Source organism: Gadus morhua, chromosome 22, assembly GCF_902167405.1.
Source record: "Gadus morhua chromosome 22, gadMor3.0, whole genome shotgun sequence".
NCBI classification, from domain to species: Eukaryota; Metazoa; Chordata; class Actinopteri; order Gadiformes; family Gadidae; genus Gadus; species Gadus morhua.
The window spans coordinates 18,862,580-18,923,527 of NC_044069.1; the positions used below are offsets into that span (position 1 = coordinate 18,862,580).

Consider the following 60,948-nt stretch of genomic DNA (forward strand, 5'->3'; position numbering starts at 1 on the left):
AATAATAACTGCATCCAACATAACAAAGCGATATCGTTGGTCTGGGCAAATGATGGATGGGAGAACCAATTCTAAGTGCAAGGAAGCAGTTTAGATAACAATTTAAAATGGACAGACAGAAAGGAGACGGACGATAGGAGCTGCACAGCAGGGGAGATTTTTTCCTTTTCAGAATAATTTGTATTGAAGCTTGAGTTAATTTCCCTCATGTTAAGAAGCCATTGATCTTTAGGAAGGAGGAGCGCGAAGGAGTTCAGGTTAATGTGAGGGAGTGGCCCGCTCCACAGAGGAGAAGGAGTTCAGGTTAATGTGAGGGAGTGGCCCGCTCCACAGAGGAGAAGGAGTTCAGGTTAATGTGAGGGAGTGGCCGGCTCCACAGAGGAGAAGGAGTTCAGGTTAATGTGAGGGAGTGGCCGGCTCCACAGAGGAGAAGGAGTTCAGGCTCTCCGCTCCCCAGAAGAGATAAGGCAAGGCAAGGCAACTTTATTTATATAGCACTTTTCATACACAAGGCAGACTCAAAGTGCTTCACATATAAACATTGTCATACAATAAAATAAAATAATAGATAAGTAAAAGAAAACATATGCAAAGAAATGAGTCAAATAGAAAGTGCAATGTATTTAAGATCAGATCAACAGTCTCTCTAGTATCCGCGTCAGGACTCGACCTAAAGGAACTTGGTCCTTTCTCTGGGACTCCAACCCGACCTAAAGGAACTTGGTCCTTTCTCTGGGACTCCAACCCGGATTCTAGTAACCCTTATCCTTTCTCTCTGGTATCAGATCATGTATCTTTCTGGTAAAAATAGAAAATTTAATTGAAAGTTAAAAAGGCTTTTTAGTAAGTAAAATTGAAAGTGCAATGTATTTAAGATCAGATCAACAGTGTCTCTGGAACCCAAGTCGGGACTCCAACCCGACCTAAAGGAACTTGGTCCTTTCTCTGGAACTCCAATCCAGATTCTAGGACTCTAACTCAGACAGAACTTGGAAACGTCTCCCACGGAGCTCGGTCTCAGAATTCCACCCACACACATACTCAGGACTCTAACCCTTATACAAACTCAGGACTCTAACCCTTATACACCTCTTCTTAAAAGAGTTAAACACAGTGTACACAATTCTTTCTATTCTAGGACTCTAACCCAGATTCTAGGACTCTAACCCAGACCAAAGGATCTGTGATTCCACGGCGGGAATCCAAACAACATAACTCTAACCACGAACCAAAGGAACCCACGTCGGGACTCCAACCCGACCTAAAGGAACTTGGTCCTTTCTCTTGGACTCCAACCCGACCTAAAGGAACTAGGTCCTTTCTCTGGGACTCCAACCCAACCTAAAGGAACTTGGTCCTTTCTCTGGGACTCCAACCCGACCTAAAGAACTTGGTCTTTTCTCTGGGACTCCAACCCAGATTCTAGGACTCTAACCCAGACAGAACTTGGGTCTCAAACCCTTATCCTTTCTGTCTGGTATCAGATCATGTATCTTTCTGGTAAAAATAGAAAATAAAGGGAAAGTTAAAAAGGCATTTTAGTAAAATAAAGGCAAAGTATTTAAGATTTAGCAGAAAGCTAAAGCAAACATAAAAGTCTTCAATCTTGTTTTAAAGGTGCTCAGAGTTGGGGCAAGTCTGAAATCCAGCTATTTGTTGCATAGTAACTAAATCCTGCTTTCCCATGTTTCGTGTTTACTCTGGGGATAATTAACAGATTGGTCTCAGAAGATCTTAGTGTTCTAGAAGGCTTATGTAGATTAGGAAGAATAATGCTTAGTTTGTATCTTCATTCCTTTGAACATTTCATCTGTTTTTTCAGGGCAGTACACTAAGAAAGACCTGACACCTAAAGCTAGAGTAAGCTAGATTGTGATGAGTTTTGGTAACAGAGCGTTCAGAATTTAGTTCAACACAACGTGAGCGAGTTGCGGAATTCAGAATAGCTTGATTGCGTACATTGAAATGGGACATCTTCTAAGTCCCCACTGCTGAAAATTCTGAAAGGTCAAATGTATTGCAGTGGCCTGCTAAAAGAACTGGAAGCTGAAATCGAAAAAAAACTGACAGACGCTGATTAGCATTATCTGAAGAAGCAAAGTGCTGAAATACATTAATACAAAAGCTGGAAGCTAAACTGTAATACTGCCAAAGCTGGAAGATAGTAGTAGTATTGGTACTAGCAGTAGTAGTAGTAGTAGTAGTAGTTGAAGTAGAATAAGCAGTAGTAGTAGCTGAAGTAGAAGTAGTAGTAGTAGTAGTCGCTGAAGTAGAAGTAGTAGTAGTAGTAGTCGCTGAAGTAGTAGTAGTAGCTGAAGTAATTTTGGTAGCCTACTATCTGCACAAACGATATGCCTTATGAAAGATATGGTATTGATTGATGTTTGTAGAGAGAATTGTAATAATCCCGCCATTTTCTTTTTAACCAGCCAAAATTGTATGTACTCGCCTAATGCTAATTTTCCAACCAAACGTTATTAAAAGTAGTCTTATTGGGAGGGAAAATAGCCCAATCCGGCCGCGCTGCCTGAACGTCGTAAAAAGTAATCCAATTGAGCGGGAAAAAATCCCCAATCTGGCAACACTGCCTGCACTTCCTCACTCTCTAATCTCAGCGTAGATCAATGAGACCAACTGAAAACAAGCCGACATGGAATTTAAACTGTGGTTCTGAAAAAAGTATAAAGGTAATCGAAATTCAGTTTTTTCTCATTATTGAAGATCAAGTGAGAAGTCACAAGTGTGTTGATTTGTTTAAACTTTGAACGAAGGTTAATTTTAAAATAGCGTCCAAGTTATGAAGTCTGAAGTAGCAAGTGTCAGTCAATGATATTGACTTTGATTGTACAAAATATTAATTTTATATCTTAAATAGTATAAAATATTAAAAAAATCTGAAAAACAATAGTTGAGCGCTGCATGCAGCCCTCACCTAATAAGATGTTTCTGTTGACAGGATGCTTATAAGATTTGTGAACAAGTTCATTTCAGATATGCACTTAGTTCAAGTTTAAAGTGTGCATGTTCTGTAAGGATTTTTTTCGAACGAATCTTAAACTATTCAAAATCGCTGAAGGTGAAACAGACAAAGAGACACTCATTCACAAGGGAAGGTTTTGAATATTTATATCATGTTTTTAAGATTCTGTACTGAACCGAATATTAGAAAGAGGAATGAATGGATGGTGTCTTCATTCCTCTATTTCCTCTTTGTTTTTCATGGTCGGAAATGCTTTAACCAAGAAATTTGTTAGAGTGTTCCCTCTGGATTCATCACAAGGTCAAACCAAGGCTACTGGATTACGTTTTCAACTGGATTACTTTCTCTAGGTTTTTCCTACACTATTTTTGCTGCCCTGAGGAGCAAAAAGGAGTCAAAGAACGGGTTAACAGCGGAGGAATCTGGTTCTTTCTGACAAGGAGATTGAAGTATAGAGCTCTCTGAACTGTTAATGGATGTATTAGGCTTCTAGTTTCCTCCGGGTTTGTATCTGGCTGATGAGTAGAGGAGGACGGAGACAGTAGACCTCAATGGCCTCGCCTTGCCTCCATATTGATAACAGCACGCCTAAATCTGGACAACGGGTTCCCGATGTGCTCAGCAGATTGCTCATTCAGACTGTAGAGTGAAGCATAAACACATCAGGAGAAGTAGATTCAGCAGACACGTTGTTGAGCTGTGATATTCGCTTAGTCAGATCGGGGTCTATTTTTCTGAGCAGAGTTCACGGTTACAGATCTCTGTGTCACAGGAGTGAAAGAGTGGCTGAGAGTCCGCCCACACTGCTCGCTGATAGCAGTGATTACAGCGTCACACCCCCGGAGCGATGCCACGGCACCAGCCAGCCACCTGGGAGCATCTCATGGTCCAAAACAAATGAACTCTGCAGGAGACAACGTCCCCACAAAGTCCCCTACCTGTGGATCATGGCCGGGGACATGCAAACTTCAGGATTCACCACTCTGACAACAACAACCAGAGCCATCCACTTTTATATTGAAGGGCTTCTAAACGTTTCCACACAAAGCTTTGATTTTTGTCATTCGGATGTATAATGTAAAGCTGAATGAGTAGTTTCCAGTCATCAGTCAATATCTAGAATAACCCAGGGCTTGTTATACACCTGCATTGAACAGGTGTATGTACATTTTACAGAATGGAACTTGTCCGCACGTTGAACAGATGGAGACAAAAACAAAAGCTTTCTATCAACTCACTTTGAGTTGGTAAAAAGAACCGAGCAGTGAACCAAAAGAAGTGAAAACATCATTGCATTAAAAACGGGATATGCTCTTTAAAACAAATAAGCATGATGCTGTTGATGATAACAAATGCAGGGCCTGTGTATATATTGCTTTGTGATCAAATATTTTACCTAGTAAAAACCCTTTTATTCATGGTAATTATTAAATTGGACTATTTGCAGCATAATTCAAGGATAAAAGCTTCAGCCAGCCTGGGGATTGTTCTCTGTGTGTTACAGCGGTCCGTCGGGAATGCTGCTTATTAATTTCTAAAAATAAGGTAAAAGTGAACAAAAAGTGAACATCTAACCCATCTTACCCTAAGGGTTAATACCCTGAAGGTAAGCCCTTAGTGTTAGGGTTGATGGAAGTGGTAGTGTAATGGCACAGGCTAACATCGGTAGGAACACAAAATGCACGAGAGGAAGATTCGTGATAGAAAACAAGTGTCTTTACTTGACTACGTTTGGGTACCTGGGCAGTCAGGGGGATCAGGCTGATCAGGCTGACAAAGGCCTCAAGGACGAGACAAAGACGGGTTCATTGAAAACCTAGCAGTGATCCAAAACCGGGAAAACTGAACTGGAGAAGACTTAGCTGGAGTGCTTGACACCGGTATAGAGAAGAGCTGGCCAAAGAGGGAACACACATACTACACTAGGAGGGAGGATAGCGAGGACCAGGGGGAACTAACCAGTGGGGGCTGGGGAATCACAGAGCAGGAAACACATGAGGCAGGAAGTGAAGTCTGCACGGGGCAGGGCCAGAGGTCAACGGAGAGGTATTGGGGATGATAAAGGTCACTGATGTGGATGGTCAGTAATAGAGTGAGCTTATAGGATCACCCTACCTGCATTTCAAATGCCCATTTCCACACACACTCCTGCCATCCTGCTGAAGTGAAGGACGAGTCCGCTAAATTCTCACAATGTTTGCTCTATGAAAATATATAATGAAATAAAACGAACAGCACACCAGGCCAAGTACAGGTCAGGGACTTGTGCTTCTGTCACAGTACTACTGATGGAATAACAGAACCCCTTCACGCACACACACACACACACACACACACACACACACACACACACACACACACACTCACTCACACAAACAGAAACACACACACACCAGAACCGTCCACACACGCACACACACACACACACACACACACACACACACACACACACACACACACACACACACACACACACACACACACACACACACACACACACACTCACTCACACAAACAGAAACACATGCACACACACACACACACCAGAACCCATCCACACACAGTGACAAGATCCTTCCTCATCTGCATTTGCATTTTCGATTGAGAAGATCAAAGAATCTCTTTGTCTCTCTCTCATTCTCTACTCCAGTACTATATGATATTATATTATTATAATATATGCTAGAAAAACAATATCAGAATCCGTATGGCGTTTGGGTCAAAGTTTATTTTAAGGTCAACATGATCAATGACCACCAAGGCTGGAGCCTCATTGATCCAAACAGCCACACAGCATTAGCCCTGATGAAATGTCCAACCGCAATACGTCCTGGGGTTCTTAAAACAAACCTTATTTACAGCACTATGGCCAGACAGAGGACGTTAACAGTGTTTAAACATTCATGTCCATACAGCCAGCCAGACGGCTTGAGATGTGTTTCACCATCCCTGTCTGAGAGGGACCAGCCGCAGCAGGTCAAGTGAACGAAGTTCTCTGGTGTTCACGAGTGCTCGACTATCTGCCCGTCCCTCATTGGCCAACAACCCGCCCATGTCAAATCGATCCGTCTCCAGGCTGGTCCGCCGAGGCCCGCCGGCCAGATTGATACATCACGCCCCCCGAATCAACACCCCCCCTGCACCACCCCGCCACATAAATATTCAATCAGCTTAAGCCGTAAAGGGCAAGGTTAAATGCAAGAAGACAGCCGTAGCGGGAGGAAAAAGAGCCCGTGACTTCCTGCCCTGAGCGTCCGCGGACACAAGGGGATGGTTGAACTGGACATTCGGGACAATGTTTGTCATTTGCTTTTACAGTTGTGATTATTGTCCATCAGGAGCTAGTTCTCCTAAGGAGACTAAGGAATGGGTGGAGGAATAGCAAACAGAGTCCCCGGTTCCAGATCGGTGTGACCCAAAGGAGCAGAGTGTCTGTGTGTCCGCCCACAGGGATCCCTGATATAGCTGTAATCACACACACTCCACACTCCACACACCTCCAGCAGGGCCACCACGGCCACAGCATCCTGGGAGAACCCCATGTCCCCACAACAACGTGGGATTACAGTCATCACACAGAGTCCACATCCAGAGACATTCCGCTTTTGATTTGTGTCTCAGTCCTTCCAGAGATGTGACGCTTATTGAGCCATTAAATCAGTCAATATTGTGAGTAACAGCAGGCTTGTCGCACACCTGCCATTTCCTTCTGAACATTCAACAGATGGAGATTCAAATAAACAGACTTTTTAGTTTGTGATGAGGAAAAACAGACCAGAGAACCATAAAAGATTTCCTCTTCAAAGCGAAACAATGTGATGGTGTTCAGTTCAGGGGCGGTTCTAGACCGATTTGGGGGACCAGACTGGGGCAGGTTGTTTTGTTGGAGGGGCACATTGAACCCGGACGCAAAACATTTAGTTTAGTACTAAGTTTAGTACTACAAAAACACAGTATACAACATTGGCTTTTTCCCGTTACAGCATTTATTTCAGTAGCATAGTATTAAGTGTTCCCTTCAGTTACAGCAATTGTCAATATTATACATTTGAAATGTTTCATCGGTTAAAGCAATTGTCAATATTACAACATTTTGGGTTTCCTTTACTGACATCAAACCGCTCAGTGTCATACATCACCGACAGCAATAAAGTCAGTATGATATATTATGAATCTCAAGTTCCACCTTGTGCGACAGTGCCACACCATCGCAAGCAATCGACCCCCCCGTCCGGACAGAGGTAAAAAGAAAAGGGGAGGGGGGGCCACGGGGGGGTACGAACTCAGTTTTACGGAGGCACTGGCCCCTGCTGTGAATAGGCCAATAAGTTGATGTTACTGTCATCAAATATTATACCCCATATAAAAATGATCATTCATGGTTATATTATATATCACTCTCTGAAGCATCATTCAAGGTCCAAAGCTTCCCCACTGCTCCACAACAACATTAATTGATTACATTAATTACGCAGAGGCCACATACAGAGACATTCAGGTTTCAATGGAATGTTTTGTATCATTTTTTTCCCCAAACCTTTGATTTGTGTCTCAGGCTTCAGAGATGTGACGCTGAATGAGTCCTGGACTCAGTCGATATTGGGAGCAGTAACAAGCTCATCACACACCGGCTGCCATTTCCCTCTGAACATTCAACAGCTGGAGATTCAAATAAACTGACTTTTTAGTTGATAGAAAAACCATAAAGGTTAAACCATAAAGGATTTGGTGAATACGCTAAGACGTTTATGTTGCTGTCATCAAATAATTTACCCTATATAAACATTGTCATTCATGGTCATATTATATTTGACTCTCTGAAGCATCATTCAAGATGCAAATTCCTCACCATTCGGCCAATTCACAGTTTTATTTCAAAACAGGTCACGCACGTGGAAAAGTGAAGGCCAGGTTCCATAGATACATTGTGTCCTTGTATCATCATGTTCAATGTCTCCCCCCCCCACACACACACACACCCACACACACACACACGCATACTACTGCAGTCCCCCTGAGGTGAACCACATGCAACTAATAATGATGTTATCGGAGACATGGAAAGTATGAAAATACGAAAATGTGGAAATATATAAGGAAATAAAACTATCAGCCTGCAGGGCCAAGTACAGGTCAGGGACTCGTGCTTCTGTCACAGTACTACTGATGGAACAACAGAACCCCTTCACACACACACACACACACTCACTCACTCACTCACTCACTCACACAGACACACACATACACACACACACACACACACACACACACACACACACACACACACTCACAACCAAACCTCTGCCCACGCACACACATACACAACAGAACCCCTGCCCACACACAAACACTCTTTCACAATCGTATGACACTAACACTTGCCCACACACCCATGAATACACACTCACTGAATAAAACCCTTCTACCCAGCTTTTGCATACCTAAAGGAAAGAAATGGAACCAGGGTGAATAGAAAAAACAATAAAAGCTCAAATCAAAAATAATAAATAAGGAAATCCAACAATTAATATTAATAATTGATAATAGTAAAAAATACAGCTGTAAAATTTAAAATGTAAAAATATAATAATGGCTGTAAAAAAGAAGTAACAAATATAAATACAATATCTTTTAGATGAATAATTGATGATTTGTAATATTTAAATAACTATTTTAAAACATTTAGTCGTGTCAGTACACTTGTTAATGACTTTAGATTGTAAAGTCCCTCAGTGAGATTGCAACATTTTAAGATATTTTCTGAATTAAAATGCAATTTGGTAACATTTCAAGTAATAAATGTGCATTTTATTTTCTTGTACATTTATGATGTTCATTTAACTATTTAACGTTTTCGATTGTTGCCATGGGGATTCATATGGACTCTTGCATGTGGTTTGAATCAATGTCCTTTCGTTGTGTAGTCATCTGAGATATTGTAAAGGATGATGTTCCTTCTAATAAATGTTTAGCTTGTCCCTGGGATGACATTAATTCCTCTTCTTTGGGACGGGGTCGGCCAACGTGTTTTTGGGGATGCACTGATTCCCCTTTCCCATAGACCAAGTACAAGTACTTACATTTGGGTACACGGCGATACTGAGTACTGATATGAGAACTTAATAATAACATTATAGTATAAAAAACATGCTCCCTGTAGAAAAGAGGGCTGATTGTTATCTCCGTGGTTACGGCCCATGGCAATTCATGATGCCTAAGTATCATGAATTGCCATGATATCTTAGGCTTGGACATCAGCCTTGTGTCCGCTATCGTTTTAAGAGTGACAAAATAGCCTAGAGTACGTTTGAAGTTCATAGAACACGTTCTACAATAAGAAACATCACAACTTTCTGTTCTCTGGCTCCTTGACACAGGAGCAGTACTTACATCAGAGTTTCACAGATATCAGATATTGGATCACCTGGTAACCTGTAGTTTACCTGAAGTAGGGGCCCTGTGTCTCTGTGGGGGTACCCTGCAGTAGGGGCTCTGTGGGGGTACCCAGTAGTATGTGTCTCTGTGAGGGTTGACGTGCCCTCCAGACAGCTGCAGGGCTTGATAAGCTCCTCAATGCCTCTCCAGCTCCTAATTCCATGGTGAGAAACTGTTGTGGGATCATTTCTTTTTATTCAACTTCATTTAAGAATGCTCGATTCTGATTGGCTGGAAGGAGGGGATTAACCCGGCAGGTTGCCCACTGACTTGTCCGTTCTTTTTTTTTTTTTTTTTGAATTTTATTTATTAAATTTTCCAACTTGTACAACAACATACATGAAAATACATGTGCTTAGCAACATAGAAGGAAAATACTTTTTGGATAAAAGACATCAACAACAAACAACAACAACAGAAACAAAACAACATTAAAGAAAGACAAAGACAAAAAAAAAAAAATAATAAATAAAAAATCTTACAATACTGTCAGAAAGTTAAAGTATACAGCCTATACATCTTGTACATCTTGTTGACTTTCCAAGAAGTCTGTAAATTGTTCCCATACTTTGTAGAAAATCTGTAGCTTCCCCCTTTTAGCATAAGTCATTTTTTCCATGGCCTGAGTATTGGACAGGGTCTTGAACCAAAAATTGACAGAAGATGCCTCCATAGCTTTCCATGAAGTGGCAATACAGTATTTAGCTTGTAGTGAGCACACATATACCATCTTTTTATCTGTAATGGATAACCTTAAGTCTGTTGGGACAAGTCCAAGAATGAACAGCTTAGGACAGACGGGCAATCTGGTGGAGCTTATGTCAGAGATTCGTTCTATTACCTTTTCCCAAAATTCCCTTATTTTAGGGCAGGTCCACAGGCAGTGATAAAGTGTGCCCTCTTCAAGACCACCCTTAATGCAGAGGTCAGGGTTATTGTTATTGAAGCGGTGCAAAAGGGAAGGAGTTATATATGTGCGCATAATCCATTTATACTGTATAAGTTTAAACCTGGTGTTTATAGTTTGAGTCTGTGCTGTGTGACACACCTTTTCCCATTCGTCCTCAGAAATTTCTGTATCCATGTCACTGGACCACTTCATTCTCTTGTCATTTGAAGATTCATTGGAGTTTTCCACAATTAAGTTATAAGTCACCGAAACCTGACCACGACTATGCATATGATTTAGTATAACCTCTTCAGACTTGTCAGTTCTACTTGCTGCTGACTGAGCACAGCGACATCAAATAGTAGATCAATACACTGCTTGTATTGTAGCCTTCAAAACGAGAGCTGGTAAATTGTGAAAAATTAATTAAACTGTAATCAGAAAACGCGGTTATATGCTATACCCTATAGTATCTGTGGTATAAAGGCTGGCACAAATTTCAAATTATAAATATGTACACTTTATGTTGAAAGTGTAGACCGTCGCGATTCCCATTGAAACGATTGGCGCGATGATTATTCTTCAAAACGAGAGCTGGTTAATTGTGAAAAATGAATTAAACTGTAATCAGACAACGCGGTTATATGGCCCTCTAGTATCTGTGGTATAAAGGCTGGTGCAAATTTCAAATTATAAATATGTACACTTTATATGTTGAAAGTGTAGAGTATCTGTGGTATAAAGGCTGGGACGAATTTCGAATTATAAATATGTACAATCCATAACGTTAGCTCTCTGACTCATAGCTCAGCGGACTAGAATACCTCCCATTGCCAAGTCGTAGCTAAGGTCCTTCCTATTTACTGGAGGAGTGAACATCGTTTCTGTTTCATAAGAACCTTACGGGAGGGTAATGATTGTTCCAGGTATTAGTCAAACCCTCAGGCGTTAACAGGGAAACTAAATTATGGCATGTGAAAAACATTATATTTGTACTGTAAAACGCATGAAAATATAAATGAATGATCTTAATTTCTTTTCTTTGGCAAGTGACCATGGTATAAGCTGGATAATGCCCTTTGAGGTGTCCAAAACATATTTGATCGATCGTAATTAAAGGGGACTACTTTTTAAGAGAGATGACCTCAAACGAGCATACATTTAATAAGCATGCAATACGAATTAGAGAAAGCATAATTATTAAAGTATTTGAATTGTTTTATTATGTTCGCAAGCAAGAACTAGAATAAACGGGATAATCACCTCGAGGCAGGGCAATAAACAGTTTGATATGCCCGGCTCGTGGAAGGTTACCGTCACGGTAAGCCGTGATTATCCCTTACGTATGGACTATTACTTATGCAATTGGCTGTTTATTTATATCTAGTGTGCAAAATGAAGATGATTATACTAATAACAACAACAACTAATAATTCTAATTCATAATAATAATATACTTGATCATAATAGCAATAATAATTATACATTGGTTATATACTTAAATCACATGATATAAATCATATCCTAACAAGATGCACAACCCTGTGCCCTGCTCCTCATTTCAATATGAACTGGTCACAGTCATTATCTTGTTCTGCACACAGTGGCTCTTAAAAGCTTTTTTTAAACATTAGTGCACAATTACCCTGTTTTTACTGTCAACTATTTTGAGTATATGGCCCCCCCAAATGATAGTATTCATCCCCCTTGTTACTTTTTACTTTTAAAATGGATGCTTTGGAACGCAAGACTGTGTGTCTGTGCAGTAGGAGTGTATATTAATCATTCAGAGAGAGAGAGAGAGAGAGAGAGAGAGAGAGAGAGAGAGAGAGAGAGAGAGAGAGAGAGAGAGAGAGAGAGATCATTGTGGTGTCCGGTGAGCTCTATGTTGGTGATACATACAACACTCCCAGTCCCAGAAGTCACAGGGGAAAGATAATGGAATGGATGATATCAGCTTTTGGATCATAAACTGCACCACCACCGGAGTCTAACCGCTCCTCTGAGTCATCTGTTTATCCTTTGAGACGGGCAGATTGGACAAGGATACACGTTGTGCATTAGGTGATGAGATACACAAACACACTTAACAAAATGGCTTTTGGGAAACATGGCATTGTGTGCCTCATGATTCCTGCTGCCAGCATTAGTACTTTAGGGGACCAACCCCGTGGAACTAGGGTTTTGGCCACCACTGGAGACAGAGCTGTTGGTGAGGGTGTGACGGGTCCATCACGAGGAGAACAGTGAACACCTAGCTGACCTACAACCAGGGCTTGGGTTTAAGAAGAATGGGCAGCCTCGTTCAAATTCTGTTATGCCAGTTGTTTGCAGATGATTAGGTCTTGTTTTACTGGTCATGGGTTATTTTTCTAAGGGCAGACGGGGAATAGTACTTGAGCTACAACCACGTTTTTCTGCTGTTTCTGACCATCTCAGTTTGTGGGCTGCAGGCCACAGCGCCCTCAGAAACACTGTTGTACCGGCCTGTGTTTCCCCAGGGACACTGCCGTCCCCAAGGTCTCCAAAGACCCTGAGGAGAGTCATAATAGACTAACACAGATGTCATTCATAACACATGGATCTGGTCATTCAGGGTTGCACCAGCTGTGTGTAAGGTTGTTACTTGTTACTTGTTAGTCAGTGCGTGAAGTCCTTACTATGTTTCAAACCACCATCTGGTGCGCCACCAACAACTTAGGCCCCGTCCACACGAAGCCGATTTCATGGCGAAACCGCAAAGGTCTTGTACGGTTCGGCCTTCCGTCCACACGAAGCCGGCGAATCCGCTGACCGAAACCGCAAACTTCTGAAACCACCCTCGGAGGTGGTTTCAAATCTACCCGGTTTCGTTTTGGATTCGTGTGGACGCCTGAAACCGACTGAAACCGTAAACCATAACGTCATCGCCCCACCCCTCGACCCTCTAGCCAATGACTGTTAAGCCCGCGGAGTCTCAGTACTCAGAACAGCAAGGATTTCTGTAGCAGAAGCAGCGCCCCTTATGGGCCTGGAATGTATACTACAGCGTTTCTACAGATCTACCCGGTTTCGCTTGACTCCGTCTTTACGGAGATACTGCGAAACCGGATAGATCGAAACCGTAACGGTTTCGCCTGTTTCGGCTTCGTGTGGACGGGGCCTCAGTGGTGCGAGTTGAACTTCAGCAGCTCGTTGTTGTTTCGACAGGACGCCGACCAAGTTGTGATGAATGATCAAGCTTCCTTCCTTCCGTCTAGGCGCCTGCTGGTTCTACGATGGATCCTCTGAAACGGTCGGTCAGAACCAGAGGGGCCGCGTCGGGCCTCATGAACAAAGGCTCTTACAGAGTAGAACTAGAGATAATACGTCTTCCAAATTAAACGGGAAGGAATTCACTTTATCTTTAGGGTGATCCCATAAACCTCCCGTAAACACGGCCGGTTAATTTCCACAGAGGGGAAAACAGTTATGGAGAGAGGCTAGAGAAAGCAGATAAATGAAGGAGGCTGCCCAAACATCTTGCCCAATTACAAGACTTTATGCCTTGTTGCCAAAGTAATTCTGGATAATAAAATATTCTCTAACTTTTATATGTTCAATTGGGTCAAATGTTTCAATTTAATGCTTTTTGTTGCATGGTTGAAACAAAATAACGTAAATAGGCCATTGCTGTGCCACCCGTCCACCAATCAGACTGCATTAATATCCAATATAAAAAGCACAAACTATCTATATATTACGGCAAAGATTCCCATATCTTCCCAATCAATAGAACAAATGTACAGCTGCTCTCAAAAGGCGGGAGATTGACCTGGGCTACGAGCGCCGCATCAAAGACCTTTTCCTGAACAACCAGAGGTCACACCGGGACCATCGCTGCGCAGCACGCTGGTATCGACGCCATGAATCCCGGTGGTAGGGAGGTAGGGAGGCGGTAGGGAGGCTTCAAACAACCCTCAGCCAGGCTCCTTCCTGGCCTGCTGGGAGGACACACAGCCCTGACAACAAACAGCCATTAGCGCCGCCGCGGCGTGCGTTAGCATGTATAATGCAGCGCGTTTGTCACCGCCAAACACTCGGCTGCCGTTTGTTTCAAAGGCTGCTATTTACTTTGCTGAGCTAAGATAAACACAGTCGTTGTATCTGTAACTCGGCAATGGTATTGTTAATATCATTCTATCAATCTTTCTTCATCGCTCGACGTTCTAAAGATCCATGCTGGTCTCGTCGGCATGTGCTCAAACAAAAGCATTTAAAAATTCAACAGCGCTGACATTTGAGGTGTTTGGAAACCCCCCCAGCCCATCCCTGCCTGGGTTTCATCTTTTATGACATGCATATAAACACAGCAGCGCCGCCTGGGTAAACAGCATTAAACCGGTTAGCAGAGGAATAGACAACAACATAATCAGACCTCGCCAGGGCTTTGGCACCTCACCCTCCTCCTCATGCCAGACCTGGCCGCCCTGCACCAGGTAATAGAGCAGCCGGCTCTGATTGTACGTGGAGAGTCATTTCCTTGCGGGCGTCGAAATATAAACCAGCCTTTATGGCCGGTGCGATGGCTAATAACCTGTCCCCCCCCCCCGTCCCCGTCCCCTCCATTATCTGCCTTAGCTTCACCCCTTCTCCTGGCCCGGCACGCAGAAAATCAAGCACCCATAAACAACAAAGTGGTTTCCCCTTGTTTAATCAAATAGGCCTGCTTCCTTGCTTTTAAGGAAATTACCTTTTATTCTTTATGTGATTTGCGTTGGAGGCTCGGCACTGAGCTCGCTGTCCTGGGATAATGATGGATCAGACGTCTGGAACGTCTTTACAATAGAGCTGTCCTTTAGGGACCCAGTTGTTCTGTTAGCATGGGGATGAGCAGAATCCCATCTGTAAACGCTCAGCCTACACTCAGCAGAACAATGGCTGGGAAATGAGGCGGGGGACACGCTCATACACAACGGACAGTTTAACCAGTGGTTGTCTTGTTTGTGTGGTTTTAGCTTGTAATTATCAGTTACGCGCTTTCCTCGTCTCCAAAGGCCAGCTCTTTTTATAATCCCTGCACTGGTGGCGTGATCCATGCCGCACACAAACACACAAACAGTACACACACATACACACTAAGGAGCTGCACAAACCTGTGAGCGGTCAAAGCGTTCTTTCAGGTTAGTTGTTCAGCAGTTATAAGTTGCTGGACAGAGGTTTTCCTCAGTATCAGAGGCTCCTAGCGAACTGAGCAGGAAAGAGGCCGTTGAATGTAGTCGGACACAAGTGAGGTTGCGGTGTGTGAACAGTCTTCTGTACGGAGTCGTCTTCAAGATTCAACATGTCAAATCATTTTGATCGTCTCTCTCTGCCATTTAGCCTCCAGCGGTGATTGACAGCTGTCAAACTTGGTAAACGAAATGGAATCCTGATGTGTCACATTAACGTGTCTTAGAACTTGGAGTGAATAGTCATCGTTGTAAAGAGAAATTATAAAATGCTGCACTTTTTTCCCATTGGTCTGAACTATCTTTCCCTGTTTTCCTCAGGATGGGTGTTAACTGCATTACCATGGCAACCACCTAGGACCCAATAAGATATGTGTTATCCTGATTATGATTACCAGAAAAACATAGGCAATTTATCCAACATATTCCATATCATTTCTCCCTATCTTATATATGGATTTAAAAGACCTGTTTCGCTAGCAGTGTGAAGGGCAGATGATTCAAAGCAGTTGCAGAGGGGAAAGTAAGATGTTACTTTGATTCAGGCGCAACCAAGCAAAAACTCCATTACACTCCAAGAAAATATTAGGTCTCTTTTCTTCGATAAATGATACAAAAATGTAATTCTAAATCATAATATATACATACATGTGCTGTGGAATTCATTTTTATACAAACTCATCTTTAGAAAATATATCCACAAGACCTTGTCAGAGGCGAGAGAAAGCCTCTGATGACCTCGGCCCTGGCCTGTTCTGTCTTCAACATTCACCAAACTAAACACAGCCCAGAGTGCCTTGGAGAGGGAGGCTGAATGCCTGGAGACCCCCTCAGTGTGCGGAGGACCAGCCTTCAGCAGGATGGGGCGCAATGGAAGGTGACGTCCTACCTACTGTCCTTGAGCAGGCCAGGAGCAACCATCTGTGAACCGTGCTGTAGGACTAAAACATGGTTTTATTCATAAGTGATTCACCGGCGCCGGCCTCTTCAATCTGCTTGTACCCAATGTTTCGTAATTAGTTTAGCTGAGACCGCTGAATCGATCCGCTGAAGAGCGACGGCCTACTTGGCGGGCGACGACTGCCAGCCCCTCTGTCAACGTCCTAGCGAGGTTCTGACGTCGCTCCACGTCGGACCCCTGCTGTCGTAACCGCCCTGTCTCAATAAAGATCCGTCCTGACCATGACGCAGCTGGACTCGCTCTGACTGACAGTGGTCCATGAAAGAGGGCGGTACGCCTTTTTCTACAATAGATGTGTAGATATATATATATTTTTTATAGATATATATCTTTGTATAGATGTATAGATATAGATCTATATATAGTTATAGATGTATATATATATATATATGAATAGATCTATAGATCTATATATATATGTATATATATATATATATTGATAGATGTATGGACATAGGTAAAGATATATTATGGACATATAGATACATAGATATATGTATACGTATAGATGTACAGACATGGATAAAGATATTTATGGATGTATAGATATAAATATAGTTATCTATGTATAGATGTATAGATATATTTAGAATATGCTACACGTCAACCTCCTAAGATGGCGTAATTTCATTGGTTCGCTATCTCGAGATATTGGGCAATTTCCCATGATTGAGATCACAAACTCGGGATTTTGTTTTCATCGCATGACAGTCGTCTCGCCACGCTAATAAAAACAAATAAACCGCGAATAAAAACCAAATAAATCCTGGCAAAAAGTGTTATCTTGTTATTTTGGAGTGTTCACGTGTAGCATAAACTAAAACAATTATTCTCACACTCTGTGAATAGTTGGGGCTATTCCCCGGTATTCACTTCGGCAAATCATTTTTAATCATTGATGTCTAGATATAGATATGTATACATAGATGTATAGACATAGATATATTTATAGATATAGATATCTATGTATAGATGTATAGATATCTCCAGGCTGGAGCTGGGCCAGGCTGTCCTCCACAGCGTGTTCCTCAGGGCCCATCAGTGGTCCGTCAGGGCTCCATGGGGGGACGGCTGTGAACAGTCTCTGGTGCTGATGCTGTTAACCAGAAGGGTGCGGCCTCCTTAGTATGCTGCCCGCACTGCAACCTGTCTGGACGGGTTCAATACTCTGCAGACATTAGCAGGCCAAAGAGGTAGAAAAGAAGGATTTCTCAATTAGCCGTCTTAATGGAATGCATTGGCTTGAACAATAAGACATCATCTCCTTGTCCTTACTGAGGCCATCCAGGACCGGGTTACAGCCCCGGGCAGCCTGCTCTCTCTCTCTCTCTCTCTCTCTCTCTCTCTCTCTCTCTCTCTCTCTCTCTCTCTCTCTCTCTCTCTCTCTCTCTCTCTCTCTCTCTCTCTCTCTCTCTCTCTCTCTCTCTCTCTCTCTCTCTCTCTCTCTCTCTCTCTCTCTCTCTCTCTCTCTCTCTCCCTCCCTCCCTCCCTCCCTCCCTCCCTCCCTCCCTCCCTCCCTCCCTCCCTCCCTCCCTCCCTCCCTCTCTCTCTCTCTCTCTCTCTCTCTCTCTCTCTCTCTCTCTCTCTCTCATGCTCACATTCCCAATGCCACACACATCCTGGCTCCTGGTCATTGATCGGGCCATTCTGATGGTTTCCTGAACCTGATTGATAAGTTCTGTCCGGTGAAAGATCCCTTCCTTGTTGCTGCTACAGTTCCTATTGTGACCTTGGTTTCCATGGCTCCCTGACTATACACAGAAGAAGACCGGTTCAGCTCCATACTGGTCCTGAGAAGGGCTCGAACTCACGTTGGCTGGTGTCTGGCTGGCTGGGGGGTGGCTGGTGTCTGGCTGGCTGGGGGGTGGCTGGTGTCTGGCTGGCTGGGGGGTGGCTGGTGTCTGGCTGGCTGGGGGGTGGCTGGTGTCTGGCTGGCTGGGGGGTGGCTGGTGTCTGGCTGGCTGGGGTGCCAAATAATCGGTGAAGTCTGGGGCTTCATTCCAAAATGTTCGGAACCATCTATGCTTGCCAACCCAGGTCCGAGATAGCGGCCATACTTTTTTTTATGACACCAGAGAGTGCTGCACCATGTGCTTGTTGGGAAAGCAACATCAAGGCCCAATCCCATTTCTACCCCTTACCCCTCCCCCTTCTTTTGAGGGGGTAAGGGGAAAGGGGAAGGGGTAAGCGGTAGAAATGAGGTTGGGCCCAACTCTGTTCACTGTTCCACTGCAGCCTCTCCATGTCTTGCCATCTATAGCCTGCTCTCTCCATCTCTGCTGTAACACTCCTCCTCCAGGTGTTTCTTGGCCTCCCTCTACCACGTTTACCCTGCGGATTCCACTGCAGGGCTTGGCGTGTGATGGTGTTCCTCGGTTTACGTAATGTATGCCCAATCCATCCCCATCTTCGTCTCATTATGTATGCCAAATGCCTTCATTTCATTCGCGATGGTCTGCGCTTTTCCTGTGATATGCATTGAGCGTACATTCCATGTACCGATTTTTGTGATAGATTTAGGATTCAGAAACTTCAACCCTCTGGCTTCCTTTCGGCTTTCACCACAGGGCTTCATACGTCTTCTAGTTGAAGGTCCTTCTCCTCCCAATTCTAAGGTGGTAGTCATATTTTTCAGTGTTTCTGTAATCAGTTCTGCTAACCTCTATGCGAGTAAGTTACTACACAGTGTAGTATACTATAGTATACTATAATATGCTACAATATAGTGTGGGATTTACTATAGTAATTTCCCAGACATTGTAGTGTACTATGGTAAATACTATAGTAAGTTACTACACAGTGTAGTATACTATAGATTACTATACTATACTACAATATAGTGTGGGATTTACTATAGTAATTTTCCAGACATTGTAGTGTACTATGGTAAATACTATAGTAAGTTACTACACAGTGTAGTATACTCAGAGCCGGACAGTAACGGAGTACATTTACTTGAGTACAGTACTTAAGTACAATTTTGAGGGATCTGTACTTTACTCGAGTATCATTTTTTGGGAGTACTCATGACTTTACTCAAGTACATTTGAGAGGCAAATATTGTACTCTTTACTCCGTTACATTTCTATCCATAACCGTGAGTACCCGTTACTCCTTCTGAAAAATAAAAGGAGAAAAGAAAAATCACGGAAACCCTCAATTTGTTGTTTCCCTCTCAAACGTGATTCCCTCTCAAACTGATTAGGACAGCCTTCAGCCTATCAGCAATCACCTTCGCTTTCCGCCAAAGCCAACTCCATGGTCAGAATTAGATGAGAGACGATTGTTGATTTGATTGATAAAAAAAACTGAGAAACTCACACATACATAGAATTGTTAGCTGAATTTTCTTTTCTGATATTGCATATTTATGTAAGCTGAGCAATTGTTTTTATGTTCTTGAGTATACTGTTATACTGTATACTATTGTGCTATTGCCATGGTAAAAAGATGAAAATTACCTTATTTTACTTTCAATTCCTTTTACATTCTCCAAGGTGTTAACATTTTTCATAACTCCATGTAGGACGTTTCTATACATAAATGTAAGCACTGTGGCAGTAGTAATGCAATATTTAGAAAACATACTCTTGTACTCTTGATACTCAAGTACTTTTAAAAACAAGTACTTCAGTACTTTTACTTAAGTAGACATCTGACTGTAGTACTTTTACTTGTACTTGAGTAAAATTTAGCAAGGGGTATCTGTACTTGTACTCAAGTAAGGAAGCTGTGTACTCTGTCCGCCTCTGAGTATACTATAGATTATTATACTATGCTACAATATAGTGTGGGATTTACTATAGTAATTTTCCAGACATTGTAGTGTACTATGGTAAATACTATAGTAAGTTACTACAAAGTGTAGTATACTATAGATTACTATACTATACTACAATATAGTGTGGGATTTACTATAGTAATTTTCCAGACATTGTAGTGTACTATGGTAAATACTATAGTAAGTCACTACAAAGTGTAGTACAGTATAGATTACTATAGTTAACTATAATATACTTTTTTTATATATATATTTTCATTATTCTGTAATTTGTCCTAAAATGAATATGTGAAACATAAGCCAAATATTTGTATTATGTGGAGATTTTTTTGTAGAAACATAAACCACACATAAATATAAAACAAAATGCACAACATGCATAGGCTACAACAGCCAGAATATAATAACAATGAAAGAGAGTACATTTGAAGCCTTACTAACTTTAAACATTTTCTAATACAGGCATCTTGATAAGAATAATTGACTCATCGTGTACTTAGCAAAAGCATTTGCACAAAATATCATTAGGTTTGCAAAGAAGTATTTCATGGGTCTTTCTGAACTTCACAATTTGCTTAGCAGTATTCACCTTAGCAAAATCATCATAGATTCTTAATTGTCTGGAATCCTTTTTGAATCTAAAAATGTGTAGGTACACCTCTTCACACTTGCATGCTGATAAGCAACCACAATTGAGCTTACAAAGTAGTATGGATTTAATGCTACCATGCTCTCCGTTTTTTAGAGCCACACAAGAATTATTGCGTTTAAAATTTGCTGCATACATTTCAGTGGTGTATAAAGTGTGGTTGATGAAACATCTGGATGAGGTGCCCTTGAGCAAGGCACCTGAAACCCCCACCTGCTCCCCGGGCGCTGCACCGCGGCAGCCCACTGCTCCGGTAGTGCCGGTGTGCCCCCATGTGTGTACCTGTGTGTGCACCTGTATTTGTGTACCCCACGTGTGTGGACCTCTGTGTGTGCCCCATGTGTGTAACTGCATGTGTGTACCTGTGTGTGCACCTGTATTTTGTGTACCCCACGTGTGTGGACCTCTGTGTGTGTATGTGTTCACCGGCTACCCGGATGGGTCAAATGCAGAGAAAGAATTTCCCCCTAAAAAAGGGATGAACAAAGGACTTATTATTATTATTACTTATTATTATTATCTCTTGAATTCTTTGACACTGGCCTCTATATAATTTCCAAAGAGAATGGACTCCCCCACTGTAATTACTCTTGTTGTGTAATTCCCGACAACCCGAGCACCACTTGTTGAAAAGATCACAGACATCATCACTGGCATTGTTGAATAATTCAGTGTGGTGCATTAGTGTTTTTGTGTTAAAAAATCTCTTAAAAAATGGTTCAGGGACTGCCTGTGTACCATTGAACATTTCAAGAAGGGTGCCAATTGTGTCTTCATAAACAAATGAAGAGTTGGCCCACAGCGGACCCCACATGTCAACTGCGTTGCTAAGATGGGTTAAGCAGTGAACATTATAAGATACATAACATTTTCCATAAAGCTCTTGTACCTCGACAACAAAACGCGTAAGACAAGAGGAAGCATGCAAAAGATCAGCTTTTTGGATATTATCCAGGAGGAGTGTGTAGATGGAGAAGACAAGTAATAGCCAGTGATTCAAATAAACCGGGGGTAAAACTGTTTTCAAAAGAATGGGGGAATAAAATAAAAGACATGCCCTCCATTCAGATGCCTTCCAATAGTGTCTCTAGGACAATGACCTTGGACATGTTTTGACTTCATGTGGTGGGTGTATGGTGAGGAGAGAACTGTCAATCTGTTGGACTATTTTCGGTTGTAAATAGAATGGCAAAGCAGAGTTTTTTGAATCACACCAAATACTGACAAATTGTTTTGTTACACCGAGGCAAACACTATGCATATATTCTGGGACAAAATGTTTGATAATGTCGAAATTAGGAAGTAGCAGCAGTTTACTAGGTCCCCCATTAACATCTGTGTCTGATTGTATTGCAGCAGATGCCTGATGGGTAGTCTGATCATGTGTTCTTAGATGAGGATACTCAGTAGAGTGAGGATATACACGTGTAAACCCTTTTCCCTTTGGTTCTATTTCTCCCATATGCAGACAAACCCTACACCCATATCTGCCGTTAAATTGTTTCATGTCCTGTACCATGGCACGGGCTGGCGCATCACATATGCAGACACCTGGGGCAACTTTTGTGGTGTGTTTATGACCAGTGTTGTCATGCCAAGAAAACCCTTCTGTGAATAGCTCTTGTAATTCCTTGACAAATGGTCTTAACAGTGTTGGCATTTCGGGTTTAGAACTAAACCAAAGGGAATGTGGAAGAGCATACTTTCCACGGATAGTAGATGGAAGTTCATTGACTGTGCAGATTATTGTCCAAATTGAGTAATTGGATGATTTAAAAACTGAAGCCCCATCAATATTAAATGAAAGTGAAATGTTGTTAAGGGTATCAACAAAGGTTTTGAGTTTTGAGGTGTACATACTTCCACTGTAAATGTCCCCCATGCCCATATTTGTTTTGTTGTCGTTTAAGAACTTGTAGAAAGTAGTGTTTTGGAAGAGCTCCTTCAGTTGTTGCCGTAAGGGCATTACGAGAAAATAATACCCATCATTTTTGTTTACTCTTTCATCAACATTTCCGTCACTGCAGCAAGGGGTAAACAACTTACCTATATATTGCGAGCAAATTTTATAGTAATGGTGAATTTCGAGTTGTTTTGCCAAATTAAAGAAAGATTTGTCAAAGTAGTATTTACTTGTGGGGGCACATCCAGGTGCTACAATATTTAAAAGATCCAACAAATCTTTTAATCCACTGCCACTAATGCTGTGCTTCAAGATGAAGGCCAGAATGAGGCACAGTAGCTGTCCACGGTTAATAGAGTAGATGGGTTGCTCTTGGATTTCAGGATCGTTGAAGATGTTCTGTGCAAAGAGATGCAGACAGAAACAATGCATTGCGTTTCGTAACTCATGATTTTATTGTCGTTAGTTCATCACACAGAATAACATCTCCAATCACAAAAATACTCACTGTGAAACACTGCTCATCGTCATCCATTTCAGCGGATTCTGTTTAATTTGTTCAATCCTCTGGTGTCAAGTCGGGCTGTGTTAAATTGAAAATGAGTGTCAAAGTTCTGTGCATGTTCAGACCCAGACCACAGTTCTCGAGTTATTACGATAAGTGGTCGAGTTGTAAAAAATAGCCAGGGGGTATGGTGGATAACTTTTAGGGACAGATCATTTGTGATGATGACAGCATATGGTGGGAGACCAACGGTGTGATAATAATAATCATAATTATTATATTATTATATATTTTTGGGGTTAAAATAAGAGAGAGGACTACTGTCATGTCATCGCTCTCATTTTATCCCCAAAAACGCAGCTGATCTGACACATCACACGATTCGGAGGCATACATCACATTTAAGGATATTAAAAACTGATTCTTATTCTTCAAAAATTAATTCGGCAGAGAAGGGAGACTAGCGTTAAACACGGGTTGGAATGAAAGGGAAGCGATGTCTGAGATGCAGAGACAGGTTCACGCTATCAGTGTCTGTCTTGTACGGTGTGGAATGAGAGCTTGTGAAGGCACTATTGCGCAAGTACGCCTGCGTGCTTGCGCAATAGCATACTGCCCGACAAGGCAGTATCGCTGTCAAATCTGTCCCTGGGAAAAGTATATCGTTGCACTAGGGTTGCCGCGGTATACGGTATTACTGATGTTAGCGGTGTTGAGGACACACCGGCAACACAGTTATTTTTATTTATTTTTTCCAGTAATGTAAAAAAAAATCAGTAGAAAATTAATAATATAATTATAATTAAGAAAATAAGCATTTTAAAATAATTGATAGATATGATAATAGAAAGGCTACCTAATAAACCGTTGGAACACACAAGACCGGTAGAAACGGCGGTAAATAAACCCCGCGAAGCCCAATCCCTACGAGAGCTCACGCGCTGCCAGACGCTGTCAGTGAGTGTGAGAGGAGAGTTGACGGAGAAGATGGCGGTTGACCTATAGTTTCAAAGTTTATACCGTTTATACTCGGTAATACCGGTGTTAACACAAGTGTATTACTCGGTGTGAAATGTCCACACCGCGGCAACTCTACGTTGAGCCGAATTGAAAAAGGAAACCGCTATAATGAAATAGCGGTAATATTTCCACATTAATTGATGATTTTGATCATTTTAATTCCAAAGGGGGATGCCATCCCCCCTCAACTCAAGTGCTGATTACGATAGGCCTATATTGTATTACATACAAATATGTTATATTTCTAATTTTAGTAAAAGGTTGGACACACAATTAACATTACTTATAAAGTAGGCTACTCAATCATCAATGCAGAATTCTGTCATAAAGTCTTATATGCCACTCCGTTCTCCCTATTTCAACTAGGTGTGTTTGCGTTTTGTGTGTACACACTTGCTCAACTGGATCATCACAGGGGAATTCAGCTTCATCTGAAGAGTCAATCTGGAAAAGCCAAATTTACCAATTAGATTAGGATACCCACAGCAAATAGAAAGTAGCTGTTTGTGGCAGCTTGAACTTAAATTACAATTGTACAGTTATAATTTCTTAAAATCCATTCTCTTAATTAACTTTGTGTTTAGTGTGTACACACCATAGGCTGTGTATTCATTTGATTTATCAAGGTCTCCGTCATCAGAGAATTCAGCTTCAAATGAAGGCCTTGAATCAATCTGGAAGCCAGTGGACCAATAGAGGTTAGCCTAGCTGTAGGGAATTACTTCGACAAAGTGTCGCAAGGAGGCGCTCTTATTCCAGTTTTTCTTACCTCCTCGGTCGAACTTGCTGGCCGTTCCTTTGTTCTCAATTGACTTCTGTACCATCTTATAGTTTTTGGCAAAGGTATAGAAAAATCTGACGAATATAGTTTATAATTTCGTGAAATTTTGCAGTTAGACGACTGTCAATGCAGACAAATTTAAACTGAAAACAACAACTGAACAACTGAAAAAAACAACTGTAAACCCGCGAGCGTCTCACGCGCTGCGAATGCGGTTGTAAACATATGCTACGCGTTCGCAGCGCGTGAGACGTCCGTTGAATATTTGACAGTCGAGTCGTGAGTTTTAGTCGTGAGTTTGCTACGGAAAAATAAAGAAAATGGCAAAATATGCACTATTTGACTTTCCGGATGAAGGGGCTGTGGACATAGGCGAAATATCATGGGTGGTAGGCGAAGTAAATTTAAAAGATCTTTTTGTAACGTATAAAGTTAATTGGCCAAACAAGGGAAGGATTGTGTCATGTCCAGGGCGGATTATATCAGTCAGTGGTAAGTAACACAAGTTTTTTTCTCCTTTGACTATGTTTATATAAAATATGTGCATAACTACATACAGATGGTAATATTTCAAATATCACGGTAAACGTTTTCTTTTCAAAAACGGCATTAATTGTTAAGCTCGCAACGGTAAGGCACGATAAGGCCCCCTAGCTCGCGGCCTATAATGTGAGGCGCGGGAAGTGTGGGGGTAGTGTGGGGTGCGCGGTCTGGATTTATAGAGAGAAACTTTATTTTGCCCAAAATAATACTAGCATTTTAAACACACATTATGAAAACGTCATAATTTTGACGTTTTCAGACAACAGAGAGGAGTTAGTTTGCAATAGGAGGCATTATCTTGATGGTGGAGACAAACTGTCGAGCCCGGAGGAGAAGGGGAAGGGGAAAAGGAAGAAACTGAAGAATGGTCGATATACTGACGACGACGACGACGACGACGACGACGACGACGTATCGCTGGTAGGCAACTAAAGTTTTATCAAAGAAATGTCATCTATAGGCCTTGTGGATGAGTTAAATTAAAATCGTTGAAAAACTAAACTTCATTATGATTTAAAGGATCCTCAGTTAAGTCAATGTAAGAAGAAGAAGAAGAGAAAAAACACAGGTCTTAACGTCTTAATGGAACTGGAAAAGCAAGGTATTGGTGCAGTGATGTACAAATATTCACCGTATGGAAGTGCTTCTTAAAGAGTCCATGCCATTAAAATCACATTTTTCCTATTGTTTGTTAAATAACATAGGTCTGAATAAGTTTGTGAGCTGTGGTAAGTTTGAAATCTATGCAGTTTGTCTGCTGAATGCAATAGGCAATGAAAGGAAAAAGGCAGAAGAAATGAGCCGATCTGGATAAGGTGACACTGTGACGTAGCGTTGTCAAACTATTATTCATGGCCCTGCCCACTTGGTTGGTTCGTAACCACCCACAAGAATTCTGAAGGAGTCGTGATTGAGCTAGTGCTAAATGCTAATACGTGTACGGTAGTTGCTTAGTTCGTAGTAACAGGCTAGTTACAGAATTTTGAATGCAATGGCAGAACGACATCGAACTACATGAACTGCGACATGCTGCCTGCCGCCGGTTGCCGCGAGGCACCACCGCCGCGAGGCACCACCGCCCGGCAGCCGGCAGCCGGGCGGTGGTGCCTCGCGCCGGCAGCAGGCAGCAGGCAGCGCACGGTTCTGTCTACTACAGATTGATGTGGAAGTGGAAGAACCAGAGACGTCGGAGAACCCGACGAAGTCCTTTGTGATTCATTATATCTTCTGGACGTGCACACAGCTTTTGGCCGTGATAATATGTATTATTTGATATAAATATCTATGTATTATATGATATTATTTAGATATAGAGCTCCAGGACTGTAACGCAAGTGTTGTACACTTCCTTGTTATTTGGATAACCGTTCTGCTGTTGGTGTGATGGCGCATAACACGTCGGACTCTCGTCTATGGTATTTCTACAACTAGACCCGTAGTGGGGGTTATCTCAGCCATGGTTGAGAATGAATTGGGGGAAAGGAACTTTGGCTTTGACTCCCTGAAGTCATGAACCACGACATGGAGGAGAAAGGGATTGTTGACCGCGGTCGTCTCCCGCCGGAGCCTCGCTGCCGATGGACCACCGCCTCGGCTTCAGGATGCGGTGATTAGCGCTGACCGCTGCCGAGGCGGCGGGAAGCAGGGCTCAAGCGGGATACATTCGCGGCCAACAATCCCTTTCTCCTCCATGTCGTGGTTCATGTAGCCTACTTCAGGGAGTCAAAGCCAAAGTTCCTTTCCCCCAATTCATTCTCAACCATTTCTGAGATAACCCCCACTAAGAGTCTCGTTGTAGAAATACCAGAGACGAGAGTCCGACGCGCCATCACACCAACAGCAGAACGGTTATCCAAATAACAAGGAAGTGTACAACACTTGCGTTACAGTCCTGGAGCTCTGCTCTATATCTAAATAATATCATATAATACATAGATATCTATATCAAATAATACATATTATCACGGCCAAAAGCTGTGTGCGCGTCCAGACGATATAATGAATCACAAACGACTTCGTCGGGTTCTCCGACGTCTCTGGTTCTTCCACTTCCACATCAATCTGAAGTAGACGCGGTCGTTTGAGATTCATAATAACCTATCGTCTGGAGGCTCACACAGCTTTTGGCCGTGATAATATATATTATATATTATATGATATAGATATCTATGTATAATATGGGTTTCTAAGAGCCATTGCGATACATCCACCGTAAACAGAGCGCATGGTACCGTGGCTACAAGCTGCTCAGGTGCCAGGTGATAATATATATCATATATTATATGATATAGATATCTATGTATAATATGGGTTTCTACGAGCCATTGCGATGCATCCACCGTAAACAGAGCGCATGGTACTGTCAGTGGCTACAAGCTGCTCAGGGCCACACCCCCACCCCCCTCCTTGACCTGCCTTGACACGCCCACCGTATACAGAGCGCATGGTAGTGGCTACAAGCTGCTCAGGGCCACACCCCCACCCCCCTCCTTGACCTGCCTTGACACGCCCACCGAAACAGCGCGTTTGGGGGAAGCTCAATGTGCGACTGTTTCGGAGTGACTGTAACTCTGCACCACGGCTGAATTTCGGGGACGTCTTTGAATACTGTGTTTGTGGCCCACTAATACCTATATTAAAGCATCATAAAATAGAATGGCATGGGATCTTTAACATCAGTGAATTATTGTAATGTGATGTAGCCTAATGTTGTCTGTCATATTGTACACCATGGGGTCGCCAACTGGCCTGCTTTGCCTGGCCTGTCAGATCATTTTGACTTTTTGCTTTCTGTCAACTTATTAAGCATATTAACAATATTAGATTTGAGTATTCATCTCCTGTTCCGCCTGCATTGTCTACTCCCTCAGGCTCATCCCCCTTGCTGAACTCTGTTGTACAGTCTTGATGTAACCCTTAACTCTATGTACATCTTCTGTTTGTCATAGGATCATGTCAGCTGAACTCAATTAATGAAACCAGGAATGAAGTAAGATCCACTAATGCTATAAACTGTCTGCACTTAATGTTCTACCTACCATTAAAGTTTTTATTTCCTAACTCTATAGTATAGGGATAGATACAGCAATATATTCCTGTAATCTATCAGCTGTAAGCTTTGTACCCTCTAACTGGCTTCTGTATTTGCCCAGGTGTATGTGAGTCAGTTTTGTTTTTTTAATGGAATTTTTATTTTCAGTGACATCACCCATCTTGTGAGCTGTTCAGGGAGAACAACCACAGGCTGCAGAGGGAAAATGATTCTCTCAAGGCAAAAATAGCAACATTGAAATGTAATGCTATTGTTGAAAACTTTGTTTTTTTTTACACAAGGGTTTTTCTGTTTTACATGTTAGCTAAAAGGCTATTATGAATCCTTTGCTCAGTGCTGCCAGACGTTTTGCAGAAGATGGAGGAGTTTCTCCGCTCAGCACCAAGACCAACGACAACACCAATACCAACACCAACACCAAGACCAAGACCAAGACCAGAACCAGAACCAACACTATCACCAGCACCAACAGCAGTTCCAGCACCAGCAACAGAAGACCCATCACCAGCTCCAGATCCATCATCAGCATCAGCAACAGAGGCCCTGGGCCACTCTGTAAGAATCTGTTTGACTTTATTTGTATAGGTTAGGTTACTTAGTTTCAGTTGCACTGTTTTTCTAAATGCATCAGCCGTACACTCGGTTAATCTAAATGCATATATATATCATTGAGGTAAGACGCTAGTCTGCTGTATGTTGAAGTAGATTTGTGGTAATGTTATCTACTTGCATTAAAGGTCATTCCAAAAGGACTTGTGGAGCGCTGCTCCTTCCAAAGCCCCCAGAAGTTCATAAATGATCTCCTACATGGGATGTATACCAGGGAATATGTGGCAGGCCATTCAGTGACTGGCCAGTCATCCAGCAGCTGCACAGAAGGAAAACCTGGCCTAGCCAAACAGGACCTTGTTGAAATAACAAGTAGGTATATAGAAATGAGAAAAGATGTTGGTTGAGTGATACCCTCATTCTCATGCTCATCTTTCGTGTATGTGTTTGTGTGTGTGTGTGTGTGTATTCCCACAGATGCTGCAAAGTTGAAGTTCACCTACGTAACTGATACGAACATAAAAGCATTTATACGACAAAAGCTGAACAATGCTGCCAAATTTCAGAAACAATAAATTATCAACTGTTTAAAGAAAGTTAAACTTTTGTTCTATTTTTTTTGTATTTTAGCAGACTGTAGAAAACACTGTGTTAATGGTGGTTGTAAGCCTAATTTATGTGCAGTGAATTATTGTTACAGCACTATGGTTAAAAATGGCAACAACAAAAAGTGATACAGTTGAAAATAATCATTAGGTAAAGTACAATGACATAGTTAGAAGAACAACAAAATACTGCATAATGCAGTTATTGTAATGCAGTATATATAGTACTATGGTATCGTAATTGTAGTATTCTATAGCAAAATAAAAGTATAATAAAAGTTCTGTAATTTACTTCAGTAGATTGTAGTTTATGTAGTAAACTGTAGTAGTATATAATGTAGTATACTGTAGTAATAAAACTGCAGTTTTCTGTAGTATACTATAGTTTACTGTAGTAGTATATATGTGGTATACTGTAGTAATAGAACTGCAGTTTTCTGTAGTTTACTGTAGTAAAACTACTATAGTAAGGTTTAAAAACACTACAATATTTACTATAGTATATGTACTGTAGTTTATTTACTATAGTAAAATATAGAATTTTCTGTAGTATACTATAGTTTACTGTAGTAAAACTACTATAGTCAGGTTCAAAAACACTACAATATTTACTATAGTATATGTACTGTAGTTTATTTACTATAGTAAACTATAGAATTTTCTGTAGTATACTATAGTTTACTGTAGTAAAACTACTATAGTAAGGTTAAAAAACACTACAATATTTACGATAGTATATGTCCTGTAGTTTATTTACTATAGTAAACTATAGAAATTTCTGTAGTATACTATAGTTTACTGTAGTAAAACTACTATAGTAAGGTTCAAAAACACTACAATATTTACTATAGTATGTATAGGGTATACTATAGTTTATTTACTATAGTAAACTATAGAATTTTTTCATGTGGGGAGACTTGAAGGTTTTTGGATCCATAGTTAGCATAATCCTGAAACAATGACCCTTGACTTCAGACAGAGTAACACACTGTTCATTTCAAACCCTGCGCACCTCCTCTGAAGGAACTTCAGCTACACAAATCTGCTCTGCTCCCAATGGAGAAGAGGAGCACATGTGGAATGGTAAAGTGGACCATAAATTACCCAGGTCCTCGGCAGTGGCCCCGGGGCCCTCAGACACTCTGTGGCGGCTGCATACTGATGGTGGCCCCGTATCAAAGGAAACCAGGCGATTCATCCTCTCAATCCTGATGTCCTTGAACCCACACTATGTCGCGTGTTGGACCAAGGGACCAAGTAGAGATATATGAGACTGCTTCTCCCCTGTGGACCAGCAGAGAGCTACGCCCCACATGGCCATGGTACTGTCTAACCCTGCAGCCCCCTCCCCCCCTGCCCACCATGCTGCACCTGGCTGTGTGTGTGTGTGTGTGTGTGTGTGTGTGTGTGTGTGTGTGTGTGTGTGTGTGTGTGTGTGTGTGTGTGTGTGTGTGTGTGTGTGTGTGTGTGTGTGTGTGTGGGCGCGTGCGTGCGTGTGGGCGCGTGCGTGGGTGTGTGTGTGTCTATGTGTAACTGTGTCTGTGTTTGTGTGTTTCTAAACTTTTCAAATTGAAAAACGGCTTAGCCCATAGAACAGCCCCCTGCCTTATGTGAAGTACTTTGAGTTGCCGCAGCACCATAATTGTGCGACACAAATCAATGTGTTTTTTGCTGAGTGACAGCCCATATGACAGCCCGCGCGTCCTTGTTGAGGCTTCCTTGGACGGGGGCATGTGGACGCAGCGGCTGAACAATGTCCTCTGATGCAGCTTCACAACAGGATTCAGGCTGCTGCAGGGAGCCTTTCTATTCCACATGTGCTCCTTTCAACCCCACCTCCACTGCTCTGGTCAGACATTCAGCCAATGAGGAGCTTTGTGTCGTAGCACATAGAGATTATGAGGAATCCTTCGATTCAATTTAAACCCAGTTATGATGTCCTAAATGTTTCCTGTAGAAAACGCCTCCATTGATTAAAAACCTCCAAGAAAAAGGTTTCACTTGATTATTGAGCAGAGTTTAGCGAACAAATGTTTAGTCTTCAACACATCCCCTTTGCTTTGCTCTAATCTTCAGAGTACTCTTAATATTTGTCCTGAACTATACATTTAATATCATGTTTTAAGCTTCATTTTCCAGTCCTGAAATCTGGTGACTTCTGCAGGTCATTGTGTGTTTGACTGTAGCTGTAGAGTTTTGAATTACAACTATGTTTTAAGGTCTATATCTAAATAACAAATTGTCTGCAGATATCTTCGACACTGTTTGTTGGTATCTCTAACACAAGTCTGTCTCTTTAGAAAACCTGCATTCAACTGCAAACCTCAGCTCAATGTTGTTGTCGTACAAACCTTGATCCCTCTGAAATAGACATGTGCATATGCCACACAATCATTAGTTAAACTCCCATCCAACTTTTTAAATAATACGGACGTTGATGTTAAATTATAAATGATAAAGTACATTTTAGTTCAGCGATGGTGAACATTTTCGATCTCCTCTCTGAGTGGGGGCGTGGGGGGGGGTTACCTAAGTTCAGACACGGTCCAAATGAAAGCAGTAAATGGAAAACGTGTAGGCAAAGATAATATTCTGGCATGACAAGTCACACCTCTCTCAAGGTCTGTGGAACAAAGAGAGATGACTGCTATATCAAAAAACGAAACAGCTGCACTTAGAGGACCCAAAAAAAGAGCTCACCTCTTTGCTTAAATGTTGAAAATGCTTCAAAACATGATAAATTGGCCTTCCTTTATGTGCAGGTGTCACTGAATTAGGCAGTATCCGCCGTCATCCGACTGTTAAAAGCTTTAAATGGCAATTTCGATCTCCAAAGACCTAATTTAAATAAATGTCACCTGTCATTATCCATCCCAGAAGGAGGTTCCATCATGGTGAGCGAGCCTTTGGCCGCTGGTTACAGCCGTGCATTAGCAGTATCATGATGTCACGGACCGGCTGGAGGTCCACACAAGAGGGGCAGGTGGTGACGTGGTATCCCTCCCCCAGCAGTGGTTGTTCTGCTGGACAGGGTCTGACAGAAGTACTGCAAGAGACCCGCTCTCCAACTCACTGCTGGGTGGGCACGTTCTTTCACCATAGGAGCCAGAAAAGAGAAAAGAGACAGAAACTACGATTTCTAATTTGGCGCATTCAAAACTTGAGATGAAATAGCAGGAAATAAATGAATATCATAAATGAAACAAATAATCGTAGCAATATTAAGAATGATATTTAGACACAGTGTACATGCTAATTGCATAGTATATTATAAAAGTGTGTGTGTTTAAAGTGAGTTCTTACCTTATCAGACCTGAAACGACCTCCTCAGCTAAAAGGCTGTGACATCTGCAGATGCTACCGTGGTGCTCCAGCAGGGATATTTGATGAATTGTTCCCTGTGGAGATATATCAGTTATATATATCAGTGCTACTGTGACCCCTGTTGTGGCTTCAGGTGGAGATGCTCAGAACGGGGTCCTCAAACATGCCATACTACTGCTGGGTTGACTTCTGATTGCCTTTATCAGGGAGAAAAACATGACCCAGTTACTTTGACTGTGGACATTGTGGGCTGTAGCTATAGCGATCGAGGAATTTGTGTCATGTAAACAAAGATAAAATGTAAAAAACTGAACACAGAGCTTCTCTTGAGCTATGAATACACATTATTCTACACATTATTGGTGTTTGAAACACAGTTGTCCTTTAGAATGTATTTCACTTCCTTACGTTCACCGACCATATTTGCTGGCGAGAATATTGCAGCCATATAATTTGTATTGCATGTTGGACTGGTACACTAAGGATAAGAATGTTGTGTGCTGCACAGGTGATGTGGGGTGGAGGAGCGGGGAGGAGAGGGGGGGGGGGGGGGGGGGGGGGGGCAGTTAGTATTGGTGTCTCAATGTGTTCTGCTCTGTGTTGATCGCGGTCATATAAGTCCCTTACGAAAACCAGGTGGTTCATCCCAAAGGGCTTCTGTTCAATTAAAAAACCTTAAAGGAGACATATTATGGTGCTTTCCCAACAAGTGAACATAGTATTTGAGTTCCAGAAAACATGTTTTTGAAGCTATTTGCTGAAAATAGCTGTAGCTTTAATGCAAATGAGCTGCTGCCCATTGACCAATGAGCTGTCAGACTGAACCACAGCATGGAGGAGAAGGGATTGTTGCCATTTGCGGACTCCCGGAGCTCTATATGTATATAATATAATATAATATAATATAATGTAATATAATATAATATAATATAATATAATATAATATAATTTAATATAATAATAATAATAACTGCCAAAAGCTATGTGCGCCTCGGATGATATTATGAATCATAAAAACTTTGTCTGACGTATCTGGTACTTCCACAACAAGTAAAGACTCGTAGTGGGGATTATCTAAGCCATGGTTGAGAAGAATTTGGGAAAAGGAACTTTGGCCTTCACTCTCTGAAGTCCATATTGAGACTTGACATGGAGGAGAAAGGGATTGTACTCCCGGAGCTGAGCTGCCGGACTGCCGCCAAGCTCCCCCCGCCGGAGCTGCCGGACTGCCACCAGAGCTTCGGGGGTAGTCCAGCAGCTCCGACGCACTCCCTGACAGGCAGTCACATGGCAAACTGACGATTTAGACATCTATTTTTTCCCTGCTTCTGAATAGTAAAAGTGTTGTTTTCATAATATGTCCCCTTTAAAGTTTAAGAACACACAAAGAATAAATCAAGAAAAGAAAAACTCTTGAGGAGTTAATTGGTACTAAGTTAAATATGAGTCTCTGGGGTGTATTTTCTTTCACTGCAGAGACTCAAATAGTTGATTTATTCATTAGTGAGTGTGGTGAGTGATTACAGAGTGTTATGGTTGTGACAGGCAGCCTCTGGCTCCAGCCTCCCTGAGGTCTCAAATTAAGCACCTGCTAAGCTTTCATTTGAGCCTCAGCCACGAGAGAGTCCTTTAGAGAAGGGTTTGTCTCCATCCCCGTCTGTCTCCACCCCTCAGACCTCGGCTTTAAAGAAGGTGTGTTTGCTTGGTTCCTTATCTTCTCCTATTACTGAACTTGTGAACATTGGCTGTAAACATGGACCCATTCAACTCATTAAAGATAGGATAAGCAGTTTGGGAAAACCAGCCAGAGAATCTAAAAAACACACCTCTCTTCAGGCAACAGCCCCAAAAGCTATGACTAGCTCGTGAGCTCTAGAAACAGGTCTGCTAGCCTTGTGGAAGACTCAAGTCATGTGATGCTAGCTGGCTAGCTTTAGCAACAGGCTGCCTAGCCTTGCGGAAGACTCTGGTCATGTCGTTATAGCTCGCTAGCTTTGGCGACAGGTCTGCTAGCAGTGATCTTTTCACTGAAAGGTCTGTATCTTGTAGTGCGCCTGGAAGACAGATGCATGATGGGTAAATGGGAGAAGGCCGCGGTGTCTCCTAGTGTAGTCCCTGTTGGCACAGCTCCAGGAATGGAGGCGTACCAGTGTTGCGTTTGGCCATCTGACGCACAAATTATTCTTGGTTTTGTTTCGTTAATAATATCGCTGTTTTGCAATCGCTAAAAATCATATTTAGTCTATTTTGAATTTGACATTTAACACATTCATTACCATTTATTATAATTGAGGAATTCTGAATTTGTATGCAAATGCACACCAGGGCTGCACGAGGGACGCCCTCTAATTGGCTCACAGCTGCATAAGCGATCCCGCCCAGATGGCCATGGTCATCTCCACTAATACATAATCATTCTCTTGAATACAAATGTGTGTCCTCAGGGATGCAGGGAAGAAGTTCCCTTGTTTTTCATCGTATTCTTTTAGAGAGGCCACATATAACTGTACCCACAAGCCTCCAAATACGCTCTGTCCTTTGTCCTTGTGTCTGTGTTGCTACACCAACCCCTACCTTCGCTAGACCAATTAGCATGTGTTTGATGCACAGACCGCAGACATGCACAACACTGATTGACAGCCCTCCTCTGCAACCGCCCCCCCCCCCCCTTCCCCCTTCTGCATAGCTATTACGTAGCTAGCAATTACATCTCCGTGAATCCTCCCCCTGCCCGCACATCTGCTGCGTCCACTCACACACACTCTCCCCCCGCAGCCCACGGGGGTCTTGATGCGGAGAGCATCAACCACAGAGGAACGGCACACAGTGTTTTTGTCTGGGGAAAGTTTCCGCACCCACCGGTCTCCAGTCGGACCCTTGAACCCTTCCTCTTGTTCTTCCTCAGCTTCTAAGCCCTCAACCCCTTTATGCCCTCATCTTTTCCCTGCAAACCCACCCACCTTCCCAGAGCGATGTCCCCCAGTCCAGGCTTAACCGCAGCGGCGCACACAGACCTCACACACTCTGACACGAGCCTGGATGTGAGCCGCTCAGGGTGCCTATTAACAGCTCCTTAGGGAGGAATAGACCAGAGACATTCACTTATTTAATAATAATAATAATAATGGATTGAATTTATCTAGCGCTTTTCTAGACACTCAAAGACGCTTTACAGTGAAGGGGGGACCTCACTAACCACCACCAGTGGGTAGCCCCCACTTGGGTGATGCACGGCAGCCAATCTGCGCCAGAACGCTCACCACACACCAGCTTGAGGTGGAGAGTGAGGGAATTAATGAGTCAGCCAATTACACAGGAGGATGATTAGGGGGCAAGATTGAATGAGCCTGGTTGGAACAGGACACCGGGGAAACCTCTACTCTTTGTGATAAGTGCCCTGGGATCTTTTATGACCTCAGTGATTCAGGACCTCGGTTTGACGTCTCCTCGAGAGGAAGGCACCTTCCACAGCACAGTGTCCCTGTCACTGCACTGGGGCATCGGGATTGATGAGTGAAGGGGCCAGAGTGAAGAGTGCCACCTATTGGCCACCACCCGACACCACTTACAGCACCTGGTATTCCCTAGCAGTCTTCTCATCCAAGTACTAACCAGGCCTGACCATGCTTAGCTTCCGAGATCAGACGAGATCGGGCGTGTCCATGGGGGTAAGGCCGGAGTGGTAATCAGGAGAGTCAGTATTCCCGGTGTGCCGTCAACGTTCCGGGGCAGCCGGGCTGATTACTGCGGGCTAACAATATTGCGTTTTCTAAAAGTTCCTTTCTGCGCCATCCGGCCTGCCTGAGCTGTGTATTCCATCTCAGTCACCGTCTCCCTCTCACTCACTGTCTCACTCTCCCTCACTGTCTCCCTCTCACTCACTGTCTCCCTCTCCCTCACTGTCTCCCTCTCCCTCACTGTCTCCCTTTCACTCACTGTCTCCCTCTCCCTCACTGTCTCCCTCTCACTCACTGTCTCCCTCTCCCTCACTGTCTCCCTCTCACTCACTGTCTCCCTTTCCCTCACTGTCTCCATCTCACTCACTGTCTCCCTCTCAGTCACTGTCTCCCTCTCACTCACTGTCTCCCTCTCACTCACTGTCTCCATCTCAGTCACTGTCTCCCTCTCCCTCAATGTCTCCCTCTCCCTCACTGTCTCCCTCTCACTCACTGTCTCCCTCTCCCTCACTGTCTCCCTCTCCCTCACTGTCTCCCTCTCCCTCACTGTCTCCATCTCACTCACTGTCTTCCTCTCAGTCACTGTCTCCCTCTCACTCACTGTCTCCATCTCAGTCACTGTCTCCCTCTCACTCACTGTCTCCCTCTCCCTCACTGTCTCCCTCTCCCTCACTGTCTCCCTCTCCCTCACTGTCTCCATCTCAGTCACTGTCTCCCTCTCACTCACTGTCTCCCTCTCACTCACTGTCTCCCTCTCACTCACCGTCTCCCTCTCAGTCACTGTCTCCAGGTGGTCCAGCCCAGGTGTGGCCCCTCTCCAATTGATACAGCCAATCAGAGGCCCCTCCCCAATTGATACAGCCAAAGAGCGGCCCCTCCCAAAGCCCAGGTGTGTGATTGGTCAGAAAGCTAAAGACGTGACACCTAGGACATCATTGAACTCTGGTGCAGGCTCGTAGAGAGTGTACAGGTTATCCTGGGAACGGGATACACATTTTGTTTAAAGTGATGGACAGCAAAAAGAGAAAGGAGAAAGGTGGAGCCGAGATGGCAAAAATCAAAAAGAAAATAGCACTGGAAGAGGATGCAGCGAAATGCTAGAGAATAACAGATATATTCAGATTCCGAGCATCGAGTAAAGACGCTGCAGGTGATGAACCAAATGGGCAGATTTTAGAAAGAGTAGCTGACTAACCATCATTATCTGTATGCTTCGTCAGTACAAATGTTATAGGGGGTTAGCATGTATGTAGCCGCAGAATGTTTTTATTTGTGCAGCCACAGAACTGAGTCAGCCTAGTGCTGATGAGACAGGTCTAGGAGGTAGCAGAGTGCTACAGGTGTGCACACTGCACAATGTTATGAGGGCAAACGATAGGTTGCAGTTTCTAGGAAAAAGTTGTAATATTGCAGGAAATTATTGGACAAAAGTTATGATTGCAACATATGGAGATAAATGGGAAAACACGTGCTATAATATGTAGGCCCTGTGATTTTATGTTATTTTTTCCGAAACTAGAATGGGTTCTTTAGTTGATTATTCAATTGTGTGTCAATTAGTTTTGTTTGTTGGGAGGCACGTACAGGGTTTCATTGTTCAGTTGCTCATAAATAGTAAAAGCACCCCGACCCGACCCCTACCATTCGGATGGGCCTGTCGGTATCATGTAACTCCCGGGCTGAAAGTGAGTCCCACTCCGGCCTTGAATATATATTGTCCCTCGCAAAACAGCCTTACACTTTAAATGCGTTCCTGAAACCTGTGTTATCTTTGGTTGGACCTGAATGGCAGAGGCGTCAGGAGAGGAGGACAACAGAGGAGCCCAAGGGGACGAAAGAAAGGAAATATTAGCATTAACCAAAAAGCACATGGGTAAATAAAATTGAATATATTGTTAGAGGCATAAAAGCTCCCGATCAAGTGCTCCGACGAGGCTGAACTTGGCGCGTTGTCCCCGTCTTGTGCTGAGGCTGGGGCAGATTCCATTATGTGTTTAAAACAAACAGCCTTTCTCATGTAAAGCAGCGACCCCGCAACGAACGCACCTTCAAGTGGCCTCCGTCCCTTTGAGCCGACACCTCCCAATGGCTTCGAGAGGGGGGCCTTGGAGTGATGCAGAGCCCCTCACTGTGTGTAACGGGGCTGGATGAATCATCCTGGTACCAGGGTGCATTGTCACATGCGCCTCCAGGCGTGAAATGCTAGCCAATGAATTACTGAAACTGAAGAAGAAGAAGTAATGTGTAATAATCCTGTTCATGGAACCTATATGTTCCATGAACAGGTGTAATAATGTGTAATAATCCTGTTCATGGAACCTATATGTTCATGGAACCTAATGTGTAATAATCCTGTTCATGGAACCTATATGCAGCGGTTCTGTTTGCTTAAAGATAAATACATAAGTCATTGTGTGGAGAAGCCTGCATCAAAAACTACTTTATGAGTCTGCTGCGTGTAAACTTGAATACAGTAAAATGTTACAAGCATTGCGTGAAATCAATTGCTTTCTTAAAAAAGGGCGAAGAGCCCCCGTGACGCCAGGTGAACCGCGTCATCGTGCGGTTCGTCGTGACTCATGACGGATGCCAATTGGCTCTCATGGTGAGCGTGGCGCAGCAGAACTTAAATAAAGCTCCTGCATCATCCGGACCGGGACCCACAGAGAACTAGTGCGCACCATGTGAGGTGGGGGACTGACTTAAAGCTCACCACGACACACCTGACGCCTCCCCGGACCCACGCCGACAGCCTATATAACAGCGCGCTCAGGACTGGGTGGGCACGAAGAGACGCAGAGGCGGAAAGTGAAAGGCGAGCGCGCTCACAGCTCGACAGGGGGGGCCACTGAACACGGGGTCGCTTTTGCGCACGCACACTTGAAGGGCTGGTATGGCGCGTATCTCGCGCTCTCAGGTGTAACTTGGAGGAGCTGCACGTGAGGCTACAGTCTGGGTCTCAGTAGTAGGCTGAGTTTATTCTTCTGACCTGCAGATCTACTGTTTGAACACAACTTTATTCAGCCGAAGCCTCGAGCCGCGCAACGCCTCACCGCCCCGCCGTGCCGCTGCGCCATGATGCCCCTCGTTCCGCTCCTTGTGGTGCTCTGCGCTGTCACTCAAGTGTTTTCTGAAGAAATTGGTCCTAAAGAAGAACTTGATTATTGGACGAGTAATCAGATCCAGGTAGGATATCAGGTCTCCAATGTGTGTAAAACATAATATAGTGATGTTTTATACAGGCCAGGTCTCCAGTTTTATTCTCTTAAGACAAAGTTATTGTTGACCAAATGTAGGTCCTACGTAGATCGTTATGTAGCCTATAGTGTTACTTCATACTCGGAGTATCACTAAAGAAGATGCTCCACAGTGGAAGTGCGAGCGTCTAAAGGTTTGTTTGACTTTGCGGGTTGGACGGCTGCCGAGCCCCCCTAAGTGGACTTTTTATTGATCTTTAAATGGAAAGTCTCTTTAGCTCTGTAGTGTGAGCCCGGTAATTGAAACCGGACCCCGCGGGCTGATTCACTGAGGTTGGACCGAGAGTTGAGCGGGCTTTGGTTCTCTCAGGACGGCTGGCTGGCCCCGGACCCGTTCCGGGAGATCCTCCGGAGGATGACGAGGAAGCCCCGGCCGCAGCAGTTCATTGGCCTCATGGGGAGGCGCTCCGCCGGTGAGCAGAGACCCTTATCCCCGGCATCGTGGATAACGTGATATCAAAAACGTGACATAAATTACATGTCATGAATAACATGACATAAATAACATGACAGGGTTTGTCTCTCTCTGTCCGTGTAGGTCTGTATGTAGCCTACGATATGCAATTATTTTTTCTAATACATTTTTTCTCTTCCTTATTAAGCAGATGCACAGATCACCCGCAAGAGTAAGTAGCGCTGCTTCTAAATTAGTTATTTCCGAGAAATACATATTTTTTAATTAATATAAATGTTGAATAATAAATTATGTTTGTGGCTCCGTCCGCTGACTATGAGGCATGTTGCGCTTTAATTGTAACGTCGTTTATCTTAATTGAGTTGTACGCCATGTCTTGCATGTAAGGGTTCGGCACATTAATTGTTGTTGCAAAGGAAAAATAAATCCATTATCAAATGGGGTTTAATTAATTTACCACCACCCCGTCAGCTTAATGGGTCTTTGAAGGTTTGCTTTTCCCTCTAAACACACTTCCCTCCACACAGTTAAATGTGTTAAACCAACAAGCAGCAGGAAAATATGCATGTTTATTTTGCTGTCAGGACGTCTCAGTTAGATTGTTTTTTTACGCTCCTGAGAGAGCTCTGAGTGCGGTCTCTCCTCCCCTCAAACACTACACACCGCTCCCTCTCATCTCTCTGGTACCTCTCCTCTCATCTCTCTGGTACCTCTCCTCTCATCTCTGATATCTCTCCTCTCTTGTACCTCTCCTCTCATCTCTCTGGTATCTCTCCTCTCATCTCTTGTACCTGTCCGCTCATCTCTTGTATCTCTCCTCTCATCCCTCTGGTGTTTCTCTCGGAACGAGGAGAACTAGGCTGCTCCGTTAAGGAGTCAAATGCGGAGGTGTGCGGCGCTGTAGTGACTCCACCTCATTGCTCCCAGACACAATCAAAGTGTTGTTCTTTCTTTTGGTTTCTGCTGTTTTACCGTGCTGTTCCGGTTCCCTGGAGTCGCGTCTTACCTTAAGCGCACCCACACGCGCCCACTGCACCGTGACTTAATTCCATTCCATTACCGTGATTGGTCGCACAGTGACGCATGCCCTAGAGCATGCATCCGACTACAGGGTGATTCCTCACCGTGATACCATCTCTCCACCACCGCACGCAGCAGACGGGCGGGCAGCAGGCAGCATCACCAACGCCCAGGGGGAACTAACCCCAGGGTCAACTTACTAACCCTGGGGTTAGTTAAACCTTGGCAGACTAGGGTTGGTTACCAGGGTTTACCCTTGGTTAACCCCAGGGTTTACCAACCCCAGAGTTAACTAACCCCCAGGGTTAACTAACCACAGGGTTGGTAAACCCTGGGTTAGTTAACGCTGAAAGTTAACCCCGGGGGTTAACTAACCCTGGGTTTACTAACCCCCATGGTTAACTTACCCCAGGCTTTAGGCCTCATGGATGTATCATGGGGTCAGAGTGCAATCCCCAGCCGGTATGTCGGTGGTGCTCCTCTGATGTTCTAACCAGTCCTGTGTCTCCTCCCCAGGGCATAAAATCAACTCCTTCGTCGGCCTGATGGGCAAGCGGAACACGGAGGATCCAGGTACCGTGGGCTAATCTACAACACACTGTCCAGTGAAGCGTCTCCCAAGGAGACACGGACTAAAGGTGTTCCTCTTCTCTCACCCTCAGACTCGTACGAGTGGAGCTCGAGACACGACTACGAGCAACGCCGCCGCCGCCGCTAGCCCCCCCCCCCCCCCCCCCACCCCCCGCGGTGCTGCCTTGCGTCAGAGCGGGGGTCACCCGGTCACGGCAGCAGGGAGCGCTAGTCCGCTCAGAGAGAAGAAGAACCTATAGCTGATCTATTCTAATAAACTGTTTCTCATCGTAGTGTCGTAGCGGTGCCGTGAATACCCGTGCCAATTCAGTTCCCTTCATGACGGTTAGACCGAGGTTGTGCGTTATCAGTGGCCTCAACAAAACATGTTCTGCTCTATGATTTGATTGGCTGAATGCGTGACTATGTTGGGTTTGGGGGCGGGGGTGGAGTTCTGTGGGGTTTATTGCACTGCCAAATTCACTGTATAGTGCCTCATACAAGTCGTCATCACCATCCCCTCCTCCCCGAGACCAGCTGCACTGACTTCTCCTTTCCCTTTTTAAAATGGAGTTCTGAGATGTTTGGAGGTTTTTCCAAAAGGGTGCAACATGCCAAAATGTGTTATAGTAGCTTGATGCTGTACAATAAAACTATTTTCTTTATTGATTCAAACCGAATGGAGCCCTGATTGTCCAGTGTCGAGTGTTAAGTCGTAGACCTCGACAGGATGAAAGGGATGGAGTGAGGAAGGGGTCAGCTCATGCTACGTTTTATTATCCATCCGTCTCGGAGGTCCGAGGACGTTGCCTAGCGACACGCATGAACACGCCCCTTTTCCTCGGATGCCGAACTTGCTCGCTCGGAAGAATTCAGAGGAGGCCGAGCAAGGTTTCCGAGACATAATTCAAGATGGCTACGCCCAGTGGGACTTGAAGTAGGAACTGTTTTCATTGTGTTTGGACCTCTTTGGTGGTTTAAATGAGAATTTCAATCACTCGTATTACTGCAATAGCTTACTGCGTCCGTATCTCTGCCTATGGCCTACTTATTTTGGAGCACCTGGTACTCTGCCAATGCTACCGCGACAACAGCTTTCCGGGTGCAGTCCATGTTTTTCTCCAACGACCGAATCATAATAAAACGCTTGAAGTGTGGGCGTGACGTCACATCCGAGGTCCGAGTCGGTTCACAGAGAATACTAAAACGCACCAGGAGGTAGAGTAGTTGTCTTGTAACTGAAAGGTTGCTAAGTTCACACTTAAGTAGACACTTAACACTAACTGCTCCTGACGAGCTGGCTGTCGCCTTGCATGGTCGACTCTGCCGTCGGTGTGTCAATGTGTGTATTAACCGATGTAAGTCGCTTTGGATAAAAGCGTCTGCTAAATGCCCTGATTGTAATTGGAATACGGAGTATGGATGATGAAGAGCAGGAATAGACTGATGGCTCAAGCACCGTGACACAACTCAGGATTCAGAATCACTCACGTAAAAACCAGGAACAGCCAGGAAAAAGCACTTTTAATAAAACCAGTCTTCCAGTGTTTGTTTTAAATTAAGATTCAGATAACCGTCAACATTTCAAAGCAGTAATCACTTAACACCTACAGAGTCAGAACGGAGTCCGAGCTGAGACCAAGGTCCTCCCCAATAATAACTTATGCCCATGTCCCAGACCAGCTTACCATACATACAGAAGGCTCGCTCTGAGGAACGGGTAGACTTCATGCTGCCGTCGTACCAGGATAGATGACGTCTAGCAGGCTGCTGCTAGGTGTCTGACACTTACATAAGCACTATCTAAATATGGAACAAGCTAACAAATTGAATGGGTGGGGGGGGGGAACGGATGGACAACTGGTCCTGGTTACTGGGCCTGGTGAGAGGTGACTGGTCCTGGTTACTGGGCCTGGTGAGTGGTGACTGGTCCTGGTTACTGGGCCTGGTGAGTGGTGACTGGTCCTGGTTACTGATCCTGCTCCTTGTCCGGCGTGTAGATGGCCAGGGTTCTTGCGGAGGGGTCGGTGGCTTTGATCCAGCGGGGCATCCAGTAGTGGGGCAGCCACTGGGCACGGCCCGGGAAGTGCTTCTCAAACACCTGCCGGTAGTAGTAGGCCTCTTTGGTCTTGGGCGGGTTGTGGGCGAAGGTCTTGTGGGCTTTCTCCAGCTGGGCGTCGTTCACCTGAGGGGAGGGTCATCCACACCGTGTTAAAGAGGCCCCATATCTTCTCTAAGGCCCAATCCCATTTTTACCCCTTACCCCTTCCCCTTACCCCTCCCCCTCGTTTTGAAGGGGGAGGGATTGGGCCTTATTCAAACGCTTTTCTAGTGATAACATAAGATGATGCTACCCTGGTGGCCGTACTACTGCCAACCTGATGACAGTAATACTGTACTACTGTGAACAGTACTACTTTTTTGACAGTACTATTGCGTACCTGGTGACGGTACTACTGCGTACCTGGTGACAGTACTACTAGGGGTGTTAACGGTACACGTATTTGTACCAAACCGTCAAGGTAAAGGCATTTCGGAGCGGGTACAGAGGTGTATCGCGGTACGTAAATGTCATAGCGTTAATATGGCGAATGTAAAGGCTTGTTTTGCGATGCGAAATTTGAAACTTGAAGTCGGAGTACCACCCGGACCGTTCAGCCAAAGTATACTACTCCGACTCTAATCCGACTCCGTAACTACGGAGACCCCTCAGCAGCTCTCCGTTGGGATGTCGGATACGTAATGCAATTCGCCGCCCGATCCATCTAATATGTTGACTACAAACCATGTAAGCAGTGTTGTAATTAAACTTCCAAAGCTTTTCAAATCTTATTTTGTGTTTTATTGGTCCTTAAGGTGCAAAGTAAAGTTTGTACAAAGTTATTAAGGTGCAAAGTCAAACCGGAGAAGTGATTCCGGAAATGAATGTTAGAGGACCAATCACAGCCCTTGCCGTATCCGTTGCGTCGACCAATAGGTCCATGGCGTCGACAGATAGTTAAAAAATATTGGATGCTCTCCGGCTATGGAGAGGGCTCTGCGTGTCTACGTACAGCCCTTTAACATGCACACGCTAGGGATGGGCAACGATCGTCGAATAGTCTGAGTCACGTAGAATATCGAATAATGAATGTGACTATCGTTATTTATTACACGGCTCTTCTCAATGCATGGGCCTTCACAACTTCCGGTGGTGAATAGCGTTCTCGGTTGCTAAGCAACGTCAACGTCTTTGGCGGACTATTTCTCTGCTGATTTTTCTCTGCAACACTAGAATGCTGGTAACAAATTAATTGTAAAAAGACACTGTGAGGTTATTTTTTTGACGCGTCTAGTTCACGGTCATGCAGGCTGTGTTCAGTAAAATAAAGAAATAAATAGCGATCCGTTTTCGGCGCATGTAGGCCTATCTGCCTAATCCCACGTTGAAATAATTTTGATGTTGAATGTTGATGGCACAGTTGTTAAAATAAACAGATTGATTTCATACAAATCATAAAAGCCTCTCCCTGTGTCATTGTGTGTGTGCGTGTATCCGAGCTGCGTGCGGGGGTTCTTCATTGACTGATTTTCGAATATTATGCGAATACTTCTCAGCGAATATCGAATAGTATTTTTGCCAGAAATGCACATCCCTAGCACACGCATTTGAAAAGGAACCATCCAGGTGTTACTTTCACTGTTGATGTGGAAAAAAAAAACGAGCTCTGTTGTACCCTCGTACCTGGGTGCAGCAGCCCTATAAGTCATGTGATGACATCCCCTGTTTTGAACCTAAGGTGAAGCCCTTGTGTAAAGGGTCTATTCCGGTTTCAAACCCACAACCAGCCTAATGTCTGATAAACACCGTGCGGAGGCATAAGGGAGGCCCAGTAGGACCCTGGGTGGAGAGAAGCTCACCTGGCCCTCCATGTGCTCCTGCAGGCTGGTGTACAGAGACTTCTTCACGGAGGTCATCCCGTCGCTGAACGCCTCCTTCCTCCTCCACAGGATTTCGTCGGGGATCAGACCCAGGCCCTTGAAGGAGTCCCGGAGGAGGTGCTTCTCCACGCCGTTCTGCGCACACACACACACACACACACACACACACACACACACACACACACACACACACACACACACACACACACACACACACACACACACACACACACACACACACACACACACACACACACACACACAGTTAATCTTGTAAATGTGAAACCTACAATCAACTAATCTTTGTTTGGAAAAGGATTATGGAAAAATCTGCAAAAATGAAGTCTAATTTAGGAATACAAGGGGGTAGCTGGCATAGTAAAAATAAATTAGGATTACCTTATTTGTGTGTCAACACAAGGCACCGGAGTAAACATTGGCTGAATTATAATACTTTATATGGCCAACTGTATGTTATGTATTCAACATCAGACTACATATTAAAGATCTTAAAACAGCCAGTTGGTATGGGTTTATATTCATTTATGAGGGATATAAAAAGGTTCATCACAGCAGATTTTGTGTGAAGGTTCAACACCAAATGAAGGTGCAATGCAATGGGAAGACAACGACAGGCCGAGTAACACAGCCTAACCACAGATGAATGACCGGCCCTCCTGGGGAGGGCCGGCCCCTGACTGCACTAACCACTGCAGCCTTCCCTCTGTTAGTATTGGGGGTTGACGTGACACTGACCTTGGGGGTCCGCATCTCCTCTGGCAGGGACAGGAAGTAGGATGTGAACCTATGGTCCAGGAAAGGCACCCTCAGCTCCAGCCTGTAGAGGAAACACAACCAGGACATTATTGGAACATCAACTCATTATTAACAAGCTTAATATTCCTTTTCCAATATTCCTTTGCAATAACAAAACGGTATGAGTTTTTACCCCCCCCTCCCCACTCTAAAGATTAATAAAGATTATATTCCATTTCCCCCCTGAGGATGTAATTTCCCCTCTAATTCACTCCGATCGAATTACGACTCATTCACAGTCTAAAAAAAGGCCCCAATGGGTTACGGATCATATTGTTTGTAGGATCTTTACCGTGTAGTTTGAGTCGTGACTCAATGGTTCCATCATTTCTAAATGCAAGTCATCAACTGTCTGCCCTGTAATAAACCACTCATCCATACTGCATCATGTTCATCATTAATTAATTATTAATTAATTAATAATTAATTATTAATTAAACAGAATAGATTCACTCATTCACTTTGTTTTCAGTATGTCTGGTATGTTTTCAGTCAGAATCATGTGTGAGGCCTTGAAGGCCGGGGAACATCTGATGGAGAGTTTGTAAAGACTGACCCCTGGTGGACAAACACAGATGGTTATTTTTTAAGTGTCTTCCGCTACTCTGTAAAGGGGAGGGTCCTGGTTGCTGTTCCCTTCATAGTGAAGACTCCATAGCACACTAACCAGGGAACCGGCATAAGGAGAGTTTGTACACTAATCACACTAGACCCACAGGTCTTGGTTTATTTGAGTGGCCCGGGTCTCAACGACTGAGGACCGGTCTCCTACCGGGGGCCCTGGTGGCTCAAAGAAGCAAACACACTCCGTAGGCACTGAGCAGCAGCTGAGGGGGTCCTACCATGACCCGTGTGTGGGTCTGTATACAGGGTCGGCAAATACTGTTTCTCTGTGAAAACCATCTGTCAGGGGGGACCTCCAAGACCCGTCGCCTGCTTTATGACCCCAAAACACGCCCATACATGTCTGGAGCTAACTGGTGTCTGAATGGAACCGTTAGGCATCGGGGGGGAAAGGTGCATTGCATTATGGGTATTAATTAGGGGTGCACCATGTTGCGTGATGCATGTGGCGATACCCTCAATAGAGCATCACTAGGAACCGTATGGAAACAGAGGGGATCCAGTGACCCGTGTGTGAGCCGTGTGAGCTGCGTGTGAGCCGCGCGTGTCCCATGCGTGTCCCGTGTGTGAGCCGCGCGTGTCCCGTGTGTGAGCCGCGCGTGTCCCGCGTGTGAGCCGCGCGTGTCCCGTGCGTGTCCCGTGTGTTACCCGTGTGTTACCCGTGTGCAGCGGTTGTGCGGTCGGCTCGCAGGTTGTCAAACAAGTAGAGCTCCTCCAGGAGTCGCACGCTTTCCTCTGCTGCCGCCTTGGGGTTAGGAGCCTGGAGGACACAGTGTAAAGGTCCAGTGAGTCGGGGTTAGGAGCCTGGAGGAAAGAAGCGGTCGACCATCATTGAAGTAACAAGGCGGTCGGTTGTTTCCAAGGGGAAGCTTCTTGCAGACTGGAATTTATTTTTAGCACAAAATAGAGCTTCTGGAATATATTGTCAAGGTCCGTTTTGTAGAAAGTGACATTAATGTTAATCGCACCATGGTCAATTTTTTAACCTGTAAATATTGAAGCAGTTGCTTTTCCAATTTCATGAATTTTATGTACTTAAATTCTCCTTCACGTAGTCCTCTTACTGCATCCATTGTGGTAAACTACATTCACAGACCTATAATTATCGTTATCTTTTGTATTAATCATTCATCTTCAGCAGTCGGCGGCCAAGCCGATGTTTCCTGGCACGGTGGTTGGTAAATATAGGTTGCTTTGATAACACGGTGAGCATAAACTCCCCTGCCGTAAGTGGGTGTGCTCATTAGAATCTCGCTAAACCATACCCCAGTATGCATGTGCATACATGCGTATGTGCATACATGCGGATGTGCATACATGCGGATGTGCATACATGCGGATGTGCGACAGGCTTGACACTCCTGTCGTTATCAAGCCTTTATTTGTTGTTCAGCGTGTGCGAACATTGTAGCAGTGCGTGTTTTGACCAAGTGCTGAAGTTTGTCTTAACTATACTTGCCAGACGCCCCTCCAGACCAACTGGAAACTGGAAATTTGGTTTATTTAAACTATTCCCGTTATGTTTACCTTCACCTCTGTCACGGACTGAATGTCGCCGCGTGAAAATCGGCCAGGTGAACATCTCACTTTATCTTCGCTGTTCTTTACTTGTTAATGAGCCTCTACTACCACCTAGAGGTTGTCTAATGTTTTGGTGTAATAGCTACCCATGACTCATTTGTAATGTTTCTGAACTTTCAGGAACCTCACCAAACTGTGCACAACGACAACTTACCCGTGTCCCCACACTGAAGATGCTCATGTATTTTCAAGAAATAAATACTTTTAAATTCGAAGTAAACAAATCTCCTACATTTCTCTGACAGGAAATGAGGCAGGCTTCATCAAGCCCCGATCAACATTACTAGAACCTCTATAACAGTATGTAGTTAATCTAAAAACACAAGAGTGCCAGCCCGGGAACCAGACCTATCTGCAATCTCTCTGACCGTGCAGCGCCCTGTTGAAGCGCTGTGAACAAACAAGATGCCTGCAGCTGATTTGTCGCACACGCTCCCATTGGCTGCAGGTCTATCCTATGGCTTCCCGGGGCCTGTTGGTCGGCAGTATCAGGCCGTGTGTTCAGGACCAACCTTGTGGAAGTAGATGTATCCCTGGGTGAGCTCGTCCGACCCCTCCCCAGAGAACACCACCACACTTTCAGACTTCTCTCGGATGTACTTGGACACGAGGTACATCCCTGTGGGCGCAGGAAGAAGACACCGGGAACAGGTCAGGAATGCGTCTACTTATGGCATATCCATTATTAAAGGCTTTCTATATAGAAATGTACACATGGCAGGCAGTGTAGGTAAACCCAGAAGTCGCCCATAACACAGGTCTGCTACTTCTCTGTACCGGGGCGCGCTATAAGACTTGCAGGGTTGTGAACCGTGGAGAACACCCACTCACCGATGGAGGCACGCACGGTGGTGATGTCGTAGGTTTCCAGGTGGAGGATGACGTCCTCCGCCACTCGGATGCCCTCCTCCGCCGTGAAGCTGATCTCGTGGTGCTCACTGCCGATGTGTGCGGCTACCTGAGACACACACACACACACACACACGTTGATGGTATCTGCCATAGCAAAGGGTTTCCGTGAGGCCTGTGTCTGAGGGAGGGTGGCGGGCTTCACCTTGCGGGCCGCCATGGCGTCTGGGCTGTCTTCTGCCCCGATGGCAAAGGTCTGGATGCGGTAGGTCAGCTTCTCCTCTTTGGCCAGCTTCACCAGCGTGGCAGCGACCAAACTGGAGTCCAGACCACCTGGTTTTCGTCACACATTGGGATTTGATGTTAACTTCCAGTTTATCCGAGTTGGAAATTGATTGATTAATTGATGGTGCAGAAAGCCATGATGCAGAGTCTAGCATGTTTAGCCATTAACTGTATATTTAAGATGTATAAAGTTGAATTTATCACAAAGTAATACTATCCTCCTTGTACTGAACAGCAGCGGCTCACCTGAGAGGAGACATCCGATCCTCCTCTGGGCCATCAGGCGTTTGCGTACGGCGCTCTCAAAGAGCACTCTGATGTTGCGCTTCACTGTTTCCTCGTCAAAACCTGGGAAACACCGTTCAAAATGTTACCTTGTAATCTATCTCGGCAATTAATGTAGGAGGAACTGTAAAGGAGCACGTATTCATAATGAACATTGGTCACAAAAACATAAAAAAAGAATACAACATTGTACACAAACTATAAACATTAACAGCTGTTGTTGAATATATCTATAAATATCTAAGAGGGGCGGCCAAAGCTGGGGGTCTGAGGGGTCTTGGGGGGACCAGCTAGGGGTCTAGGGGGGGGGGGATGGGGGAGAAGTCCGAGGGGGCCTACCGGAGACGACCTCCGCGGAGTCGTACAGGGAGTGGGCAGGCTCCTGGGTGCAGCAGTGGAAGCGACCACTGCTGCACTCCAGCAACTCCACCTTGCCCGTGGTCTTGAGGTCGAAGGTCTCGAAGTGGCCCGGCAGGAAGGGAATTATTTTGGCATTGGTAGGCATGGCGTGGCTGAGGTCAGTAAGGCCTGGAGAGGGGAAACATGTAATTTAGGAGGGTTAGCCAGCACATTGCAATGGCTACGGTGGTGCCTTTATCAGAGTTCACCATCGACGATGTAGACGTCTCCCAGACTATTAGTATCAGTAGAGTATAGTAGTAGTACATTTCACTAGTCTCGCAGTCAGCCGTTGGAAAATCTGGGACACAGCACTGGGCCAAAAATTTTTTTTCCGCAGACAGCCTACTTGTCAGGAAGTGGTCATGACTGACATATGAGCACGACCAATCACGGAGCATAGGCCGGGAACAGTACACCTTAACCAGACCAATGGTGAAACTAATCAAAACCAAAAGACCTACTGGCAGACTGAATAAGACTAAATGAATGTAAACGTAAAATGAAGGAACTAGCATCCACTCGTGTCACGCTGGAACTACGATTCTACATATCTGGGAGTGACGAAGCTGTGTAGAGTCTCTATAGAGTCTGAGAGACGCTCAGTGGGAGGAGCCACAGGGCGACGTCCCACCCCTCCGCGTACCTTTGGCCTCCGAGCTAACGGCCATGAAGCCGTTGTCGGTGGACAGCTTGAACATGGGCCGCACGCCGTAGGTGTCCCTGCCCAGGAACACCTTCCTGTTGGCCGTGTCTAGCAGGACGAAGGCGAACACCCCGTCCAGGAGGGATGCCATCTTCTGCACGCCGAAGCTCTGGTAGAGGTGGAGCAGCACCTCGCCGTCCATCTCCGTCTGGTAGTCAAAGGCAAACTTCTTCCCAAGCTGAAGATATGGGGAACAGAGAACGCTGTTAACAGAGGCCAACATATAGGAGCTAATGGATAGGGCTGCACTATAGAACCAAACCCTTCACATAGAGCTGCACTGTAGAACCAAACCCTTCACATAGAGCTGCACTGTAGAACCAAACCCTTTACATAGAGGTGGACTATAGAACAAAACCCTTTACATAGAGCTGGACTATAGAACAAAACCCTTTACATAGAGCTGCACTATAGAACAAAACCCTTTAATAGAGGTGGACTATGGAACAAAACCCTTTACATAGAGCTGCACTATAGAACTAAACCCTTTAATAGAACTGCACTATAGAACAAAACCCTTTACATAGAGCTGCACTATAGAACTAAACCCTTTAATAGAACTGCACTATAGAACAAAACCCTTTACATAGAGCTGCACTATAGAACTAAACCCTTTAATAGAACTGCACTATAGAACAAAACCCTTTACATAGAGCTGCACTATAGAACAAAACCCTTTACATAGAGCTGCACTATAGAACAAAACCCTTTACATAGAGCTGCACTATAGAACAAAACCCTTTAATAGAACTGCACTATAGAACAAAACCCTTTACATAGAGCTGCCCTATAGAACTAAACCCTTTAATAGAACTGCACTATAGAACAAAACCCTTTACATAGAGCTGCACTATATAACTAAACCCTTTAATAGAACTGCACTATAGAACAAAACCCTTTACATAGAGCTGCACTATAGAACTAAACCCTTTAATAGAACTGCACTATAGAAAACCCTTTACATAGAGCTGCACTATAGAACTAAACCCTTTAATAGAACTGCACTATAGAACAAAACTCTTTACATAGAGCTGCACTATAGAACTAAATCCTTTAATAGAACTGCACTATAGAACAAAACCCTTTACATAGAGCTGCACTATAGAACTAAACCCTTTAATAGAACTGCACTATAGAACAAAACCCTTTACATAGAGCTGCACTATAGAACTAAACCCTTTAATAGAACTGCACTATAGAACAAAACCCTTTCCTAAAGTCGTCATCTCAGGACTCAACACAGGTGTTGCTCATAACACTTGGGTCTGCTTCTTTTATGTAACAGAGAATTTGTAGCAACTCATTTAACTAGTTAAGTGCCTGGCCTGAGAAGGTACCTCTACATGAATACTGCACCAGGGTCTGAGCCCACATCTGACGGTGTTGATTCAGTGTAAACCAACTACAGGGTCCGGGGCCTACCGCTTGGAAGTTGTAGATCTCCCCGTTGTAGCACAGCCACAGGTAGGGGAACTTCTTGACGCGCAGGGGCTGCATGCCATGCAGCTGGTCCACGATGGCCAGCCGGTGGAAGCCGAAGCAGCAGTTGTTGAAACCATTGACGTTCTCGAAGCGGAAGGCGTCGGGCCCCCGGTGAGAGATCTTCATGGCGCTGGTGCACTGGACAGACAGGCACTCATCGCTGCCGAATAAAGCCCAGATACCACACATGTTGGGGCTGGGAGGGAGTCCGGCTGAGAAGAGAGAGGGAGAATACAGTGAGGACAATAGCATACATGTTTCCCCGTCAGGAATAAATAAAGTACCCATCTCATCGAATATGCATTAGTAGCGCGCGCGCACGCACACACACACTCTTAACCGTCATAAAGATGTCATGTGTTGTTTGTGCAGGTTGACTCTTCCCCACTGGTACGACAGGTTTGGGAGAAGAGGTGGAACGAGATAAACTTGCAACATAAACGTGCAAATCAGTTACCAAGATAGTAATAATTTCACACCAGATTAAGAGAAGCAGGTGTGAATTTGTATGGTTTTGCCAGTTTCCGCAAAACACTGTACATTCCACACTGCTTCGAACGCAGGTAACTGTCTTTTTGTGATGTCAACGGGCCTGTAAGTAAACTCTTCGACATCCCAACCAAGGGAGCCAGTCGAAATTCAAGTGGGATGTTCAATGGAAAGCCGAAAGCGTCACAAGGCTGGCTGTTTACAGTTCTCCAAACTGGAAAAAATTGATGTGAAATGTCAAGCTGATGAGGGAAACACCAGCTCAAACACAACATATATCTGAAAGCTGTGGAATGTATCCTGTCTGATAGGCCCTTAACTAACGATAGCATGCCGGCACACCATAATGAAGATAAAACATCCGTTTTATCTTCGTCGACAAATTCATTGATATCTTCAGGTTGGTTGACGTAAGCTTAGCAGTTGGCTATTTTGCTCGCAGCATTTGTTCTTCCTTGTGTTGTCGTTTGACAAAATTGACTGAATCTCATCATGAATATGTATGACTGCCTTGATTCAAGGTCCCTCATTGGCTTAAACCGGAATATCCAGATTTACGTGTTGTGGGCGTCTACGTATGTGCTTCACACTCGTCTCAGATATCTAGGTATACCGTCAAGGAAATGATCTGTATGAAACGTAAACCACAGTTGTGGACGGCTTCTGTGAAAGACAGGATGTGTTATGTCCAGTCAAACTGGCTGTCAAACTGTAAAACAAATAACATAATTGCATTTATCTCCAAGTGCACTATCAAATAATGAGGTTACTTTAGGTTTTAGCTTATATTATTAGCACACCCTGCGATTCCCATAATTGACCGAATATTGTCCTAGGAACTCTTTGTATTTGTGTTACAAAAGGGAAAGTAAATCCATGGCAAAGTATCAAAAGCTGTTGGCGCCGATTGTGTTTGGGACACTGGCTGCACCTGCCTTTGAGTTCTGATGTTGGTCCGGTCCACCGCAGTGGAAACAAAGGTAGCGCCGAGTCAGGCGGACCCCTCACCCTGACCCAGACACCACATGGCTGATGGTGGTGGACTCCATACCTCCAACAGGCTGTTTCCATTACCAGGCTACTCATCATAATGTATTTACATTACTATGTCTCACTGTGTCAATCATTCAACCTTCATTTCAATTTATCTTATGAATCATTGAACCTCCTGAACCATGCGGCAAGATATCACCAAAGAACATAAACAGAAATAAACAGAAAATCTAACAAAATCCAAAGAAACGATTAAAGGCAGACATAGGACAGTTATTGATGACGTTGTGGGTTGATGTTCAGGTGACCATGCAAGATGTTCCATTGGTCTGAACATCTTGCACCGATGGAACATCTTGCACGGTCACCTATAAATCCCTACATGGTTTAGGCCCAAAATATTGAACTGATATGCTTCCACTACATAAGCCTTCTGGAACACTAAGATCTTCTGAGACCAATCTGTTAATTATCCCCAGAGTAAACACGAAACATGGGCAAGCAGGATTTAGTTACTATGCAACAAATAGCTGGAATAAACTCCCTGAGGATTTAAGACTTGGCCCAACTCTGAGCACCTTTAAAACAAGATTGAAGACTTTTATGTTTGCTTTAGCTTTCTGCTAAATCTTAAATACTTTACCTTTATTTTACTAAAATGCCTTTTTAACTTTCCCTTTATTTTCTATTTTTACCAGAAAAATACATGATCTGATACCAGAGAGAAAGGTTGTATAATGGTTAGAGTCCTGAGTTTGTTTGTATAAGGGTTAGAGTCCTGAGTTTGTATTTGTATAAGGGTTAGAGTCCTGAGTTTGTATTTGTGTAAGGGTTAGAGTCCTGAGTTTGTAAGGGTTAGAGTCCTGAGTTTGTATAAGGGTTAGAGTCCTGAGTTTTGTTGAATAAGGCCTTTGGTCTGGGCTAGAGTCCTAGAAGCTGGGTTAGAGTCCTACTAATTGTATAAGGGTTAGAGTCCTGAGTTTGTATTTGTATAAGGGTTAGAGTCCTGAGTTTGTTTGTATAAGGGTTAGAGTCCTGAGTTTGTTTGTATAAGGGTTAGAGTCCTGAGTTTTGTTGAATAAGGCCTTTGGTCTGGGCTAGAGTCCTAGAATATTGTCCTTTAGGTCGGGTTGTAGTCCCGACTTGGGTTCCAGAGAGACTGTTGATCTGATCTTAAATACATTGCACTTTCAATTTTACTTACTAAAAGGCCTTTTAAACTTTCAATTTATTTTTCTTTTAAATACATTGCACTTTCTATTTTACTCATTTCTTGCATATGTTTTCTTTTACTTATCTATTATTTTATTGTATCACAATGTTTATATGTGAAGCACTTTGAGTCTGCCTTGTGTATGAAAAGTGCTATATAAATAAAGTTGCCTTGCCTTGCCTTGAATGAACACTAAAAGCTATTTGTCCAAGATCAGCCCTAGCAGGATCACAGCGACTTCATACAACGCGTAGTTGTAGTGGGTGGATATATGAATATTCTCACTTCTGAGGTTTTTTATGCGTCTGGAATTCTGCATTGAAACCCGAGGGCATTTCATGTGCAACATCATATATTAATCTGACCCCAGGTTTCGGACTCCAGGTTTACAGTCTTTCAGATCCAGTGCAACATTTATTAATCTGGACCCTGATCAGAGACTACATCCAGATATACAGTCGCAGTACCAGTACAGCAGTTTATTGCCAAATAAACTTCCCATCTGTTGCTGCATGCACATGAGTCACACCTGATTAATAGACAGCAGGTGTGAATTTGTAGGTTTCTGGCAGTTTCCGCAAAAAACACTGAACGGTCCACACTGCTTCGAACGCATGTAATTGTCTTTTTGTGGTGTCAAAAGGCTTGTAAGTATACTCTTCGACATCCAAACCAAGGGCGCCAGTCTGCGCCCTTGCCTTGATTCATGGTCCCTCCTTGGCCTAAACCACAAAAAATCCACATTTACGTGATGTAAGCGTCTACGTATGTGCTTCACACTCGTCTCAGATCTAGGTATACCGCAAAGGAAATGATCTGCATGAAACGTAAACCAGTGTTGTGGAAGGCTTCTGTGAAAGACAGGATGTGTTATATCCAGTCAAACTGGCTGTCAAACTGTAAAACAAATAACATAATTGCCTTTCTCATCTCCAAGTGCACTATCAAATAATGAGGTTAATTTATATTTGAGCTTATAAGCTGCAGGAAGCATTAAATCTATCCAGCTCAAGTAGATAGCAGTGTAGGCTGGTTAGCTAGATGGCTAGCTAACCTGAAAATTAACCTGAGAATTCTCATGTCCTTGAGGCTGATCTTCCTCTGTTGGCAGTTTACTGAAGATTCCATAACATTCTAGTTTCTGCTGACGCAAACATTTATATTTAGCAGACGATTTAATTCAAAGCGATTTACACACATTCATACACACATTCACAGACCGACGACGAAGTCAACCCAGCTCGTTCAATAATGTCTGGCTGCAGCCTGTAGGAAATGGACATCCACATCCAACTGCTACATTATAATAGTCATAGGTTTTATGCCATCGATGATGCAAGAAAAGTATGTATTTTTAAACATCGATATAGTGGGAATTTTTTTTCATTAATTATTTTCCAAGTACCTTGGTAAACGATATATTTTAATGATGTAATGGAAAGAACATGGTGCATTCCCATGCAAGCAAAAATCTGGCTAACAAACTAGCTCAACAGGCTAAATTGTTGACGTAACAGGGTAGTATTGGTTTGGGTTAGAAGTGGTTAGGGTTAGGGATTGAAAGAAAGATTGAAACTTGGACGGCGCTCCAGTTTCAATTCCATTCAAAAAGCTTTATGGCACGACTATTGTTGTGAACAGCATTATTTATCTTTATTCTTTGTACCTGATGGAAGAATGTTTTGTACTTTGTTAATGAATTCTCTCTCTCTCTCTCTCTCTCTCTCTCTCTCTCTCTCTCTCTCTCTCTGGATTATTTTTTTTATCTCAAGCAAGTTGGTTTCTGATATAGTAATTTCAAGGGGGACACTGACTTGCTTGTTTTGGCTCAGGGACAGACTCCGTTCCCTCTCTGGTTGGGGATGAGGAGTATAGGGGACCTGTACAGGAACCAGCCCCGAAGAAACAGAGGGCAATGGGAGAAGAAACGCAACAGCATCTGGCAATAGAGTTAAGCAGTAACAGAATATTTCTTTATTCTAGCCTATATGTATTTGTTTTCACATTTTTGTATTATGAATTGTTATAAGGCATATCTATCTACTGGAGAATGCAGAAATTACAAGATTTTTTTCACATTTACCGTAGAACTTGGAACAGGCCTTTTATTCCTTTCCAAGTTACTTTTCTACAATCATGTATAATTTCATTGGTATGTTATACCATTATGAGTAGGGCTGGGTAAAAGAAAAATTGATTTAATCGATTTTGGATCGATTTCATTTACATTTTGCAATATCGATTCATAGGGCATGAGACCGTTTTCTTTTTTTTGTTACCATTATTATTATTATTGGCCACGATACCCTGCCCTAATTATGAGCCATGGAGGAAAATACTCAAGTGGGACATTCGATTTCACAACAAGGGTCATTGAGATTTGCCACTCAGAAGTCTAAACGAGCAAAGTTCCTTTACAAAAATTATTATTTATTATTATTTATTTTTTTACATGATCTTTGAAAGGTTTTGCCCAAAAAAATTCAACATTCATATCAGAATTCGTATTTGCATATAGTTCCACCTACTTTACATTCAATTACATTGGCAGCAAGGGACTGCCTGATTACAATTGCAGTAAGTGACTATTTACAATTCAGAAATCTGTGGGGCTGCTTATTTGAATTTAACTACACTTGTAGTAACTGTTGGTTTACAATTGTACTAAGTAACTGCCCGTTTACAATTCCCAAATCTGTGGTGTTCCGTAAGTTTTATATTCAACCCACACTGAACGAGTCAATAAAACTCCTTCAAGATCACTTGGTCTAGTTTTTGCTTATTAAGTACATTTGGTATGAGTTATAATGGGTCATTCCATTTGATAATCTCATTTAATTTCAATTGGAGTGGATTTAGGTGAATTTTGTGAATGATTTGGGAATCAAGCTCCAGCTGCCTCTACAGCCCCACCCCTCACTTGCAGCCACTGGGTAACAACACCCTTCACTTTGACCGGCAGTGGGTCTGCTTATAGGACGGAATGAATCGGCCGCCGGCCAACGATTTTTAACAGGCTGGGTACTTTATTCTAACACACAACCAGACTCGTTTACTATTTCACTAAACAGACACGCAACCACCCGCTCTCCTCTCTCGTCCATTCAATCCCTGAACTCACTCACACACACTGCCATTGATATGCGCACGAGATACTTTCTCGTGCTCACAATATAGTTTCTCGTGCTCACAAAATACTTTCTCGTGCTTTACCCCATGTCTCTGTACGGGTAAACAAAAGAGAAACAAATAATCGAGTTAAACCTTAACAATCTTTATTCAATCGGACCTGAGTTGTAACGTCACATAACAGCCATTACCGTAATACGACTCTACATGAATCTGATGCAATATCACATCAGATCCATGTGGCCGGCGTGTCGCTCACAACACAAGTGATGGGTCTTCTATAGTCCTCGTGTAGAGGGCTCGGTTACCAAATTCAAGATAAGCCTATTTATACCGCTGTGCCTGGTACATATAAAGTCGACTCCTCTGTAAAGAGGCTCCTACAACCTAACTTACACCATCAGTCTGGTTACGGTAGGCTACATATAAAAAACACTCCTCTGTCAAGAGGCTCCTACATCCTAACTTATACTTAATAATACTTATATTATACTTATATAACACTTATACATTCTTTCCGGGTCAAAGGAGCCCAAGTGAGGTGGATCCCAGCCGGTATAGCCTCATCACTTCTGACGGCATGATGATGTTATAGTTTTTTAAGAGATTCCCATTGATTGTATCCACATTAAGAGGTGTTAGATCGCGGTGAATGGTATGGGTTGTCAAGCGGATGAAAGCTGAATTAAAGGATTCTTACCTACCTGTGTCGGGCAGTAGTGAGTCGGTCAATGGTTAAAGCGGACCAAGAAAGAGCAGAACTCAAAACGCGCTGCCGTTGGTTAGTAGTAGCTAGCGACACGTGGGTTACGCAGTCTCGAAGTCTCGCGATAAGACATGACGGGTTCACGTTCGGTCTATGAAAGCTGCTTGCAACTCGCCGCCTCCATTCATTTCAACGAGGGAAGGGCGGCAGAGGGGAGGCGGTTACAAAAGCGGCTGAAAACCAAGAAGCGGTTGCCGCCCACGTGAACGCGCACAGATTTTGCCCTACAGTTCAGCTTTCCCCGTGGTGAAACTTTCGGCGACAGCAGCAGCAGCAGCTGCTTTTGAAAACGCCTGACCCTTCACACCGCCGCGCTGAACCCTCCGGCAGCGAGGCGGTGATAAGGGCGGTTGTCCGCGCGGCGGTGTGCAAGCACCTTCATCAATAGTTATATCAATTGTTAGTATATGCCTAGGTCCATGGTATATGCTACACGTGAACCTCTGCTTTCACACCGCCGCGCGGACTCGTCGCCTCCATTCATTTCAATGAGTGAAGGGCGCCAGAGGGGAGGCGGTTACAAACGTTAAAACGGCTGTTGAAACAGGAAGCGGTTGCCACCCACGTGGACGCGCACAGGTGTTGCCCTTAAAGTGTGGATTATTTAAATTAATTTACTGGTTAATTCGGAGCTGATGTTTTTGTGCTTATCCAATTACCATAGAGCTGAATACTTTGTTTCGATCTCTCAAACACAATGTATAAAGAATAAATAAACATAACGTTAACGGAGAAGAGAAGCATATCCCTATATATTTTTTGAGTTATTATAATGGACATAAAAAAACAATTTATTCATTGAACCTCTGTCCCAAGCAATACGACAGGAGTCAGATCTTAAGGGTATATCTATAGGTGAGGGGTATAAAGTAAGTTTGTAGCAGAACGTGTACTGGTCACAATCATGGACCCAGGTTCTGGCCTTCCTTGCTGGAAATAAATGGGGTATATTCAGGATGTGTCCTTAACGTACAGAAAACAATATTATTATACGGTTATGATGTTCAATTACAACCCCATTCAAGAACTCACTGCAAAGTATAATTCCAAATTGTACTCACCCCATATCAGGTATCTATGTAAGTCTACCCAGAGATCTATCACTCTTGTTAGATATTTACTGCATAAATAAAAAATATATATGATTACCTGGATGCAGAGCCGTAGCACCAAAGGCCGTAGGAGCAATTGTCCATCCAGCGGCCCTGCCTGGGTGGATTGGGCTTGCTCCCTCTCGATTTTGTCAGCAGAATCAGATCAGTTTAAATGAACATTCTCCCCTTATTATACCTTTTCCTCTCACTT

The 60,948-nt window shown here is 43.7% G+C and overlaps 2 protein-coding genes, 1 long non-coding RNA gene and 1 pseudogene across 9 annotated transcripts; 2 read left to right on the top strand and 2 right to left on the bottom strand.

Annotated features, from left to right (window-relative positions):
* The first annotated feature begins 29,135 nt into the window (after positions 1–29,135).
* LOC115536154 (uncharacterized) lies at positions 29,136–29,839 on the top strand. Its single transcript, XR_003974613.1, has 3 exons — positions 29,136–29,243; positions 29,426–29,609; positions 29,715–29,839. It is a non-coding gene; the product is annotated as an uncharacterized LOC115536154 (long non-coding RNA).
* Positions 29,840–36,728: 6,889 nt separating this feature from the next.
* Positions 36,729–36,847, bottom strand: LOC115536433 (uncharacterized; annotated as a pseudogene).
* A 2,631-nt stretch (positions 36,848–39,478) lies between these two features.
* Positions 39,479–42,780, top strand: tac1 (tachykinin precursor 1). Of its 2 annotated transcripts, none has more exons than XM_030347286.1 (5): positions 39,479–40,029; positions 40,411–40,513; positions 40,703–40,726; positions 42,052–42,108; positions 42,198–42,780. In XM_030347286.1, the coding sequence occupies exons 1-5, from the start codon at positions 39,919–39,921 to the stop codon at positions 42,251–42,253; spliced, it is 351 nt and encodes a 116-aa protein (XP_030203146.1). In that variant the 5' UTR covers positions 39,479–39,918; the 3' UTR covers positions 42,254–42,780. The 2 variants fall into 2 exon arrangements, with proteins under 2 accessions (XP_030203146.1, XP_030203147.1); XM_030347287.1 differs by having other exon boundaries at positions 39,480–40,029; positions 40,706–40,726.
* Positions 42,781–43,610: 830 nt separating this feature from the next.
* Positions 43,611–59,801, bottom strand: asns (asparagine synthetase). Of its 6 annotated transcripts, none has more exons than XM_030347284.1 (13): positions 59,582–59,708; positions 57,563–57,628; positions 52,994–53,265; positions 51,512–51,749; positions 50,806–50,994; positions 50,428–50,529; positions 50,102–50,229; positions 49,879–50,005; positions 49,560–49,666; positions 48,126–48,226; positions 46,783–46,864; positions 46,006–46,161; positions 43,611–44,290 (listed from the first exon to the last, which is right to left on the bottom strand). In XM_030347284.1, the coding sequence occupies exons 3-13, from the start codon at positions 53,240–53,242 to the stop codon at positions 44,075–44,077; spliced, it is 1,695 nt and encodes a 564-aa protein (XP_030203144.1). In that variant the 5' UTR covers positions 53,243–53,265; positions 57,563–57,628; positions 59,582–59,708; the 3' UTR covers positions 43,611–44,074. The 6 variants fall into 6 exon arrangements, with proteins under 6 accessions (XP_030203144.1, XP_030203141.1, XP_030203145.1 ...); XM_030347281.1 differs by having other exon boundaries at positions 57,563–57,687; positions 59,582–59,689; XM_030347285.1 differs by having other exon boundaries at positions 59,578–59,689.
* Positions 59,802–60,948: the final 1,147 nt, after the last annotated feature.

Excerpts from the sequence above, each read along its gene's own strand:
- tac1 (XM_030347286.1), top strand. The coding sequence starts at position 39,919 with ATGATGCCCCTCGTTCCGCTCCTTGTGGTGCTCTGCGCTGTCACTCAA. Across the intron at positions 40,514-40,702 it reads CATGGGGAGGCGCTCCGCCG|CAGATGCACAGATCACCCGC; the intron begins GTGAGCAGAGAC and ends TTCCTTATTAAG. Across the intron at positions 42,109-42,197 it reads GCGGAACACGGAGGATCCAG|ACTCGTACGAGTGGAGCTCG; the intron begins GTACCGTGGGCT and ends TCTCACCCTCAG.
- asns (XM_030347279.1), bottom strand. The coding sequence starts at position 53,242 with ATGTGTGGTATCTGGGCTTTATTCGGCAGCGATGAGTGCCTGTCTGTC. Across the intron at positions 48,227-49,559 it reads GATACATCTACTTCCACAAG|GCTCCTAACCCCAAGGCGGC; the intron begins GTTGGTCCTGAA and ends TGTGTCCTCCAG. Across the intron at positions 44,291-46,005 it reads AGGAGCACATGGAGGGCCAG|GTGAACGACGCCCAGCTGGA; the intron begins GTGAGCTTCTCT and ends CCCTCCCCTCAG.